The following is a 72,089-nucleotide window of genomic DNA, read 5'->3' as shown; positions in this document are numbered from 1 at the left end:
CACCAACACCACAGAGCCTTCACCAGACCTCACTGATGTAGGCCTCGACGTCGAGCATATGGTCTGTTCCAACGGAGCTCCTCTCGGCGTCGAATGAGATCACCTTCCTGACGCCGACCGACGCCCAGGTGATAAGAGGGTCTGGTCTCGACGTTGACTTATTCAAAGGCAGCGACGTAGTTTCTCTATTCTTCAACGCCGATCGTCGTGTTGATGACGGCGGAGAGCCTCTGTTCTTCGACACCGATAGTCATCGAGCTGACAACGGTGGATGAGTTCTTCTCCTCAAAGCCGATCATTGCCAGGTTGACGACGGCGGAGGGCTTCTGTTCCTCGACGCGATCGTCGCAGGGTTGACGATGGCAGAAGGCTTCAATTCCTCGACGCCGATCGTCGCCGGGTTGACAACGGCGGAGGGCTCCTGCTTCTCGACCCAGAGTTGACGACCGCGGAGGGCTTGTAGTTCTTGATGCCAATCGTCGCCGGGATGACGACGGCGGAGGATTCACGATTCTTCAACGCCAATCGTCGCCGGGTTGACGACGGCGAACGATGTGACGCACCTGAATGTCTCAACGACCAGTGTTCTTTCAAAGGCGAGCCAGTTGTCGAAGGTCTTCTCGTCGACGTATGTCCTGCCGGTGGACGTTTTTTCAGCGCCGAGCCAGACGCTGAAGGAGAGCAGAGTGGTATCTTACTTCTGGAAGAAGATCTGGCCCTCTTAGAACTCTTTTCCACCGGAGACCTGCCTCTGGAAGATGTTTTATCTCTTTTAGTCAGCCCATAGGGAAGAATTCTTTCTCTGTCTTTTAATATTCTCTTAAACAAAGACTGGCAATGTTGGCAAGCCTTGGGGACATGATGTTTAGGTAGACAAAGAATACAGACTGAGTGAGAGTCTGATCTGGCTTTTTTTTTCTACAAGGGCAAGAGCCAAAAAGAGATGGCATTTCTGAAGTGACAAAATGCAAAATTCAGTCAAAAAAGACAGCACCTTACTCCTAAAGCTGGAAGACTAAGTAAGAAGACATTTTTAAAACAAGCATTTGCAATGCAATAGGTCTCGCATTAGGAAAGTGTGAACTATTGGTATTGTAAATGACACATTTTTTATTTATGTGTTGCTTTTAAAAATAGCGAAATTAATAGTTTTGTCATTTACAATGCCAATACTTTTAACTTTCGCAAATGTTACACCTATAGCATTTGTAATGCAATATGTGTTGTATTTACGTGACCTAGATGTATTGATATTACAAATAACAATTGCTTTTAATTTTTTTAATAATTAATACTTAAATAAAAGTTATTGTAATTTATAAACTGCAATAGCTTAAACTTTTGTAAATAACTTTTGTGAAGATTATGTTCAGTGTATTTTATTGTGACGAAAATCCAAGAACAGAAGGGAAATATTAACATCTTTTTGTGACATTTGTAATAAAGCTTGAAACATTGAGAGAACATATTTGAACCAGTTGTTGTTGAATGGTTGCACAGATTGATGCTGTGGTGGCACTGAGTGATGTTGTGGTGGCGACGAGTGATGCTGTGGTGTTCAGTGATGCTGTGGTTACGCATAGTGATGTTGTGGTGCCTCTGAGTGATGCTGTGGTGGTGCTGAGTGATGCAGTGGTGATTAGATAGAGTGTAATTATGTGGCATGTAACTATGTGGCACTGAGTGGTATTTGGAGTGTATTGTGCGTTGAGCGTAATGTAAATATATAGCATATACTTTTGTGGCACTGAGTGGTATTTGGAGTGTATGGTGGGAAGGTGGTTACTTCCCCAGGACAAAAGCAGTAATTGAGAGACCTACATTGAATAGAGGGTGAATGCAGTGGAAAGCGAGGTATGGATGCCACATCTGTCAAAAGTAAGTCATTAGCAAAAAACAAAATCCCATTTGAAAATGAAACTTAGCATAATATATGAGGGAAACCATTATTTACAGGTTAACATTAACTACAGGATGATTTTTTATTTAATGAAGTTTATCACCTCTTCTAAATGTGCTAAGGAGGGGGCGAACTTTGCACACATGACGTGGAACTGCGGGGTGGTACGGAGCTATTGGGAAGAGGTGTTTCGTCACAATTCTTCAATGGTGGAGCAGGAGCAAAACCCTAGCCTGCATTTAGCGTTACTGGGATATGGTAAGCCTCACCCCAAAAATATCAGACGATTTGCTGCAATGTCATTCCTATTTGCTAAGCGTCAAATTTCCTTAAATTGGGGTAGGAGTCATCCAACCATTAACCACATCGCTGCTTGAGAGATTCCTCTGCTGTGCTGAACAGCAATAAAAACGGGTGTGGTCATGACGAGCACAGGAGCACTGTACTGCATGACGAGCTGAGCTCGTCATGAGCATGGAAGGGGTTAAGGGCTGGCTTCAGGATTTACAGTATTGTAATGCTGCAAGCGACGATTATGCCACACTACTGCCGATGCCGTCCAGGCTGAGAGATGTAGGACAGCCGCTTAAAGCCTATTTGCTAAAATTTCCACTTGACTCCATCAGAGTGCATCTTTTTGCACGCTGTCAATAGCCACCCCTCCCTCATTTATTGTGGTTTTCCCTGTTCCTCCCCCTCCTCCTCCCTAGTGTCTCTGCTTGCTCCCTCACACCTGTTGCCTGCCCCATCTACAGATCACCCCAACCATGTCTCTGTTTTTCTTTGTTGCTTGTTTTTTAATTTTTTTTTATTTGCGTTAAAACCTAAAGGTTGCTCATCAGGGAGAGTAGGTCAGCCATGTTCTGATGGATATGTGTGATGGGGCACCCAGGGCTTGTCACAAGGCCGACGTCCTGGCTCTCGTCCTCCAAGCCGAGGTGGTATTTAAAATACATATAAATACAATTCTGCACAGCGTCACTGGATTATTTTGCGGGCTGAGAATCTTTTCAAGCTGACATATGGCTCTGAGCACAAAGACTAGGGGTGTTGTTATTTGTGCAGTCATCCCGACCAAATATCTGCTTTTTAGACTGCGAACAAAATACAAATGGACCACCAGAAAGGAGGTAAATTCATGACTCGCTCACTATCGATCTAATAAAATGCATGCCACTGCCACATTTAGCCATAACAACCAAAACCGATCCAGGCAACATCAAAAGAGGGGCTCATCCCATCAGACAGAGGGATACAAGGGGTCAGAGAGAGGGAGATTATACAGTGGGGCAGAAGACAACACAGCGCGATATGGGACACACATGGGAGAAAGGTGACGAAGAAGAGAAGGGGGACATCTTGGAAAACAGACTGGCAGGGAGGAGACATTCAGAATAGATAGACACCAGGGGTCGGGCACGGGGAATACAATCAGTGGAGCAGTAGAGGGCAGACTATAACAGAACAGAGACACAAACCCGAAGACATCCTGACAAAAGTAAAGATTAGCACACACAGTGAGAACATATACAGGCAATGGTGAATGTAAGAAATTACCCAGCAGGCCGGTGCCTCCAAGGCCGGTCGAATCTGGTGTAATGTATGTGCAGTGCAACATTTATACTGACACGAATCACTGTGCACCAGCCCTACCTGCCTATAAGACAACAAGCCTTTTCAGAACTCAACCCCTTTCCAAGCAGGTTTCCCCTCAGATACAAGACGCTGGGTGCACTGAGGCAGAATGTTGAAGAAAACAAGTTACTTACCTGTAACTTTGGTTCCCCAGTATTGGTAACTTTCATAGATTCCCATGCTTTGTATCATTCCCCGTCGTCGGAATGGGAGCCTCGGTAAATAGAAAATACCATAGTAGTAAGCACAAAGTGAAAAAATAGGCCTAGGCCTCATCTCATTTTGTAGCTTATCCACCTCTTTTTGTAAAAGAGACCAAACTTCTGCAGTAGCCAATCAGAGCAGCCTCACCCCACAGAACCTTCCTGAGAGAAGCTCAGAGCCTCAGATTTTCGTAGCCGTTGTGAACAGCTATCCACCAAGACAAGAAGACTGAGCTTTCCCAGGGGAGGCGGGTGGGCGCATGGGAATCTATGAAAGTTACCAATACTGGGGAACCAAAGTTACAGGTAAGTAACTTGTTTTCTTGCCCCAGTATTGGAACTTTCATAGATTCCCGTGCTTTGTATCAGAGTAACCAGCAGTAAACAGAAAAGCATATTTTGCAATATATGAACCTGAAAATGTTAAACATCTCTGATCAGAACAGTAGAAACACATAGGCTCATAAAATATGACAATAATGCAGTAATACAAAATATGCAAATAGGAAGGCGGGATAGAAAGGAAAGCTCACCGACTTATTGGAAAAGATTCCTCAAAACTGCCTGGCCCACTGCCGCATCTTCTTTCACAGAAGAGTCCAAACAGTAGTGGCGAGTGAAGGTGTGGACACTGCTCCATGTTGCTGCTCTACAAATGTCCTTGATTGGGACACCTGCGAATAGAGCTGTCGATGAAGCCATTGACCTGGTAGAGTGAGCACGAACTGCTCGGTGCAGTGGTTTTCCAGCCGCCTGGTGGCAAAATTGTATAGCACTGGAAATCCAGCGGGAAATACAGGCTTTAGAAACTGGACATCCCTTGCGTGGAGCACTGAAAGAAACAAAAAGCTGTGAAGACTTTCTGAAGTGTCTTGTTCGCTCCAGGTAGAATTTCAGGCATCTGTGAATGTCCAAAGAGTGCAAAGTTCTTTCCGCGGGTGTGGAAGGCTGTGGAAAGAACGGTTTTAAGACTACTGGCTCATTTAGGTGGAATTCTGAAGGCACCTTCGGGATAAACTTAGGATTCGTTCTTAGGATCAGAACATTATTCTTAAATTGTAGAAAGGGTTCCTCAATCGTGAAAGCTTGGAGCTCACTTACTCTTCGAGCCGATGTCAGGGCTAAGAGAAGAGCCAGTTTCCAGGAAAGAAACTTAAGGTAAGACTTATGAACAGGCTCAAAAGGGGCTTTCATGAGAGATGACAAGACCAGATTCAAATGCCAGGCCGGTGGTGGGGGCAGGACTGGAGGAAAGACCCTGAATAAACCCTTCAGAAATTGTTTGATAATTCTCGCTGACCATAGGGAAGGACCTGAAGATGAACGTCTGAATCTAGAGATGGCCGCCAGATGGTCTTTCACAGAAGATGGAGCCAATCCAGATTTAGCCAGTGAAAGTATGTAAGGCAAGAGTTGGTGTGGAGCAGAAGTATATGGGTGTAAACCTTCTTTCCGACACCAAACACAGAATCTCTTCCATTTAGCACGATAGGTCTTGTTGGTACTAGGCGCTCGGGCCTGGGCCAAAATGTCCCTACATTCCCCTGAGAGATCTAAACCTTGGAATTCTCGGAACTCAGGAGCCACACTGTCAATCGCAGCGACTTCAAGTCCGGATGTAGAACCTGTCCGTTGGACATCGTTAACAGTGTTGGAACAGGATGTAGGAGAACTGGCTGGTCCTGGGAGAGGAGGAGAAGTTCCGAGTACCAAAACTGTCTGGGCCATGCTGGAGCGATCAGAATCATCCTGCACGGTTCCACCTTGAGTTTGCTGATCAACCTCGGGATCAGCGGAATGGGAGGAAAGGCGTAAACAAAGGCGCCTGACCAAGCAATCAAAAGCGCATTCCCCAAGGATTAACCGATGGTGAACCCTGCTTGCGAAGGACAGGCATTTGGAGTTCTGTGGAGTTGCAAACAGGTCGATGGATGGCGTCCCCCATCGTGCAAAGAGCTCCTCCAGAACGGTCTGGTCTAGTTCCCACTCGTGAGAGACTGTCCTTTGGCGACTCAAAGCGTCTGCCCTGACATTGAGTGTCCCCGCTAGATGTTCCGCTGAGAGGGAGACATTGTTCTGGATTACCCAATTCCACAGCGTCTGGGCTTCCTTGGAGAGGGTGGAGGATCTTGTTCCGCCCTGTTTGTTTATGTAGTGCATGGCTGTGGTGTTGTCCGTACGAACCAGCACTGCACGGTTGCGAATCCTCGGAAGAAAAGCTTGTAGAGCCAGACGGATAGCGAGAAGTTCCAGAAGGTTGATATGGAACTTGACCTGGACTGGACTCCAATGGCCTCTGACCTTCAGCTCTTGGAGGACCGCTCCCCATCCCTCCATGGAAGCATCCGTTGTCAAAACAAGGGGAGATGGTGGAAGTCGGAACGATAGACCCTTGGAAAGATTGTCTTTCAGCAGCCACCAGCCGCCTGCCTTTCTCATTTCCGGGGTAACGACAATCCTGTCGTCGAAGGACCCTGTGACCTGCCGCCACTGCTTGTCCAATTGTTCTTGTAGCGGACGCATTCTGAGCCTGCAGTGTGGAACTAATGGTATGCAGGATGAAATCGATCCGAGAAGCGACTTGTACCTGCGAACTGTCAGCGTCTTTCGAGATTGAAGAAGCCGAGCTGAACAAATTAGCTTGTTCTGGCGCTCCTCCGATGGAAAGGCTAGGCAACTCTCTGTGTCCAGGATGGCCCCTAGGAACCTCGCTGACCTGGAGGGGCATAGAACAGACTTTTCCTTGTTGAGTCGAAGACCCAGTTGCTCGAACAGTTCTTTGCATGACAGGACTGCATTGGACGCTTCTAGAGCAGATGGAGCCTTCAGCAGCCTATCGTCCAGATATGGAAAAACCTGAAAAGCTTGCCTCCTGAGATAAGCTGCTACTGGAGCCAGAATCTTTGTGAAGATCCGCGGAGCGGAGACCAAACGGTAGTACCTTGAATTGAAAGTGGCTCTTGCCCACTGTAAATCGAAGATATTGCCTGTGAGCTGGATAAATAGGAACGTGGAAGTAAGCGTCTTCCAAATCTAGGGTCGCCATGTAATCCCCTGGATTGAGGAGACGAAGGATGTCCTGAAGAGTGACCATCCTGAAGGACAACTTTACGAGATAAGTGTTGAGCTGCCGTAGATCTAAAATTGGACGCCACTTGCCCTTTGTCTTCCGAACCAGGAAGAACCTGGAATAGAACCCTTTCCCCTTCTGAGAAAGGGGTACAGGCTCTACTGCCCCCTTGGTGAAAAGTTGGTGGGCTTCGAGATGAAGGAGCTTGAGATGTTTGGGAGGAAAGGCGTCCGGCGCTCTTGTTGGAGGAAGGTCTTGAAACTCCAACGTGTGTCCTTCTTTGACGATCTGCAGGACCCACTGATCTGATGTAATGATCATCCAGTTGTTGAGGCAATGGGCAATCCTGCCCCCCACTGATGTGAATGAGGGAACAGGAACAGTGGAAAGAGCCACCTGGCCGCTATTGTTTCCTGGTGTTGTCTCTCCTTTGCTGCCCCTGACGTCCTCTAGGCTGCTGGCGAGAGAAAGAACCCCTCTGAGAGTATTGAGGTTTATATGTCTGGCTAGACTGTGAGCCAGAAGAGTAGCGATTCTGATTTCCTCCCCTATAAGAGGAAAATCCTTTACCTCTAGCTCCCCTGAAGGGTACTTTGCGATACTGCAATGTTCCTAAGGACTTGGCTGTATCGGTGTCCTTTTTAATGCCTTGCAGGGCCTCATCGACGTGCTTGCCAAACAGCATTTCTCCGTCGTATGGCAGATCCAAGATTTTATTCTGCACTTCTTGCCTGAACCATGTGGCCTTCAACCACCCTTGGCGTCGCAGAACCGCCGAACCGGCAAGTGCTCGAAATGCGGTGGTCGCAATATCCATTGCGACATCAATGACTTCCGAGGAAGCCCGCTCCCCTTCAAGCAAAATCTTCTTCACTTCCTCTTTAGAAGAATCCTGCAATTCCTCTACAAATGGAGCAAGGTCGCACCACATCTGGCGATCATAGCGTCCCAGAATTGCTAAAGCATTGGCTGCTCTAACCAGAAGACTTGCCATTGCTGAAAATCGTTTGCCTACATTGTCTAGGCGCCTGCCCTCCTTATCTGGTGGTGTAGTCAGTGGCGTAGAAGGATTCTTAGATTTGCTTTGGGCGGCCTGAGAAATGACCGAGTCCGGTTTCGGCTGACCAAGCAAACATGCCGGACTGCCATCAGGAGCTTTGTACTTCTTCTCTAGTCTTGGTAGCACCGGGAGGACTGTGGCCGGGTTGTGCATAGCCTTCAAGCCTTCAGACCAGACATGCTCAATGATTGGTATGGACCGTACTGATTTCCTGAATGGTTCTTTAAAGTCATATAAGAAACATTCCGATTGAACCGTGGTCACTGGAAGACCAAATCTTTTGGAAGCCCGTTCCATTAGGTTGTGAAAACCTCCAACGTCCGCTGGAGGCGAGGTATTGTTGTCTGGATCTGCGTTGTCCGGATCCGCCGGGTCAGTAGGATTCCAAGGCGTCTGTTGATCCTGATCAGGATCCGCTTGTTGGTCTGCATCCGAAGAAGCAGTGTCATCATCAGTATCATGCACTTGCACCACCTCTTGTGGGCACTCTTCCGGCGCAGTGGTACGCTCTCTTGTAGGTAAAGAGTGGTCTGCCACAGGTTGCAATGTCTGAGGCGGAGGCGTGGGAGGACGCACTTGTTGAGTTTCCTGAGGAGTAGGGAAACGCTTCCGGTAGTCCTGCAACATAAGTTGTAGATCCGCAACCAAACTGGAGGGCATCGCCACCATCCCTTCTGGTACCTGACGTGTAGGCTGCTGCAAAGGCATCTGCCTGGTAGTAGTGTGCTCCTCCGCATAATATTGTTCCGGAACATAGTGCTGGTGTTCCATCTCTCCTTCCTCAGAACTAACATCCTGAACCTTAACCTGTAGGTCAGATGGGCTATAAGCTTGTCCGAATTCACTGAAAGTCTCTTCATCAGAGTCATCCTCCAACAGCAGACTAGGTGGAAATTTCTGAACCTGTTGCGGAGACGTCATCTCTGGCGTTATTAGCTTCTTTTTACGCGAAAAAACAAATTTTTCAGAACATTCCGTCGTCGACGACATCGTCGACGAGGTCGTCGTCGTCGACAGCAACTCTTTATGGGACTGCGTCGATGACGGAAGCGCCGACGTAGACACTGTTCTCGACGTGGAGGATTGCGTCGTCGACGAGGTGAAACTCATCGTCGACGATGGCGGTAGCGTCGACGGGATCGTCGACGAGCTCGTCGTCAGCAACATGGTAACAGGCATCGTCGTCGACGTGGAGATGGTCATTCTCGTCGACGACTAACAGGAATCTGGAGCTTTGAAAACGGTCGACGGTGCAGGCGTCGTCGACACAGCCGTCGTCGACGAGCCCATCGACGAGGCAACTTTCACAGAGCTGTCCTTTTTTACACTCGTCGTCGACGTACCTGAAATTTTAACCGTCGACGACCTCTGCTTCTTGTCTGAAGCGACCTCTTGAACAGAAGTTGAAGGCTTCTTGACCCCTTCATCCTTCTCAGAGGGAGGTGAAGAAATAGTTGCAGACTTTTTCACCTTTTTTAAGGGTTGTTGGTCCTCAGGCTTACCCTGCCTCTCCTTTTCACCGTGGTGAGGAGATTTTAGGGAAGCAGGCCTGTCAGACCTATCAGAGGTCCCTGGTAAGGCCTTGTGACGGGACTCGCCTGAAGTAGAAGGGGGAGACCTACCCCTCTTCTGAGACTTCTTAGATGACACCATCGACGAGGAGCCCTCACTGTCCAAAGACACAATATCCTTCCGGTCCTTCATCTTTTGAAGCCATGTGAGGAGACGTCCTTCCCTGTCCCTCAAGGTGTTTGCTGAGAAGGTTCTGCAACTCGGGCAGCCTGTAGGTTTATGGTCCGGATACAGGCAGTATATACAGTCCATATGTTTGTCCTCGACAAACAACCTCTTTTTGGAGCAGGTGGCACAGGCTCTAAAAAGGGCTTTTTTCTCCTTGTCAGACATGACGAAAAAGAATCCAAGTTGTTGAAGAAATAGTCAGAAAAACTGAAGAAACTGAGCAGAGCTCAATGGAGACTCCCTTGCACAACGTGCGGTAGAAAATCTGAGGCTCTGAGCTTCTCTCAGGAAGGGTCTGTGGGGTGAGGCTGCTCTGATTGGCTACTGCAGAAGTTTGGTCTCTTTTACAAAAAGAGGTGGATAAGCTACAAAATGAGATGAGGCCTAGGCCTATTTTTTCACTTTGTGCTTACTACTATGGTATTTTCTGTTTACCGAGGCTCCCATTCCGACGACGGGGAATGATACAAAGCATGGGAATCTATGAAAGTTCCAATACTGGGGCAATACAGGATATCCTCTCCACAGAAGGTGAGGGGGGGGTGAGGACGCACTCTCCCCAATTCTTACCCGAAACTTCACGGCTCCCACGTTTGTGATCTCCATCCTGCTCCTTCCCTGTGCAGTCAAGGAAGGGACCAACTTTTTCTCAGAGCTGCCCACTGTATACAGAGGCAGTGTAGTGAGTAGTCCTGGGAGTGGCGTTTCCTGGTTTATCACTTATTTATATATTTATGCGTTTTTCTATAGCGCGGACTTTACCCGAAGGCGTCAGAGGCTTCATAATAGGAACAGAACTGATACAAGAGAACATTACAAGTGAACAAATTACAAAAGCAAACGTTAAGTTACATGAGGCTAAAATGACAATCTTGAGCAAACAAAATACAAGAGGAGCTAACATTGCATTACAGGAGGAAAAAGACACTACGCATGCACATGTACACGCACTACAGCACCCCAGTACCTCTAACTTTCCCTCCCATGGTTCCAAAGGAGCCGGTCATCCCACTACGCTCTTGGCCTGGGTGGGATAATGCCTCCTCTCTCCCAGCCAGTACTCAGTGTCGGGGATGGGGGGAGTGAGGGAAAGGGGCCGCTCTCAGCGAGGTGGGGGAAGCGAAGTTTCCATGCCGGGCAGTGGTCACAGCGCTGCCCGGGCTTCGCCGTCCTACTGGAGCAGTCACAGCCAGTTTCAACTGCCTACGAGAACAGGGCTGAGAACAGGGCTAAGAATAGGTCTTCAACAATGTCACGTGACAGAGAGGTCGCCCAATGGGAGAGCGAGTACGTTCTGTGACGTAAGGCGGACTTCCAGGAAATCCCTGTTGTGCTAGAGAGACCTTGAATGCGGCGTAGTGAGTCTGCTGTTCATCCTGTAATTGTGGGCAAATCGTTTAATGCCCTGGTGCATACCAAAAATGAATGTGTCCATGTGACCGGAATCAAGCATCCAGGTCCCGCCGCCACCACCGCGGGACGAGAGGAGTTGAGAGACCCGGTGAGTGAGAGGGGGGGGGTGTCCGTGAGTGGTGGGGGAGTGAGCATGAGCACATAAGTGGTGGGGCGGTGCGTGCGTGGCTGTGTGTGTATGTGTGTGTTTGCGCACTTCAGGGAATCTGAGGCAGGAGATGTGCACGGCACCGGCCTGGACGTGCGAGTCCACAGACACCAATCGCCGCACGTGCCCGACCCTGTCTCAGATTTCCAGGAGGCGGGCGACATTAGATGTCGAGCTGGACGCAATGCTTTGCATTGCTTTCTTCAGCTCGACCTAAAAACAGGAGATAATTTCTGACAAAAAGTCAGAAAAAAACCAGAGCTGTGTAACCAGGGCCCGACTGAAGGAGCCGGAAAGAACTACTGACCCAACTGTCACCCCTGAGGCATGATGGGAAGCTAGGGTTCATGGCTGCCTTAAAGGCACGGTGCCAGTTTATTTTTCTGTTGCTATGAGTTAGCTTTTCAGCTTTTCAATAATATGTTTCTACAATGCAGCCTGTCAATGCTTTCAGTCCTTTTTGCAGGATTACGCGAAGTGCTAAGCATTAAAACGGTGTTCAAACATACTTTGCTGTTGTCTTTTTCCCTGTTTTTTAATGTATTGTTTGTGATGTACAAGGGAAGTCCTGTTTGTGATGTACAAGGGAAGTCCTAACAGCATTGTTTAGCTCTTAGTGTATGGAAGGCTGCATTTACGTTTTATTATATATATATATATATATATATATATATATATATATATATACATACATACATACACACACACACACATATATGTTGGTCACATATATGTTTATGTTTCCGGGGTCCCCAACATGGGCGGGAAAATTCAGGTGCTTATGACTATTGATGAGGATCCCCTGGAAGAGAAAGTAGCGGAAGATACCTGGTAGAAGGATGATGAAATCAAGGTCTGCAATATTACTTTTGGGCGTATGTCAGAAAGCAAATGGCTACTTGAAATGGAGAAAAATGACATTCTGAGTTGGGTTTCACAATCTGTTCTCTGTGAGGTCAATTGGAAAGAGATGAGAGGTTCAAAATTATTTGAGGAGCTCTCCGTTGTCAATAATCTTTTACTAAGAGGGAGTCGGTTGGTTCACCCCTTGGAATCATAAAATGTTTAATACCTCTTGCCCATGAGGGTCATCAAGGCATTTGTAAGATGAAGGACATACTAGAATGTGCCTTTTGGGGGCCAGGTACAGACCGAACATTTTTAAGAGGTTGGTGAGAGTGTTGCGAGTGCAAGGTGAGTGATGAGTATGTCTGTGAGAACTTTTCCAGTAGTTTGTCAGGAGATTCCCAAGTACGTTTGGGAAGAGATTGCTTTGGATAATGTTGAATCTACTAAAGTAGGTAGCTCTGCAAAGTATTTACTGGTTGTTACGGACATGATCTCTAGAGGGCCAGAAGTGGGTGTTAACAATGAGATCAATACTTCAGCAGTCATTATGTTCCTGACTGAAATTTTCTCTATGGAAGGAAATCCCAAATTCATTCTTGCTGACAATGGAGTACACTTATACTTCAAGGAGATGGGAAGGTCTCTGGAGGACAAAGGTATTAGACATAAGAGGTGGGCCTTAAATCACCTGCAAACCATTAGGATGGTTGAGAGATTCAAAAGGACACTTAAAGAGACCATACCAATTACTAAGTATGGTGGGTATACCTGGATTCAATCTGTAAAAAAAAAAAACAATGGAGGAATATAGATTTACCTTTCACTCTAGAACTGGTATGAGTTATTTTGTTCTATTAAAACAACATAACCCTGTACCAAAGGGTGTCCCCCGTGGGTGAGGATTTATTGCAAGGAAACTGCAAGGAATGAAGTACAGTACTTTCTGCTCTTCGCTGCCAGCCTGAAAGTAATCCACAAGGGCTCCACACACTTCTTCTCCAAGGCCGAGGAGGCGTGCGACTGGGCTGATCTCCAATGCAAGCGTGGACCGTCTGCGACCCAGCCACAGAAACACAACCATAGGACACCCCGCAATAGGAAGGGTGCCACACAGCAAATGCAACAGCAGGGACGACAGAACTGGAGAGATCCCACCAAACGCCGAGAAGTTGAATCCCCGGACCTGGAGCAGCTTATACAGGAGCACCGCAGAGCCCTTCAAGCTGTTGCGGACCTTGAGGCTCCCCACTCAGAGGAAGACATTGAGGGGATCCCGCACCTTTTCTCATCAAGTACCAAAGACTGTAATTCACCCCACGCCACAACGGATTCCAACAACATGCCCCCGGTCACACCCTTGATCGCTGACTCTGCTCAATAGCGATGTTACTTGCCGCAAACCGACAACATGCCCAGCTGGAGGACCAAGGCGGGTGGGCACCCTCCCCTGGGGCCAACCCACAACCCTGGTCAGGACATGATGGACACAGTACCCCCTAAATGGACGACCACTTCTCCTGCAAACGCCCAAAAAGGAATTTGCCTCGCAGGCCCGGCCTGCCACCCCCAAGACTTGACTGTTCGCTCCCTGGTTCTAGGAGAGCTGGTTTGGACTCATCGAGCTTGCCGATGCGCCCCACGTATTGGGACAGTTTTCCCATTCAGTTGTTGGTTTCGTCTACCCTGTTCTCACCTCCCCTACACCCCACTGAAGGCATGTGCATAAGGGCAGATGACACACATGGAGGAAGGCAAACGAGGGCCATTCCCACGCACAGCGCCACCACGCTCACGGACAGGCCCATGTATCCCGTATTCAAGCAGCCACATCTATGCGCGGCCACCCTTTTCATACCATCCCATGCAGCACGCAGACGTTAATATAATCACCCTGAACGTGCTCAGTTTACACACGCAGCGTAAGAGATATGCGGCCTTTGCATACATTAAGCGCCAACAAGCCCAAATTGCGTTCCTACAGGAAACACATCTTACAGCAGCAGCAGAGACAGACAAACTAAGATCACGCTGGCGCGGACTCATATGCGCCACATTGTACTCTGCATATGCGTGCGGCGCGCTCATCTGGGTTCGCCCAGGCACCCCCTTTCAAGAGACATGTAGGGTGGTGGATAAGGAGGGAAGGTATGTCCTGTTGGAGGGTCTATTGGATGGGCGGCCAGTCCTCTTAGATAGCATCTTCGCACCCAATACAGAGCAGGATAGGTACTGGGACTCCCTCTCGGGCGTACTTGCCCAATTTGCCGCGCTCCCATGGATACTAGGGGGTGACTACAACTGTGAGCTTGATGTTACACTCGACAGGTCCCATCCTCCACCCCTACATTCCCCAGCCCACACATGATCCGGAAGTTTCCGTAGCTGGGTCACACACTGGTCACTAGTAGACGCTTGGAGAGCGCACCACCCCCATAGTCGGTTGTACTCGTTCCACTCCATCCCACATAATCTGCGGACCAGGCTCGACAGGTTTTTATGCACCCACGGTCCAACACACTGACTACTTAGGCCGCATGATCTCAGACCACGACGCACACATCCTAAGCATCCGCTGGAGACCACGCCACCCTCCGGTACCCACTTGGCGCCTCCCGAAGGACTGTCTCACAGACCAGGTCTTCAGACACGAACATGCGCAGACGATCCAAGAATATTTTACTTCCAACACCGGGACCGCCACCACCAGACTCGTGGAAAGGGACGCATTCAAACTAGTAGCACGGGCGCTTGCATTAAACAGATAACAGATAACGGGGGCCCGCCGCACGCTTGAACGCACACTTGTCGACACAGAACGTACGCTAGCAACACTCACCGAGAAGGAGGATGCGCAGGCGGCTACAGTTGCCCAGGTGGCTGAGGCCAAAACGAAATACGCCACTGCTCTGGCAGATATGCACAAGTTCAACTTCCGAGCGTATGCCGGCCGTGTCCACAAGGAGCGGGACAAAACAGGCACACTACTGGCGTGGTAGGCGCGCCAAGACTCGGATGCGACACCTATTACCAAAATTCTGACCCCCGCGGGCACTCTGGTACGCTCTCATCAAGACATACTCGATGCGTTCCAGCATTATTATGCTGCCGTGTACAGCACTCAGACACACTACCGGCAGGACGCGGCTTCCCAATTCCTGGACTCACTGCCACTTCCCCATATCGCGAAAGCAACCAGGGATACACTGGATGCGAAAATCACAGCGACCGACGTCTCCAGTGCGATACGTTCCCTAGCTCAGAACAAGACCCCAGGCCTTGATGGGCTACCTCTCGAGTACTACAGAACCTTCTCCACATTGCTGACTTCCCGGTTCACGGACATGATCGTGGACGCTCTCGAGCGAGGGGAACTCGAAAGTTCTCTCCGGGAGTTGATGATTGTGTCCTTTCTCAAACGGCACAGAGACCATCACACTCCTCTCAGCAGACTGCAAACTCCTGGGGAAAATTCTGGCCACCTGATTTGACCAAATACCTTGTCCCCTAATACACCCAGACCAAAACGGTTTTGTCCCCGGCAGGAACACATCCCAGAACATCAGACGAGTCTTTCATATTCAGGATCAGGTGGGTGACGCCTTTCCACGCGCGGCCTGTATTATCCTAGATCTCGAAAAAGCCTTCGATATCGTGACCTGGCCATACCTCTTTGCTGTACTCCGTCGGACGGGAATAGGTCCCACCCTTATATAATACACTCGACTGCTCTACACTAATCTGACGTCTCGGGTCAGACTTGGCAACTAAATCTCGGCCCCAGTGCGAGTCGAGAGGGGTACAAGACAGGGCTGCCCCCTTTCGCCGCTGATCTTTGCCTAAGCCGTAGAGGCATTGGCGTTCCGCCTGCGCCAGGAGGGCGCAGCATGGGGCATTCCCATAGCTGATACGATCCATTGCATCTCTATGTATGCGGACGACCTTTTACTATATGGACATCACCAGGGACCCCCATATGGATGATCCTTTCCGAGTTTGCAGAGGCATCTGGCCTCCGAGTGAACTGGGAGAAATCTTTGGTGTATCCCCTGCATCATTCCCTAGACCCTTGAGAAGTCCGGATCAGTATGCAGAACCTCTCTTGGGCAGAGGGCTCCCCACGTTATCTGGGAGTCCGCCTCTATCGGTCGCCCACCGATATTTACGAGGGCAACCACCGCAGTGTCCTCGCCAGCATCCGAGCCTCGGTAGGCTTCTGGAAACACCTCCCACTGGCCCCTATCGGTCGTGTAGCACTCGCAAAAATGGTCATCGCCCCCCGACTATTCTACTACTTCACCAACCTTCTGGTTGTCCCACCGTGAAGCTTCTTCCGCGAGCTGGACACGCTACTCCGCACACTCGTGTTGGGAAATGGCCGACATAGAATAGCCCTCGCCAAGCTCCAACTACCCACCACACGGGGAGGCCTAGGTGCCCCTGCCTTCGAGTCGTACTTCCTGGCAGTGCAACTCCAGTGGCTGTCATACTGGACAGCTGGCAGACACGCTGGGGAAACTCACACATCACACGGCCCTATCCCCACACCAGAACTCTGTCACCTGCTGCCCCCGGTACCAAGCCCAGCCGGACATATTCCTTGCAGGTGTCTGTGGCCCGCCAATTTATGTTACGTATACACCGTTTGGCGCCAAGGACTCCTTGCTATTCCCCTCGAATACCACTAGTTGGTTGGCCTCGAGGGGACTCATACTTCACGAGCGCCATGGTACACATATGGACAGAATCAGAGATCACGGAGGCGGAGACGTTATTTGCGGAGGGCCAACTTCGCCCGTACGACCAACTTATAGAGGACCACGGCCTCCCGCCCGGACAGTTTCTGACACATCACCAACTCATTGACTGCTTTCGCTCACACAGCGACCTAACAGCAGGCGAAACTGCGACGCACCCCGTAATTCACTCCATCCTTTACATGGGCTGCGGCAGACACCTTGTCACTTGGCTATATAAGTCAATGAGGGAACTCGCATACAAACCTTTACTCACTCTGAGGGCTACCTGGGAGGACTAGTTTGGACGACAATTGCACGACAGGGAGTGGGATAGGACGCTAGAATTCCCAAAAAAAGTCTCGAGAAATGCAAGGTTAAAAAATATTTAATTCTATATTTTACACCTGGCCTATCAGTCCCCTGCACGCCTACAGCGGTTCTTTCCCGACACTCAGTTCCTGTGCCCCCGATGTCATTCTCCGGAAGCACACTTCCTACACATGTTCTGGAGTTGCCCGACTCTTCAGCCCTATTGGTCAAATTCTTGACTCAATTTGCACCCTCACAGGCCTCGCAGACCTTCGCTCCTGGGAGGCAGTTGCGTTGGGGATCTTCCGTCGGCCAAAGACACACAAGGTACAGGTCAGATATGCAGCCCTATCACTGCTCTTAGGTAAAAGGAACATAGCCATGCAATGGCGGGCGGCTGCCGGACCCTCATTTGAGACATGGGTGGGAGCGGTGAAAAAAGGGGCTATGGCAGAGGAAGATACACTGCGGGAGGAGGAGGCAAGGGGCCAGCGGAAGCACCCTATATCTTTGGAATGGGCCACACTGTCCTATCAATTTCTGCAAGCACACCAACGCGACGCCCCGACCATCTCACAACGCGCCGCCACGTCCCCGACAGCACCAACGCCTATCTAGCACGCACATGGCCTAATCACCGCTCCCTTCCTCACATCCCGCTTCCCCAGCTGCGCGCCCTACGTTCTTATTTCCCCCCCTTCATCGTCCCCCTCACCACCTTCTTAATAGATGTCCTAGTACAATCCGTTTAACTCTGCTCCCCTGCCTCAGTCTCCGCCTCTCGATTCCCCCCCCCCTACTTTTTTCTCTCCTTATTAGGGTATTTTCTCCCATATCCCTGCAGTCACATGACCTATGTTCTCAAACTCCTTCTTCCCACAATTGGTACCTAGCCCCCCCCCCCACCCCCACCCCCGAGTGCCACCCCCAGTTTTCACGCTGTGTCAGTTATTAGCGACCCCATGCCCTCAATCCGTATATTCGCAAACTAATGTATACATCCTGTTGCCATGACTGCACTGTTGTACCACCTCTAACAGCGAATGATGTATTGTGGAAGTTTTTTTATTGCCATAAAAGTTAATAAAAATCATTTGAGAAGAAAAAAAACGAGTTGAGTGTTAATCACAATTATGTTTTCTTGGTCTTATGCAGTTTCTTTTTTATTTGTTTTATTTTGTAAAACATACCTTACTTTTCTATATTGTAAAAGGGAAGGGTATATGGTATTGTTATCTTTTTTTCTCATATGCTTTGCTCCTTATGCCCACCTATTGTTCTTGTTCATGAGATGTTCTGTTTGAAATGTTTACACCTAAAGTGTAAACCGTGAAGGTAGTTGTATTGGTAACCGGTCCTTGGATGCTGTTCCTGACTGAAAGTCAGGCTGGAGTTCCTTCAATCTAATAAAGGATCTTCTCTACTTTCCACTTAAGGCGTGGTCTGCCTTTTCCACTGGACTTCACAGGGACGTGTCCTTCCTCCCTACCCCACTAAATGGCCCAAGGATCTCTTCCCGGGGCTTTTTAAAAATGTTTGTAAACGGTAGGGGCACATGGTCCCACCTCCTCGAGTCAATACGGGCTCCAGGGACCCCATTTCCTGGGCTGACATTTTATTTAAAGGGGAGGGGGCACATGGCATTCCTCTTGAGCACTTCTCAAGCAGCAAGTATTAACAGTGAAGAAAGACCAACAGTACTGTAAATAGGCATAGTTCCTAATAAACTTTATCTTTTTGTGATGTGCCGAGATTACATATCATGGAAAAACCTAAATCTAACAAAAAACAAAGCAATCTCGCCTTCATTTGACCAAAGTCTTCAGTACAGAAGTCTTTCTTGCAGGAGGCATCTCTATTCAGGCTTGAACCTATAAGCGGACGTCTGATTAGTTGAAACCCGAAATAATCAAGAGAATTTTGTGAAAAACAAATATTTACACATATTGCAGTGGGATACTATTTGCATCCATTGTTTTTAATGAAATCAGGACTCTCTCATACTAATAGCTAGGTGTGTCGAACCTTTCTGAAGAGAGATGGTCAGTGAGCAGCCACAGACTACGGGCTGCCCAGGTTTTAACAGTGTTGGTCTGTCAGAGGTAAGTGCGAACCCCTCCAACAGCCACAATGCCATAGACACTTGAAGTCTTGAGGGTCCTGTGAGCAGGAGGGAGCAGTTGGTTTCCTTTGGCCCGGACATAGCAACTCAGGTGCAGAATGTTTTGTCAGCTGGCTCTTGTGTGTCAAGGCGCTCACGGTTGTCGGTCAGGACCAGCAAGGGGGAAAGCTGGGCTACTCTCTGTGCTGACCTCTGCAGTGCCGAAGTCCCTCATCAACTGGTCATTGGTGCTGCTGTTGGAGTCCGTACTTTTCAAGCTTTGGTCGCAGCAACCGGTGCATGAGGGCTTGTGCGGTCCTGGCATCTTTAGACTTGGCAGGAACACAGATCTGACCTCCTTGCGGAGCTTCTTCTGGGTGGCTACTGCTCTATGGACCCGGTGGAAAGCAGCTTCTTTCAAACGAATGTCGGGGTCTGTGCCTGGAGGTCAGTTTACCACCCTTGAAATGATGTTGGGGACTAAGACCACTGGGCTGTTCCAGGGACTTTAAGGGGGCTCAATCATCCCTAACTCAATGATCTTGCTGAATTCAGCCCTGATACTTTCCATTAAAGGGTGAGATGGATTTTATTTTTGACAGGCATTCAATCACCAGTGTCCACATCAGGGGTACACCAGCTACTGAGGGAAAAGAGCTACACACACTGCTCCAGAACTTACCTGCAGTCATCTTGCTGTTGGGCAGAAAGGGTGTTTAAAAAGACAACTCCATTAAGTAACCAACCTTTAGGACTGTGGGAGGAAGTCACTCTCTTCTTCCAGGTCCTCATCATCCAGCAAGAGCAGGCATTGTGTCTGCCCTCAGAGAGTGTAGGCTCTCAAGTGCAGGGGGGTGGGGGGTCGGAAACCTGTCTGTAGTGGCAGGCTGGTCTACACCAGTCATCCAGCACACTAGATGCGAGTAGATTTTCAGGGGGCACCTCTAAAGTTCCCTCTGGGTGCATGTATTAATAAATCCACCACTGTAATCAGTGTGGTTGATACCAAACACTATAGATTTCAGTGTAGCCATCATGCAGCTAGGGAACTAGTTTTCGCGAATGTATTCAGCACACGTAATTAAAATTGCTTCCCTATTCACTTGTGATATCTAGGAATTGACTTAGAAATCAGAGGCATATTTCTTCTGGCAGGTATGTCCAGAAATGTTGTAAATGCACCCTGCCTTAGGGCTGTAGAGGTGGCTTACCTATACTGCATGCAGTGTCAGCAGACAAGGCACACAGGGATGTGTGCCATGTTGGCTTTTCACTTTCATGTGCACCAAGTCACAGAACCTCCAATGGTAGTCTGCATGAGTTGAGTGAGGGGGTCCCTTAGGGTGGAACAATACATGCTGCAGCCCTTGTTCTACACCAGTAAGCCAGCACACTAGAGGCGGTAGGTTTTCAGGGGGCAGCTCTAAGGTGCCCTCTGGGTGCATGTATTGATAAATCCAGCACTGGAATCAGTGTGGGTTTATACATACAAGGTGGTTGATACAAAACACCATGGATTTCACTGTAGCCATCATGTAGCTAGGGAACTCGTTTTTACCAGTGTCCATCACATGTAATAAAATGGCTTCCCTCTTCACTTGTGATATCTAAAAATTGACTTAGAAATCAAAGGGGCATATTTACTCATGCAGCTATGTCCAAATGTGTTGCTTAGTGCACCCTGCCTTAGGGCTGATGGGGTGGCTTACCTATACTGCATGCAGGGTCTGCAGGCATGGCATGTGTGCCATGTTGGGTTTTCCCTTTCATCTGCATCAAATCACGCAGCCTGCAATGGCAGTCTGCACGAGTTAGGTGACGGGTCTCTTAGGGTGGCACAATACATGCTGCAACCGTTGGGGATCCTCTTTAGTACCCCTGCCCCTGAATACTTGGGGTACCATTTACTAGGGACTTAATGGGGTGCTAAAGGTATGGCCAATTGAGGGAACAATTGTACAGTTTTAGGGGACGATATCTGGCACCCGGGACCTCAATACCAGGAACCCATGCGCGCTTCTGTCAAAATTACATTGAATACCAGGCAAAAAGTAGTGGTGACCATGTAAAAAACGGTCACCTTCCTACACTTATGGACTTCCATTCATTGTATCATTGAAGTTATGTACTTTTCTATGAATCCAATATCAATGTTTAGAAACTGGTTGCCTCTAGTGTTAATTATTTCTTCTAATTTATGATCACTGGCATTTTAGAAACATGCAGATAGTTTGCATCGCCAGTAAACCACCCTGCCCACCAATTCTAGCCAAATCTTTTCCATTAATGGGAATACCCCTATAATAACGGCATTGTTTTCTACCAGATTAAAACTATTGGCATAAAATCAGCACTCGCTCTTGTCGAGCTTTGCAAATATCTCAACTAGATATTGCAGGACTAAAGAAAGTTTTACCACAACCTACTTTTGTCTCTCCACACTAGAATCGACAGTTCTATATAGCTGTAACCATACAAATCTTTTGTCAGAGAGGATGCAGACTTTTACCCTTATGAAGTATGATATTACAGTCTGGGACTATAGTATCACTGGCAGCTTTTCAGGTTGTATGCTAAGTTTTTGACCTTTTTGGGGAAGCCCACACGGGTATCTGACAAGCTGCTTGTGCTGTTTGTGTGCACTTAATGTGGATGTACTTAAAAGTCAAATATGCCAATTTATTTAGCCAGCTACCATATTTTTAGGGAAAAGCACATTCAGAATGGACATGTTTAAGAGTTCCTCACTGCCAAAAGATCAACTTTGTCAGCTATCCAGGACTGCAGAAATGATTTTCTACATCTACACCCAACTTAGCTGTAACACTCAAGAGACAGCTTGTGAAATCCCAAAGTATAGTCTTGGAGCATGCTGTGGTGAAAGACAGTACTCTATGGTAGCCTGGCTAAACTGTCGTTGAGCCACTGCACCATCTCAGGACCAGTCTTGGTGAAAACCTATTGGTGGCACCACAGGAATGAATCACTTTCCCCCATGGGAAGGGATACAGCAGTGCACCACCTGCTTAGTTAGGAGTCATTTTATGCTCGAAAAGACTGGGAAATAATATACATTAACAAGGACATGTCTAAAGAGATGTTTAATTGTCAGGCTGTGGAATACCTTAAAGAAAACCACAAATCTAAAGGCAGTCAGCTGTGGCAAGTAGCCTTGTACTGGAGTAGGTGGTTTCACCATGGCCTCAGCTGAAAGAGAACCATAAACCGGCATTGGTAAATGAATTGGTCTTGCATTTGGGTACTATTATATTTGGCAATGCTGTACAGCTCTTTTGTTGTAGCAGAGCTCCCGTCAGACTATGGCAGCTGCCAGGACCTTCAAAAAAGTAATTTTACATTTTTATTTAACGCTGCATTTTATTTTTAAATGCCAGAAACACAACGAGGAGAAGAGCAATGGAGGAGATAAAATATAAACAAGCATTGGCAAGATGTTTTTTCTCCAAAAAAGCCTTTGATGAGTCGTATTATAGGTGTGCGCACCATGCATGTGTGCTTTTACAAAATGACGTGGTAGTTTTCCTATTTGTGTCACTGATCTCAATGCAGAACACTTTTCTTTTTTAAGTGAGCGGGTGTGGGAACACGCAACACAGGCGTAATAAACACGTGGGAGGGTGGGGGAACACGGAAGTAACACGGGTGAGGGTAGGTGATGCTAAAACGACACAGAACACAACAGCACTATGGGGGAAGCTGGGAGGGGCAGGGAACACACAGGTGGTGGAGAGAAGCAACGCCGAGGGTGCATGGTTGGGGGGAGGAAGGAGAACAACCGGAACAGAGGATACACTTTTTGAGGCAACGCAGAGCAATAGAGAAGCACATGGGTGAATGCAGCAGTGAGGGGGCATAGAGAAGCAGGCAGGTGACAGAACAACATGGAGTGCACGGAGAGAGGAGTACATGAGGGCGATAACTCGAAAGCACATGCACTCTAAATGGGTGCTGAACACCCAAAAAATATGTGCTTGAAAAGTAAGCAGATTACAACCAACCAAAGAAATGGTAATGAGGTAATGCTCCGTGGGCAGAATGACAAGCTGGGATTTGTGTAAGAAGCAAGCAAATGAGGACAGGAAAGCCAACCAATGGTAAGCAATGGGTGGGCTTCAAGGCCCTCTCTGCTCTTGGTAAGCCAATATATGCCTCGCAACAGAGAGCGCATGCACTGTCTCGTAGGCTTGACAAAATGAACCAGGTGAGTGGAGGAGGGGGATAGCAGCACATGAGGGAAAGAGCAACACACAACACAAGGTGGAGCGATTTGTTGGGGGAAGAATCACATGAGAGACAGAGAGCAGTATAGAAGAGAGCAGCACTGAGCACGGGAGAGGTAGAAGTACCTGAGAGAGATAGAAAACAGATGCATTTTAATGGAGTGAAGTTCCCTAAAAGTCAGAAGTGGATGGATACAAGTCAGACAGTCTAGAGGATGGTAAAGAGGCTGTGCTCCAAGGAAGAGACACAAGAAAAGGAACGGAGATTAGGCGAGTCATCGAATAAGCAAGCAACGGAAAGTGGCCAACCAATGTGCAGCAATAGGCGAGCTTCTAAGCCCTCAGGGAGTTTTTTTGTAAACCCTCTCAGGGTCTTTTGCAACCAGACAGCTCTCATTATCTAGTAAGCGAAACCCAGAAATGCAAGAGGGCATGTGGTGCTAGGCATAAACCACTGAATTCGATGCTCCGAGGGTTAGCTTCCGAGACATTAAACTAGCTACACGTAATTTTAATCTCTTTATCTATGACATAAGTGGTAAGTGGTTAGTAGGAGGTCTGGTCAGCCAAGAAGCAGACTTTGGAAGATGCAACTTTGAGGTCTGAAAAATAAGTGTAGAATAAAACAAGGATACAAGTTTTCTTGTTTTGAGGGTATGAGATAAGAGCTTGGTGGGACTACCAGTTTCTAAGAAACAGTGTTTAGGTGCATAGTCCTCTGCAGTACTTACGAAAATATTTAAAGCTGCACAGAAAGAGGGGAACAGGAACAGGATGTAGGAGTCAGTGGTGAGAGGTAGTAAATAGTATATCATAAAAACGAGACAAAGACATGAGAAATCTCAACCAAAAATTAGAAATGTGTCTTAAACCAGCATGAGACTGTAGGCCACGGATGGATCAGCATTCCTGGCCGTGATGAGAGAACACGTGACAGCTCTCCAGACCTGTGACAGCAATTATTTCCCAGTGAAAAAAGCAATTAGTCAAAATTAATAGTCGTATGGTTACACAACAATATTCTATATTTTTATAGAAAGATGTGACTAAACTAAGATTCAGATCATGAAATCTATTAGTGAAAATACAAATGAGACCCTAACTCACGGTTGAAAAATTAAAAGTAAAAGAAATGCAGTATTGCAAGTGGGAAAAAGAACAATGGCTGTTTTCAGAGAGCAGAAATCAGATATAATGAAAGTGAATATGATAAGGAATGAGGAATCCACACTTAACGTATTTTAAGACTGGTATGCTTACACAACAGGATGTTTAATGTAGGGTTATATAAGTTTGGAAACATCTTTTGAGGGCATGAGATGTAAGAACACTATACAATGACTTTTGTAAAATACAAAGAGCTCTTCAAGGCATGACTTGTGCGTGTTAAAAGTAACAGGAAACCGTCCAACATGTATTACCTTGTGGGGGGAGGAAATCAACAGCACAGCACGTTTCTACAGTAGGCATAAGTAAAATGGATGCATGACAAATGAAATGGAAACACATTATCCAAGCACGCAAACAAGAAAAAGCCAAGTACAAGCCTTTCCCAGCAGGAGGCGAAAAAGACTGCAGTAGCTCCAGACTGGACCGTACAGATTTGAGTACAAACATCTCATGGAAGAGCCGACATTGCCTCTAAGATTAGCCTGTAAAGCCAAATAGAAGACAGATGCAGGAGGAATCTATGGGTTCCAGAAACATGATACAACTGCAGCAAATCAGGTTTTAGCTGCATTTGTCACTGCTGCACAACTGTATCTGTGCTCTACCGCTAAAAGAATGTGTACGCTACCATAGGAAAGTGGACGACTATGTGGTGTGGTTGTGAGACCTCACTATATAATAATGGCACAGTCTCTTTTAGATCCAGTTTGGTTGTTTAATAAAACACTTATCTCAGTCCTGAGTAGCTGCGGCATAGAACAGTTAGATTTAAAAGGAACAAATGTAAAGAAACACGGCACAATAAAAATATGACAAGAATTTATAAATATAGGGTGTATTTTCATCTTTAAATAAGACATTGCGGGAAACTGGTTATATTATTTTTTCAAAGGTAATCATTGTAGATAATCCTTAAAATGCAATAAATCGTATTTCTCAAGCCGGGTCGGGTCGCCCACCAGACAGCCCAGGTTCTTATTGCGCCATCTCCTTGCTAAACTTTGAGCCCAAGCTGCTAGGGAAGATCCTGGCAGACCGCCTCTGCACCTGTATACAGGTTTTGGTGCACCCGGACCAGTCTGGCTTCATGCCGCAGCGTTCTACCAGACATAATATCAGACGAACTCACAACGCGGTGGCGGAAGCTCATCGTTTGGGAAGCCCTGCAGCAGTTCTGTTGGCCGATATCGACAAGGCATTCTACTCGTTAAGTTGGGCGTTCCTTTTTAAGCTCTTGGAGGCAGTTAATTTGGGTCCCAAATTCAGGGCCTATGTGAAATTGCTGTATACGGACCTCATTGCTTCGGTCCGGGTGGCTGGTCATTGTTCGGCCCCTTTCTCCATTCGGAGGGGCACACAGCAGGGTTGCCCGCTCTCCCCACTGCTGTTTGCATTGGCTATTGAGCACTTGGCAGCGTGGGTCCGACTCGACTCTAGCATACGGGGTCTAGACTGGTCTCCGGAGTGCTCGAATAGGATTGCGCTTTATGCTGAAGACGCCCTGTTTTTTATGTCGGATCCGTGGGTCTCAGGGTCTCGGGTGCTGCAGATTCTGCGGGTCTTCGGGGAGACCTCCGGCCTCTGCACCAACCCATCCAAATACATCCTGTTTCCGATTTGCAGGGATCAGCGGTCCCAAGCTTCGGCCTCGCAGTTGGTGGTCACTGAGGCGGGATTCCGGTACCTCTGGGTAGTTGTTACACGATGCCCATCTGAAGCATGGTCACGGAATTTCACTGCATTACTGCCTACGGTCCGGGATGAGACGACTGTGTGGTCCCAATTCCCCCTCTCGCTATATGGTAGATCGGCAATTTTTAAAATGGTGTCTTTGCCTCGCCTGCTCTATAGGCTGTAGAACTACCCCTTTCCAATCCCCCGTCGTGATTTTGTCAAATGAATGCATTACTCAACAGGTTTCTCGGGGGCGAAGGGGGTTGGGGGGGTTGAGGGGGGAAGGGCGGTTCAGGTGCGCTCGAGACATGGGTCCAATCTACCTACTGCGGTGGGATTGCGGCGGCGGATGTTCAGGCGTACTACTGGGCATCGCATCTCCTAGTGATAAATGACTGGTGGAATGGTTCACAATCAGACCCAGCTTATGCTCATGGCCGAAACCCTGCTGCTCCACTTCTTGTACAGCTCCTCATCTCTGCTGCAACTCCCCCCGGCATGAAGGACTGTCATCTAGATCTGGAGGTGTGCAGTCAGATGGATTGGTTGGTGGGGCAAACTCACCGGTGCTACATCTCTTTAGAGAGGCACATACGTCCGGCCTGTTGCGGCTCTGGTGGGTTTCCGTGGGTGGAATGACATTGGGATCTCTGTGTTGATGGGGTCCCCACTCAAATCCTTTCAGCACCAACAGGCTGAATTCGGCCTCCATAAAACGCAATTTCACAGATATCTGCAACTCAGGCATGCCATATCCCCTTTGATAAGGGGCCTCGCAGGTCTCCCGGAGTTCCACCCGTTGGAGGGCCGGTTGCTCATGGGTGACCTGGGTGCCCACAAGATTCGTCAAATTTATCAAACTCCACTCCACGACCACTTTACACAGGACTCGGGCGGCGTGGGAAGCAGATGTGCCCACATTGACGGAGGATGACTGGGCAGATGCACTGGCTAGCCCCCGGTACTCTGCGGTCTCTACCCGATATTGACTGATCCAGTTTAAATATCTTCACAGGGCTTATTTTACGCGTGTACACCTTTACAAGATGGGGGCTATTCGGTCCCCTATGTGCCTCTGTCGCGATTTGGAGGAGGGGTCGTTTTTCCATACTGTGTGGACCTGTGGGGCGCTGCAGCAGTTCTGGTCAGGTATAAGGTCCTGTTTGGGGTGGGCTGTGGCGCATTCCGGCAGACCCTTGTTTGATACTCCTGCACAGGTCCGAGGTCACTGGGGGGAATAGATATAAAAGGCATTTATTTTTTCTGGGGCTTGCACTAGCTAAACGGGATATTGCACAACACTGGAAGGCTAGTACCACCCAGTATAGGCACCTGGAAAAAAGCCGGTCTGCTGAAGTTGCAGTATTTCACAAGAAGACCTGGGTCAGATGGGCCACATACCGTGGCATAGACCGGTCTCTTCTGGCGCCGTTGGTTTCTCGAGACCCTATTGATAGGCTGGTGGTGAGCAATTCATCGATATAGGGAAATTGTGTTGTGCAGAGGTAACGGAGCAAGATTGCACTACGTACGTATAATGTTGTGTAAATGATGTGTGGTGCGTAGTTGGGGGTGGGGGGAGGGAATTTTGGGTCTGCTGTTTTGCAGACACCACTGGGGAGATTATTAGGTGCCTTGCAATTGTACAATGTATCTTTACATGCTTCGATGCTCGCTCGGTTTGCCCATTTGGTACCTTGAAAATCAATAAAATGTGTTAAAAAAGAAATGCAATGAATCATTGTAAGTGGCTTAACAGTTCTGAGCCACCTGGCCAGAACGGTCACTTTATCTCTCCTGGATGGGCCACAACAAATTGAGAGCCAGTCCCTGGGACCACTTAGGTCCCGGGAGACCATTACCTGTCTGATCCAGCAGTCTCAGGGTCATTGCGGTGTTTTTATTCCTTATCGCAATCCAGCAAAGAAGTGGTCCTGATGTTGGAAATGTAGGATGCTGAAAATGCGGTGAGTTTTCCTGGGGCCACCCTTGGATCCATGAGCACAAGGTTCCAGTGTAGGCCAGTGTAGGTCCAGTTGCCACTGGTCAACTGGTTTATCAGTTCCATGCAGGTAAATAAATCTTCTTGTCTGATGCCCAGAGTCCATTCTGACTTTGACTTTGGTCACAGTCCGACGACCTTGGTGCACCTCGTGACGGTCAAGACTCCGCCTCCCAGGCTATACTTTGGCATCCAGCAGCAGGCAGATGTTCCAGGATAGCTAGGCTACCAAGGGTGTAGGCTTTTTTAGCTTTGTAGTCCTGATGCTCAACAGGGGGCTAGTCACCTAGCCTCTGGAGACACTTAGTCTGTCCTGGCCCAAGTGGAGTCCTTTACCTGGAATGGGCACAGCAGGCACAGTCCTCTTTGGGAGTCCCTTGGGTGCAGCCAGTGTAGTCTAGCCTTTAGTGTAGTATCTTGCTGTGTACAGGCAGCAGCAGGGCAGTCTTTCTTTAGCCTTCTTTTCAGTCCAGTAGTGATCGGAGGACTGAGGGCCAAGGGTGCCACTTTTATGCCATCTGCGTGTTTGAGAAGGGGAAGAATTACTAACTAATTGTCCAACAGTTCCCAAAGGGCAACTCTTCCACCTTTACATCACTGTTTTGGGGTTTGGGTAAAAACAAACCCTGAGTACCCTTTTCTGCCTAAATCCAAGATGGCTCAGGTCTTCTTCCCCTTTGGAGAGGCCTGGGCACACTACCAGGATGTACACAGCAAAATGTGCCACTCCTAAAAACCCATTCTACAATAGGTATTCCCTCTCTGGAGGAGATGCCAGCCTGTCACCTACAAAAAGGAGTAGGCAGGCTAAGGTGTAATCACCATTTGCTTCACTGAAGCAGCAGCCTCTTTGAAGCTGGGATCCAGAGCACACTATACGTATTCAAATGCAATTTTTATCTTCAAGTATTCATACATATGGGATAGATCAGACCAAACGTAAGTTTTCAAAAGTTTTATTCGTCAACAGTGTTCACCTCTAGGGAATCACTGTACCTGTCACTCTATCCTACACGTGTTTCATCACAGCATGTGGCTGTGACTCTTCAGGGCTGATCTTAATGATCGAGGCGCGTTGTCGGGTGACCGGTGATAATTCCGACCCGGTCCTTATCGGGTGGTTTTTGTTAAAACGATCACGGCACCAGTGGTTTTCCGGTTGCAGTCAGCAAAAAAGTTGAATGTAGGGTTTCACAGCGAATTAATCAATATTGGTATTTGGGTCGTTTGTAGCCCGTGGTCAAGCCTGGTGCAGCTTCGGTTTCCAAGTCCAGGGAGCACTTCACACTTCCCTGCAGGGGAGTAGCCTGTTGTCTCGTGGGTTAAAATGTTGTCTCGGGGGACAACAGCTGCAGATGGTCAGGAAGGGTTACCAAAGGTTTTATGCAACAAAATGGTGACTTTCTAATGTCAGCTCCCAATTAAAAGTTACCTTGAATACGACCCTAGCAATAAGTAGGTTTTAACATAACAATTAATTTGATAGCTTGTAATATAATCTTTGGTGATCCCTAATGGATGTTAGCACTTAGTACGGTTGCTAGTGTAACTGTATGTTAGCAAATCGGGCCACAGGCCTTACTACAGTACAAATTACAATTTCAAGTTTTCATTGTAAGGGCTAGTTACAAACAAGAGGAACATGGCCTTTTTAATATATACCACCCAGCCATGTGGGTTACCAAGGCCTTCCTTAGGGGGTAATTTATTAATACTAAAAAGGAAAGTTTTCACTTGGCAAGAGGGTTCATTATGCCATGTCGAGTTGGCAGTTTGAGAGCTGTCCGATTAGGCTGTAGTGGCAGACCTACAGTCATGTTTTCACCTTGGCTACTGTAGTGTGGGCACAATATAGTGCTACAGTCATTAGCGACATAATAGATTACTAGCCGTGGGTACCTCTTGTACCATACACTAGAGAGTTCCAGGTAAGTTAAATAAGCCAACTGGGTATTTGCCAATTGTACACAATACTGAGGGGTCAGAGCACAAGCACTGGGGTCTGGTGCACTACAGATTAGAAAAACCAGCAGCATTAGTCCAAACCTCTGGGGTGTGGAGGGTGAACATACAAAAAGAGGCACTTTCCTACAGCCACTCAGGCAGCAACCCAGTTGAATCAACTCCAATTGACATTATTCCAAAGTCGAGCTATTACAAGAAATCAAATGATCAAAATTAGTCAGATATGTACAGTACATGCGCTGTTTTGAAACAGGTGGAGGTCAAATCAGTTGAGATAGTAGAGCAGTACCAAGACTTTTCTGAGGCTATACAAAATAAGAAGTCCTAGGAATAAAATACATAAAAGGGAAGGATGTTTCAAAGTCAGCACAATGGATAAAAGGGCAAAATATTTCATTATACCAGTGTAAATAAGTTTTATTTATTCTGTATCTTCTGGCAACAATTGGTGAAAACAACCTTGAAAGTTGGAAGTAACCTTTTTCAATGCATCACAAAGTGTGTCCGATAGAGTGCCAGGCTTCCATTCCTCCTACCCACCCCACCCAACCTGGATAAGCAGTCTATAAAAAAAGACCAAGAAAGGACTTTACCAAATATATGGGAACTTAAGTATCAGACGCTCTCAAAGACCAAAAACAAAATTGAAAGCAAATTATCAAAATCCTCCAAAAAAGGCATCTCGTCAGGGGATCATGGAAATCCATCATCGTCATCTTCCGCCATTTCTTTTGCAAATTCTAAATCTTGCTGTTCACGCTCTCTGCGTTCCTGAAAATGAAAATAAATGTGTCTTCAAGTTAGAAAGATAAAGACATACCTGCCAAAAGCCCCCAGCCAACTGTCCCCATGAATTGCATTAAACAGAGGGATTGCTGTCACCAATTAAGGGAATACTCCTTCTGAGCTTCAGAATCAGAACTACTTCAATGTCAGAATGCATTCAAGGTGCTATAGCTGCCATTACCTGCAGATCTCATACACAAAACAGCAGGTGATGGAAAGCCACAACAATGTCTGCCTGGATTGCAAACCCAGTCATATGCTGTGTATAGCTACTTCATTTGGATAGTTTCACTGCTGCCCTTGCTTCCGCCTTTAAACATGTATATAAAAGCTAAGTTCACCTAAAACTAAAGTAAATGATACAACCATTCAGAATATTACATATTAAGCCTACTCAATTAACATGATATACATTTCTATACATTCATACTGATTATATGTTGATAAGAACTCTGGGTCTATTCAGAGAACTACATATAAACCAATGGACTCAAGTTTGCATGGAGCAGAAGATGTAGGTCAGCATTCTATCTTCTGAGGTTGAGAAATTGAGTATTATAGAATAGAGATTTATTCGGCTACAAAAATATAAAACATCTACTTTTGTAATACATGACACATATACATAATGAATTTAAAAACTGCACCAACATCCTAATACAGTACACCTCAGTTGAATTTTAGGCCATTTGTGGACTTGAGAAGAGGTGGAAATGTAATTAGAGGTAATTGCTACACTCTTATGGATGAGCTAACATCATGGCATTAGGTAACCCACATTTCTCTCAACCCAAGAGACACAGATGTGTATTGTGCCCAAACCTACCCCATACACTCCTGCACATGTATAGACAGAAACAAATATTAAAGCATCACAACTTTTCTTGAAATAGCAACTTATTCGTTTGGCAGACGTATTGATTAATTTTATGTATTCAGTGCTTCTGTACTTGGTTAATGAAGTTGTGCCAGAAAAAAGAGAGAAACAATACACAAAAGATAGGGTAAGCCTATCTCTGTTGAGGAGCTCTGTGTGCTACATACATTTTTTACTAGAGACCTTTCCTAATTCCTTTGTACTGGGAGAACAGATCAATACTAGCGTTCATCAGAAAACATGAGCCATGAAGAAACAATCTCTTAAAAAAATCAAAACCAACCCTTTCGCCATAAACTCTATTATTTATCCTGTATTCATAATCCTGCATTTTTAAAGGACCTAAAATTCCTTCTAATCAAGGTTTATGACCCCCACATAAAAAGCGTATCTGTGCAATAACCCCTTTAAATAATTTTTCAATGACAGCGTGTGAGTATCCTGGCTAGGGCACAGGAGAAACATGGACAGGGTAGGCTTATCTTCTGTACCGCCATACTGGAATAATACCACTCTTTCTCCACTCCAGAAGCTTGCCAGTGGTTAATGACTACAAACAGTCTGGATTCCAATGCAACATCAAGAAAGGGGAGATAGCATCGCTAAATAGAGAGATAATTCCGGGATCCTTTGTTAATCGTGCATCCAGAAGGAAGTATTGAAAGATATGTCTGGCCTGTGATCTATTGAACACGCTCTCGTGTTATTTAAGGTTCAGTGTCCCACTGCCCAGCATTGCATTCAACAGGCCCAATCACCAAGAACGTTGAAGAGCCTTTTTTCCCATCTCTGCAGAACATAACACTCTTTTAGCAGTTCCAACACCTATGTCTGCAAGTATGCAGACAAATAAACAACTCTCTCTCAGAGAATTTTAGCTTGCAGAGTTCCTAGGAGGAAAGAGAACTTCCACCTCGCAGATCTGGAGTATGTCTTGAGGGATCAATTCTTAAGAAATCATTCGCCCACAATTGGCTGTTCTTTACCAACACAAAAAAACGATTCCTTTTTATAAAAGACCCTTGGACTGGTTAGTAAAATTATTGTCTTAATTCAGAGTGTATTATTCTGTTATGCTTTTCCCAACTTAACTTTTTCTTGGTATTGACATAACATGAAATAAAACATCTATTAAGCACATGTTCATCCTGAAAATGTTAATTGTGCTATATAAAAGGTTTTATTGCTGGCCATTTGAATTATTTTATTGCCCTGTGGAGGACAAAAGTCTGATTGGACATGCTCAGATTCAAACTTGTGATCATGGGATCAAAAAGATCTCTACTGCAGGGGATGCATTAATCCACGGAGCACAAATATGCAGCATATTTAGGAACTATATTTTGATATTTTTATATCGACCTTTCACTGGATGAAAGTTAGCTCTACCATAAAAAACTGAGCTGGTTGAATCCTGTATTCCTCCTCTGCTCTGGTGAGATTGGCTCAAGCATACATCGAGCCTTTAGTCCACTTCTTTCTATCAAAAGCTCACTTTAAGGAACCGTAGAAGCGCACCAACATGTGTTAAGACTGTTGTGAACGCTCTGTTAGAGTGCATTAGGGAATGATGGAAGCTAAGCTTGATTGCCATAAGGCTTACTTTTGTTTCTCTACGTCGCTCTAGCTTTAGTGTACTATGGGAGCTCAGCCGAACTGCACTATCCCCATAGCTCCTATTCCACCTCTACTTTGCCTAGGACTTTTCACATCTGGGTCTAGCCACTGCCCGGATACCAAGACACCTCGTTATTTAGATCTAATAGGTTCAACATTTTATTTGCAAAGATCTATGAAATAAAAGACATGTGCATGTTTAAAGCAAGCGCAACTAGAGTGAAAGAGGATGGAAGTTGTCTCATGCTTGACTGGTTGCCATTATCACACACCCACCAACAATCAACCTGCATCCTTTCCCCCCAGAGAAGTAGTGCTCAGCAGCACCAACTTACCTCAGCAGATTCTAGGTCTTTGTTGTAGGATTTTGGAGGGAATCTCATTGCCTGTAGGAAAGAAAAATGTTGTTGTGTAATACTGAGCTATCTGTACAACATGCAAAAGGATGGATTAGTTTAAATTAATCTGCATGAACCCCGAGATATGCTGCAATAGAAGCACAGTAAGGATGTGGAAGAGGCCAGGCACTGGGTGAAATGGTCCCGAACAGAGAAGGGACTTGCTGTGTGAATGCAGAAACTGGAACAAAGGAGTAATCAGTGTGCAAGTAGTGGGAATGTCAGTAGACATGAACAGGGTGGTGGGGTGAGCAGGATACAGAGGAGTGTATAAAGAGCCTTATTTTGTGGATCATATGCTTAAAGACTTTTCTTTTTTATAACCTTAATGCTCAAGTCTTAGCTCTACGCCTATGCCACAATTAACTCTCCATTATATTCCTGCCTGTACTGCTCCCCTTGCTGAGGACCCTTGCTCGCCTGTATCTTTTGTTCCCTCTGTCTCTCTGCGTCCAGACCAGAGGAGTTAGTCTTCATTTATGGCTGAATGTAATCTATAGGAAATCACAGGTGAGAGTTTGGGGGCCATGCGAATGTAAAGCTAGGGCCTCTGCAACCACAATTACTCACTATAGTGTCAAACCACCATTTGTAAACCTGGTTAACAAAGACAAGGGCCGCTTAAAAGCCATTTATGTGGGAGGTTTTCATCATGAGATTAAGTCATCACAGACACTTCTTAATTCTAGGTAAGACAAGAAAGCAAATAGCTTTTGAGGCAAAAACCCTAGAGCTTGGTTGTTATTTGGTTGAGGTTTTTCATTATCCGTCTACTGATTTTCAGAGCGTCACCTGAAGGAAGGTGAGGTCAAGACTGTCATCTCAGGTTAGTGCTAGTGTTACTGAGGCAGGGGTCCACTTCCTGAATTAGATTAGAGAGTTAATGGTAACTATCTCTTGTGGGTGTACTAAACTGCTACATGCTTGGAGCAAAAAGGTACTTCTTGCCCTAGTGCTTCTGCCAAACTATATTGAATGCAGTTTTTTTCTTCGTGGATTTACGCAGCAAAGGGAAAGCATAAGGATAACACAGGAGTACCAAATAACCACAATCCATATGAAACAGTTTTTGTTAAGGGGAGGCTGCTTACTGCTCGGTAGAGATGCAGCCTTAACAAGTGCATCACTCAGTTTTTTGTTCTCTTTGCAAAGAGCAGAAGAAAAAGGAGGAGTTGAGTGTATGGGCAGGTGCAGAGGAATGGGAACAGGAATAAATGCAGAGGGGCATGGGTTCCGAGGTGCTACCATTACCTTGACAGACATGTTGTGGATATCCAGACAGAAGGCGATTCTCTGGTGGAAGGCAAGCTGGGGTTCACGTGTAGAATAGATGTCTATCATTTCCTTGGACTGCACATAACCCTTTTCATGGTTAATGCTGGCTTCAATAACTCCATCACGAATAGCCTGAAACACCACAGTGGATACAGTAAGAAAGCTTCACACACCAGACTACCAGAATGATTTAAAGTCAGCCTGTTCAGATTTTGCTAATTTCAGCCCCCAAACATTGCAAAGTACTGTCGCTCCTTTACATCACCACCTCTTTCCCATCGTACCCATCACATCTCATTTGCACTACGGACCAGGCAGGGAAATCTAGATGCCACTCCTCATCTCTCCTCCCCGAAGAACTAGAGACTGAATCCTGCCCGAGCAATTCTCACTTGCCAAGCAAACACCAACACCACTTTCACCCATCAAAAATCGGTAAGGGAATCAATCCTTGCTCCTATAACTCGACAACTATAAAGATGTCATTTTCCTTGCACAAAAATCAAAGAGCAAAAGAACCCCTTAAGTGTGACTTAGCACCTACTAGAAGCCGGACCACGTAGCTCAACCACCAATGTACGAAAGGGTCCTGACCTATTGAACTTGTACACCTTTAGATGCTCTCCTAAAGACAAGCTACCTTCACTCAGCATACTGAGAAAATCTCTTCTCGTAACAATCTCTACTCTCACAAATCCTTAGGCATCGGCTCACCCTGCCGTAGTATAAGTGAAGAAGGTACCTTTCTCCCCATTGTCGCTGACTTGCCCAACAGATGCCATATCTTCCTCACTTTAACAATTGCTAAAGAATTGTCACATTATGATACCACACTCGGGCCATAAAAACCTCTCTCAAGAACATGAAAATGAAGCCACTCCATCAACCTTGGTTTTTCACTGGCCACATTGGAAAAATGATAGTAGCCATGCTCTGCTCTTAACACCGTCCTCATTACAGGCATATGATCCAGATTTCTCGCAAAGGCCAATAGGAGTTTCTTGCCTAACCAGTAAATACAAAAAAACTTCACAAATAAGTCCATACTTTTTAAAGATGAAGGGTTGGTTTCATTAATGCACTGTAGAGACCTTCTAACTCTAAATCTCATTAGACTCCCATTGACGGGCAAAAACATATCTTTTTGATCTGCTCATATAATTGTTTGCACATCTGTGAGAAGAGATGGAGGGTCAGACTGGACGCAACCAATAAAACCAGTGATTAAAGTGCAAAAATAATAATAAATAAGCACCAGGGATTCATGTGTTGCCCAGGAGGCTACTGAAAATGGCACTACCAACTGGAACTGGCATTGCTGCCATATTCTAGTATAAACACTACCTAGTAAGCATCACACTCCTCTAAATGTGGCAGTTTGGACGTTTCCAGGACACCAAATGCTGCAAAAATGCCCTGGGCATTACTTTTTATATGTATACTTAATTGTTAAACTGACGTGCTCTGCTCCAAATACAGACAGCATGTCCATCATGTGGTTGACAGTCATAAATAAGTTCATATGTTAACAATTAAGTGCCGTGCAGAGTGCCGGCAAACACCAACCAAAGAGGAATGCACAAGCTTAGTCAATGGAGGGTTGTCCTGTAAGATGGGCTATTGATACATAAGCGGAGTTTAGGCCATGATTTGTCCACTTTCTCGGAACATCGTAAATGCTCCCAGCTGAACGATACTTCAGATCCATATACTGGTCAACATCCACTCAACAGATGACCAGCAGTGTGCGAGAGAAGACTCACTCCGTTATCCCTCGTGCTCGCTCTTACCCAAAGAGGACATACATCTATGCAGGTTTCCCTCACTCCGGCTGCACATGTTACCGCCAGTCACCCACACACTAATAAATTACTGGCCACAGTACGGACTCACTTTTGCAACTATAAATTCGGCATCCTCAGGACTGTCCAGTTGTAATTTTTGGGCGATGTCGGCCAATGAGATGCGGGAATATGAAAGGCTGATCATTCTGACACCTAGCAGAAGAAAGAATGGCACTATGACCATAGGAAAACATACTACAGATACAAATGGCTACTCCGCTACCGAATGACTGAACGGAGACACATTATCATCCAGCAAGTGAGCAGTGACAGAGGTAGGGGGGTTTGCAAACAGAGCAGCCAGGTCAGCAAGTGAGTAGATACAGATAGCAGCAAATGATACAGAAAGGAGCTTACCCAGAAAGTCAGTGCAGAAGCAGATCAGCAAATCAGCAAAAGAGCAGTACAGATTAAGGGTAGGGAGAGTCGCCAAAAGCAAGCGTACACAGAGGGAGTCTCAGCCAGGAGCGGCCTGTGCAGGTAAGAGCGGTGGGTGGGGGGGGGACTAGACAGAAGAAAACGAGAGAAAATTAAAGATTTAATTTTCTCTCATAGTTGTCGAGTTCCCTCTCTATCCGCCTCACCGCCCTTACCTGCACGGGCCGCTCCTGGACTTAGTGAGAGAACAGGTAACTCAGCCACTGAATAAGTGAACGCAGAAGCATGTTGGCAGAAAGTCAGCCTAGACTTCTGACAGAGCACCCCTACAAGCGTATCCACTACAGAACTCTCCTACAGATCACATTCACTATTCCCCTACCCCTACCCTCCCACTCATATATATTTCCCAATTGCCAAAACTCTGTATTTAAGACACACTATTGTGAAATGGAAAAAGAATTCACATAAAAACAGCACATGAAATGTTATTTGATACTTGTATGCACTGCAGTATTAATGAAATAACCAGAGCAAAGCAGGTCCTAACGGACCTTTACTTGCATACTTCTAACATGTAAATGACCAGAGCAGGAAATGCTCTGTTACGAATGGCACACAACAAATCCTGTAAAGTGGCTTCCAACTCTTAAATGTCGCTGACAGTACAGTGAACTAGGCTGCAAATAGTGACTTGATACATGGACCAAACCAACTGCCTTCGGTGCACTAAATTTACACCCACCTGTTTTGATGACATTATGCCTCAGTCGGATGATGAGGGTGTAGGTACCATCTGTCTGGAATTTGTCGCTAAACTGGTCGAGGGCCTGATTAAACTTAGACAGGTTTCCGGTCCTGACAGCTGTGGGCGACACAAAGACTGTATAAAGCATATGAAAAGTATGGAGAGAGCATGGACAGAACAAGTAGCAAAGTCCAGTGTATTGCCTATGGGATTGCCTTGGTTGTTCATGCACAAGCTCTCATCCAAAAAATCAGAATAGTTCAACGTCACCCTGGCCATAAAGAAATAACTATTCAGAGTGAGGTAATCACATGCTGCTTCAGATACAAATTAAATTTTTATATACAGCCCTTCCAGACACAATTAGTAGTTCTGCACACCTTGTGCATCTGCAACTGCTTGTGAAGGTACTCTCATGGAAAGCAGACAGCAATCAGCTTCTACACCGGCTGGGTTTTGCAGCCAGTGGAGGCACAGCAGCTGTTTACTACCTTTTATTCCTTTCACTGATAGAGTTGAGTGTAAATGGTAGATCAAACCTCACCTTACAGGGACAGTCACCCACAAACTCAGTGTAATAATTGCAGTTACTCCCCGATGACAGCACTTCCCCACAGCCCTAGTGTACGCCCTTCGGTAGAACACAATTCCTGGTGTCAGTAGTTTCCTGCAATTCAGCATGTCCTAAATGATGAAGTATTTTTGAATTAATTTTATAATATAATCCCAGGGATGAATACTTCTCAGAGATCACAGTATATCCACAACATGATCCCCTGTCCCTGTTGTTACTTGTCCATCAGAGTTACACAATGCATTTTATTGTTTGTTTTTAAACACTTAAGACCCCTAGACAATGTAGTTCCTGTATAGTTCCTGTATAGAAATCGCTGGTGTTAAATGTTCAAACAATCCTCTTTTTCACTTGAAGATCTAGTTTTAGCAATTCTAAAAACGAATAGGTAATTTGTAAAGCAAAGTTTTAATCAAACTTTAATGCTGGCAGTTTGATATTGGCTACAGATGTGCATGATTTTACATATTTCTGCTCATGTGAGCTTAATTCGGAATATCCTTTAAAATACGAAAGATCCCATGTGTATACAACTAGGTGCACACAAGCCAGTAACTGATATCTAATATCATACGTATTACTGAAACTCATTTTCTATCTGCCATATTTTCCGTAAGCTGCAACGAGCAATACTAAATGGCATTTTTCCAGGACTTCAATTTTTTGTTTTTATATAGCACTCTCCAATGCAACTAGGTACCAAAGCACGGTCTGTGAAAGTAAAGTAACAGCTAATCGGAGGCCTAATCTTCAAACAGAAGAGTTGTTAGATACTTTATACATGTTATTGCCGCCTTTTTATTGTAATGCTACTACTTATTCAATGTTTGATTTAGATATATTGATTGTTCTTTTTTGAAATGGTTAATGGCATGCATTTGATTGCTTGTTGTTATTGTGAATTTGGATTTGTTGAGCGCTTAATACCGAGAGGTCTCTAAGCGCTGCAAGAAAAACAGCGATGGATCCAGGCAGTTAGGCGACAGTTATGCCCAAGCTTCTATGAAAAGAAAGGTTTTTAGTTGCTTTCTGAAAGGAAGAAGGCGGCTTTCCCCGCTTAATCCTTCTGTGACCAAGCTGGATGAGGTGCCAGACACGTAGATGCCCTGTGTGGTTATGCGTTAACCGAGCTATTCCCACGTACCTTCCTTTTAAGTCAAATGCGAATAAAGGCATGTTAAAAAACTGATTTGCAAGGATGTTGCTTTTAATGGAAGGACCTACTGTAAAATGTGGCTTTTCTTGCCACAAAATATCTAAATGGGTGTCCTGTGTTCCTGGAAGGAGAACCAGCACAACAGTAACATTTTACAATGTAGCTTAGTTCACAGAAGTACCTCTTCACTTTTTTCCTAAACTTTAGAAGGAAGGTGCAATTCAGGACACAGGCCCTAAATATATTGCATTTATTCTTTTACTCTGCATGTTTACCTACATAACTAATGCTTTTCAGGTACTGGTTAGCACAACATAAAACTACAAAATAAAATAAATCTGTTTAGTGTCACAGCCCAAATAGTAGTTATCCTCCAGGGGATCTACACTGATAGGCATAAGCAGTGATTATTCCTAGCCAAGAGAAGGATCCCATGGCACTTCAAAAAAAATCCACTCTTCAATTCGAGAAAAAAAAACTATTTTAAATACAAAAAGTAAAGGTTTTGGAAGCCTAATTCTACGTTACTCACCAAGTTCTATCCATTTTCTTTAAAAAAGAAGCCTTTTTTTTAACAACCTTTTTTAAAGGAAAATTGTAAGAAGATTCCTGCGCACTAGAAAACTGATTCACAACATAGTCTTGATGTAAACTGTTGCCATTTTATCTTTTTTCTTGCTGAACAAAATATACAACTCAGTTGCTCACATAAAACGGCTTCTAACAAAAACTGATAAACTAGCCATTGTTTATAGTTTTGCTGAAAGGAAGCTAACTGCTTCCTGATTTCCTTCTTCCTCTATCGGTATTCTGCCAGTGTACTAGTTTAGATCTTACCAGCAGAAGGCAGCAACACACAAAGCACAGGGCTCTGAAGCAGATCTATGTTGCCAACCCTGAAACCTGGAGGTAAACTGCAGATCTAGGTTACAGAATGAAAAATGTTCCTATTACAGAAAATGTAAGAGGATGGCAGCCTGGGCATTCAAATAGTAGGCACAGAGACTTACCCTGAGTGAGCAGGAAATACGGCATTAGGGATCGCTTCAGGGAAGGCTGCCGGAACTGTAGGCGATCGGGGATCTCACCCAGCAGTAACTCCACCACGATGAGCAGCTTGTGGACCTGTCCAAAGTACAATGACCAAATGTAAACTCAATCACAAGGTGCCCAGAGCTCAAACTGTTAAGGCAAAGTTGATTCTGGCACGCATGTCAGAATGAAATAAAAAATAATAAAAAAAATGTTTTATATCAGTATTGCTTCCCTGTGGGCTAGAAAACTTAGAACCACAAGAGAGCTCTTCCAACAATCAACATCACATTTAATAGAAATTACCCCAATGGGAAGGCAGTAAGTGGCAAACTGATTCAACCAGCTTCCTACAGCATCAAACACTGAATCAGCACTCATGTCAGATTTAGATCAGTAGTGTACAGTGTGCTTCCGAGGACAACAGAAAGTGTTGGATCCACACCACTGTGTGTGTTCTGGCACTGCAGTGCAGATGGCAGAATTAAAAAATTGTATTGCGCTTGATTTCAGTCGAAAAAGACACTTATTCACTGGTGCAACAGCGGGAGTGCGGTTGTGGGAAGGCAGTGTTATGGGCATGCCTTATAAAGGAGTCTGTGCACTTAAGCACTTTTGGGCAGCAATGTGCCGCAAAATGGAATTGCAATGTGTTTCTAACTAGTAATCCGGATTTGCAATACTATACAACAACATATGAAAGTGCACAAACACAATTTCAGGGAAAGCGCATGGCGATAAAACATCTGTGTTGCCCACAATAAATATCATACTAAAAAGTACGTACAGCACCCCATTACAGGCCCTCCATTTGATCTGCCAAATCTTATGCAGTTCGGCACAAAAATAACCTTGAAATATTATTTTCCATTTGAACTTCATATGCCCCACTTGCCATTAAAGCTAGCTCCAGAAATCCAGGGGATAAAACTGAAATCTCGGTTACATGCTTTAAACAAAAATAAGAAAGATTAACATGGCATTAAAAAGACAGGGTGCTAAGAAAGCCGTAATGCTAGTCTTAAAGAGAACAGTTACCAAAAGCGACCCACACCCCAGTAAATACATGAACCTGATCAAAAACGGATGGATTCTGTAGGAGTCAAACTGTCACAGAATGTACGAGGGCTAAAAGAATACACTTTTTTAGTTTGTTAAAAGTAGTATGGTCACAAAAGTACATACATCTTTGACACTGCCATGCTCCTAACCTAATTACACATTGTCTGGATATACACCTGCTTTTAATATACACTGCGCTATGCCGGCTGCCACGGTCTAGTGATGCAGACTCTTGCACAATAAGCTGCAATCAAATTCTCCTTGTAACCAAGTAAGCTGCTAATGGGGTGCCTAAAATTCAGTCTACATACAGTACCATGCAACCAAATCTGTAGCCAGAATACATTTCTGTACAACCAAACTGAAAATAGCATTGCTCTGCGCCTACTGGAAACAGTGACTGCCGCTGACAAATATGCCTCCTGCAGCAACTTCACCATCAGTGCCAGCCAGCCCAACTGGTGATAACAAAAACGAAATGGGCTCTTCACTACATGTAAGAGTGTTCAGCAAGATTGTGCAACTGTGCAAGCCAACACATGTGATGTGACGTGATGTGAAAGGCATTTGTAAAGTGCAGCGTACACTATACAGTTTCTTGGCGCTGAGGTAGGGGACGGAAAGCAACTGCCTGAGGGGTGAGAGGGAGACGATGGTGAAGGCAAGAGTGAGGGTGAAGAGGGAAAGGGGGAACTAGGAAGAGAAGGAAATTTGATTTAGTTGTACACCGAGCGGAATAGGTGAGTCTTGAGGAGGGATCTGAAGTTGGTGTAAGGCGAAGCCGATCTTATGTCCAGGGGGAGGGTGTTCCAGAGAGATGGGGCTAGGAACGAGAATCTTAGGCCGCCCCATTTCTTGCGCTTGACTTTGGGGACTTTGAGAAGAGCCAAGTGAGCAAGGATGAACACAGCACACACTAGGACTAATTTGAGACTAGACTGCTCTATAGAGTTTTTAGGCTGGAGGAATCCAGAAAAGATTGAGAGAAGTAGAGTGAAAGGGTCACCATCATTTATCCTTTTAACTTGGGAGAGACAGAACATGGAGCGCCCATGGAGACGGCACCATCTACGTAAAAAGACAATTGTTTCAAAATGCGATTGTTGTGACAATAAGGCCAAAAGTCCATCTTATTAGATGTGCCTGTGTCCCGATGATTACCTTTCTTGGCTCTGTTAAACTGCAACTGGCTAGAGCTCACCCAGAAAAATAAACATGCTGTTTGGTGCCCCCCTGATTTTAACTTCAATACTGGTTACTGTATAACTAAGTATGCGAAGATGATGGGTGTGGAGCTAAAAAGAAACTTAATCTGACCAGCTGAACTTTGAGAGGAAGAATATACAAACAAACCAACATGAATGCCAATGCTCCTGAAACTATCTACTAGCTGGTGGATCACCAGTAAGCTGTCTTACACATTGAAGGCTGGTAAAAGGATTCTCCCCCCTTCAGTTGTCCCACTAACTGAACTAAACCCAAACATTCAAGCACTCCTGTTCTGTTACACTTGTGAGATGACCTATCCCTACCCCAATATAGCATAGCACCAGTTGGGGACTGCACCAAGGTATCTGTCAGTGGGACTAATCAGGAGAAGAAATGCAAAGTTAGGGTATATTTATTCCACTCTCAACCAAATAATACCGACTTAGTGTTGTAAGCTTTGGAGAAAATGGTCAATATCCACCCCTCAGAATAAACCATTTCTGGATTCTCTTGCCCCTGCTAATAACTTCTCCAGATTTGACCAAATCTGCTCTACCAAGCCAAAGGTTTCGAAAAACACTGCTATTAAGATGAGCCACTTGTAGAACTCCACCACTGTCCACACCCTATAAAGTCCAGTTTCCACCCAGGCACAGTGAGGCAGCCTGCTCTTAATAGCTGGTAGTCTCCGACGGATGAGGTGGCACTGTAACAAATTTCCATTGATCCGTTGATTTTGACACGGGGCAGGAGATCCTGTTTCCCGTAGTTTTAGAGACCAAGTCAAGGTGGTGGCGGGTTGGATCAAGCCTTGCTTCTAGTCCACTAAGGACACACAATTTCCCTGGGGGAAGTTTCAAAGTGCCCTGTTACCTATCCTACTTTGTTGTATTACATTTAGAGACAACAAACAGTACTTTTGCATTGAGAGGTGAACAGTATTCATTTTAACAGCAAAAGATATGAGATCCTAATTTATTTGGTAATTTTCTTTCCCACAGGTGAATTATGAAGGTGTCTACTCACTGTCTGCTTGAATCCGACTGCAGTGTGCTGAGGGGCCTTTCTCAAGGCATTGGTTAAGGTCCTCCTCGCTTCAGAATATTCCAGCTGGATGGATTTAATGCGACCTGAAACCGAATAATGAATACATGGTGCTTTATTCAAAATAAAAAAAATTAAATGCACAGAAGGTGTAGGAACACTTTACAATAGCTCTCAGCTTTTCTAGTGTTCCACCACTACTCAGTCTCACTTAGTAATAGTCAATTCGAAAAGGTCCCCTCTCTGTCTAGGGTTCACTGGGAATGCCACCACTGCAATTGATCTATTGAAGCCCCTATATTGCTAATGCCTATAAATGCACCCAATGTTTTGACTAATTTATGTGTTACTGGGTTGAGTTAGGACACTTGAAATGCTTTCTGAATTGAAGAGGGTGGGATCTATTTTAGAATAAGTTTGAAAAAGATGAAAATGAAAGTCAACGTTTCTGAGGGCACTGCACAGATTTAAGAAATTCTGTAAACTGCTGGCACTGAAAAGAGGTAATCCCTTGCTACAATAAAAGGAAATTCTCAGTTCTGCTACGAGGGTTTTCAGGAAGTAATGATAGAGGTACAAGGGTGTAAAGAAGCGTAAGCATAGGCCTACAGCTCATATTCACCAAGACCACAACAACACAACAAGCAGGAGTAAACTAGTTTGGATATTTTTTAGAGGAATGAAGAGGTCCAGGAGCACTTTTAGAGGCAGCTCACAAGTTGCTCTTGAAGGCAGCTCGTTGCCTAAGACTCCCTGAGTGAAATGCAGATATCTTTAATAACTCAATGTTTAAGAGAAGCATAGAAATGCCAGGATCAAGAATAAAAACCATTCTGAAAAAACAACTCACACCCACCAGAAGACTTCATCCAATTTGTGAGCATTTCTTGCACAAGATCCACTTTTTTACTTAATAAATTCAATACTGCTCTCAACTTCATGCCAATTATGGATTGCGAAAAAAAGGGTTTTGTTTTATTTGAAATTTCTCAGACCTTACTTAACAAGTGAATTCACTACGCACGAGGTGACTTTCAACACAGGACAGACCGATTTCCAAACTCACTAAAACGAGCACGATTAACAGTAACAAACTATAGGCTTAGAAAGTCATACACCTGCTTTAAATATAAATATTGCAGCATGGAACTGGAATACATTTGATGTTTTACGGTTGTACAAGATTAACTTATAGGGGCAGGGTGAGGGGTGTTTTCATTTTGGTCCATGGCACCTGTCCCTAATACACGATATCGAGACTTTATTAAATGCTTATTTAGTAGCAATGGTGCTATTATATAGAATTCTGCACACGTTGCACCCAATACACTACTTTAATTTGGTGCTTTATCAAAACTTGGATAGCTTTCTAAAAAGCTGTACACATTCACATTCACTATCCCAGAGGATTCGGCAAGCCGGAAGAAATAGGCAAGCCTTTTCTTAATCCCGCCAAACGGAGGAAGCGGTCTATGGTGCTGATCGGACAACAAGCAGGCTCCTACAGAATTTTTCTGTGTTAGTTAATATCTTTGATATCAGGCGAATTTAAAAGAATACCTGTTTAACTATTCTTTTGAACAATTAGTTGGTTTTCAAAATGTTACAACCTCTCTTTACTATTAGATGGGACGCTAGACTCAGACGTATGCATGTCATCTAATCTGTGCTAGTCTAAAGGAATGGACGTTTACATCTGTAAAGACCCCATACAAAAACTTTCTGCTTGCAAGTTAATGAAATCCTTTTACTCCAGTCTTTGGCTAAATAGCCAAGCAATCTCGTTAAATAAGTATTAAATAGACATTCTACCAAACATTAATGGAAATATAATTTTCATATAAAAGTAGAGATAACAGTCATTTCTCACATTTGAAAAACACCGAATAGGTGTGGATACCACTTTCCAGAGTAATGCACAGAATGTCCAGATTAAATCCACTGACCTGTATAATATAAGTAACGGGCCCATTCGTTGTTGTTGGCGAGTTCTGGAAATACAGACTTGGAGACTAGCTTTTCTGCCTGGTCGTACAGGTTGTAGTGAAGGTAGTTTCTGAGAAGCAGATTAAGGAGAGTTGCTTGGCCATCTGCATCATGACGGAGAGTGGCTGTCCGCAAACGGGCATGTAGGAAGCTGCAAGCAGGTGGAGAATATGTGAGGAAAAAGAAATAGAATATAATTTAAAAAATGAATGAAAAACAAATACATCATTTGCCCAAGAGACAAAACAAAACAATTATTTAACAGCAGATTAATATGCAGTCCATAACATTGTTAAACCCATAGCAATAAGCCTGACATTATACACAAAACATCCTCTTACCTTCGGACTACATCAAGCTTGTTCAGGAACTCATAAATCCGCGAGTGGTAATAGTAACATTTGGCAACCACCAGATCTAATGCACGCCGGTTCTGGGGACTGATTTTCTGCATCAAGTCATCTGAAACTTTCTGTGCCTGAGGATGAGGGAAAGTATTGATAGAAATCCAAATGTGAACAATCATGATACCACAGCCCCACTCCCAAGCATGTTTCAGCAGCACAAAGCCATTTCAAAAGTGCACCTCCTGGATCTTGCACACTGTGCAAATGTCATCCGTTTGAATGCATTTCTTAGTAGTAAAAAGGAATCCTGTGGCACTGCAATAAAGGAACAATGGGCAACACTTGGACTGGGGCACTGTCTGAACAATATCAACTGTAAAGTGTGAAAAAGTATAGTGCAAACCATGAAATAAAGCAACATTGATTATAAGCAACATACCCACCTTCTCTTCCCAGCAACCCATGTAGGAGTGTATTATGACACAGATATCAGTTCTCTGGGAATCAACTTTAGAAGTATTATTCAGAGTTAAACTTAAAAATTATAAAAACGGTCTGTGTTTGCTCAATCCATCAAAATCACTTTATTTCGGTCACCGAGGCCATAAAAGTGCAATCCATTTACAAACAATTATAATGTGAAACATAATTAAAATCATTCAGCAAATAGATCATATAAAAAATAAGCACGATATTACAGATATATATATTTTTAAATAGGTAAATTAATAATATGTTCCTTGGTTATCTATTAAAAAAGAAATATGTACATAGTTGGTTGCGTCTGCCCTTGCATGCCACCATGAGTGACTCTCGGTCACATCATGGTTCACTATATAAAGAGACAAACTTAGGTTATGTATATTTCCAATAATGGAAACCAACTCAAGCTTAGCAAAGGCAGTCCTTTCCTGTTCATTGGTTTCAGGACTGCATTTACTGATGCACTTTTCAAAGTTCACCTCCACAAAATACTCCAAGTCATATTTTTGTATCAGTTTGTCCTTCTTTTGTCAACTATGTCTGCTTACCAACTTAGAAACTTGGCTACACAACAGCTCCGGCCCGGATGTAGCAACCGCTCTCCCAGCCAACTATGCCATCGCAAGAAAAGACAGACATGGCCAAGTGGGTGGGGGTATCGCTATCATATACTGCAAAGATTTTATCTGCAATATGCTCCCAGTGAATATCCCAGACTGTGAAGCTGCCTCTTTTCAAATCACTCTGAACCCCAATTTTACGTTCTCCGGCCTCCTAATATATAGACCTCCTGGGAATGCCAATACCTGGACAGCCAGTTTAGCGAACTATATTACTCCATTTCTGTTAGACTACAAAAATGTTACACTCCTAGGGGATCTAAACATGCATCTTGAGGACCCAACTAACCTGGCCTGCTGCAATCTAATAGACGACCTAACGGCTCTAAACCTATCACTCCTCAACTCCGGTCCTATGCACAAGGCAGGACATCTATTAGACCCCATAATCACAAATATCCCAGAATTAAAATGGACTCTAACCAGCCCTATATGCTGGTCAGAGCACCATCTTATCAGTTTCAGTCTAGCCAGAACTTTCTTCCCCAGAAATACTACATGGCCTGCTAACTCCATGAGAAACTGGAAATTACTCGACATTAACAAACTGAATCAAGTGCTAACAATCAGCACACCCTCTCACGACCACAATGTGGAAAGTCTCGCTGTAACCACAAACCAGTGGTTAGAAACTGCAGCCAATCAATGCCTCCCCCTAACGAAGGCAAAAAGAAACTCCCACTGTCCCCCAGCCCCCTGGTTCAACGAACTTCTCAAAACCGAAAAATCTAAATGTAAAGCACTAGAAAGGAAATGGCGCAAAGATTATAACCTTGAAAAAAAGATAACATACAATAAGGCGAGAAACGCATATCACTCCTCTTGCATCAAAGCCGGGCCCTTTACGTGGCCAACTACATCAACAATGCCACTAACAAAGCAAATACTCTATTCAACACAGTGAAGGACCTAGCAGGTGCCCAAACAACTGCTACTGCTCATCCCCTAACAAAAAAACAATGTCAAGACCGTGCGACATTTTTTAATGATAACATTGAAAACATTATCATCAACATCACTACCAGACCCCTTAACAACTGCTCACAGCAGGATATCCCCATGTTACCGGATAAAGTGAACACCCTCGAGAAATGGCCCCTGGTAACCATGGACTCCCTAAAAACCTCCCTCACGTCCATTTCATCAGGCTCCCCCTGTGACCCTCTCCCTGTGAGTATTTTAAAACAACTTGACTCTACCCCCCTGATCACTATAGCTGACATGGTAAATGCTTCCCTCCAATCCTCCACAGTTCCGTTGAGTTGGAAGCATGCAGTGGTAACCCCACTACTGAAGAAACCTTCATCCGACCCCACTGTCCTTTCCAATTATCGACCTATATCTTGCTCCCTGCCTTTTCCAAACTCATGGAAAGGCACATACACTCTGCCCTCACCACCTTCACAGAGGATAACACTGCCCTCACCACCTTCAGAGAGGATAACAATCTCCTTCACCCCTCACAGTCAAGCTTCAGAGCAGGATACTCCACGGAGACCGCTCTGCTGGGCGTAACGGAAAAAATTCGGAAACTCCTGGACGACGGTCAAACGGTCGTACTCATTCTTTTAGACTTGAGTGCGGCGTTTGATACCATATCACATAATACTCTTCTGGCTACCCTAGAGAGAAACAGCATTCGCAGTGATGCCTTACAGTGGATCAAGTCCTTTCTTTCAGAGAGAACCTTCCAGATTAAATCCAGTATCGCATGTTCAGACACTTTCCCCGCTCCACATGGAGTCCCACAAGGTTCCATCCTGAGCCAACTGTTTTTTAACTTGTACCTTAGACCACTGGCCGACATGGCGGACTGCGCAGGCCTGACTTTAATGACCTACGCGGACCACTCTCAAATCATTTTTTCCCTTTCAGAGGCAAAACCTTTAGCCCCCTCTCTACTCAAAACTGGACTCCAGAAAATTTTCAACTTGATGACTACCAACCAGTTGAAACTAAATGGGGATAAAACTGAGGTCCTCTTACTGGGAAGAAACAAGGAACTCTGGAATCCCTCCCACTGGCCACCTGAGCTGGGTAATTTTCCCTCTCCAGCTACACAGGTAAGAAATCTAGGGGTCCTCATAGACAATACTCTGTCTATGAAACAGCAGGCAAACAAAGTCGCAGGACTCTGCTTCACCATAATAAAATGGCTAAAGAAAATCATTTGGATGCTGCCCCCTGTCACGCAAAAAACCGTAGTCAACGCACAAGTAGCATCGCGTATTGATTACGGAAACATCCTCTACCTTAGCTCGAACTTGGCAGTAATCAAGCGACTCCAAATGATCCAAAACTCTGCCGCAAGACTCTTGTGTAGGATTCCAAAGTCTGAAAGAGTATCAAAACACCTGAACAACTTACATTGGCTCAGGATTGAACATCGGATGAGCTTCAAAACCCTGAGCTACATGTTCAAAATCAAAACCAAAACGGCTCCCACCTATCTGCAAGCTTTAGCCTTCCCCTACCTGCCAACAAGAAACCTTCGCTCCCAAACGGTATCGAACTTCGCCGTCCCCAGATTTAAATTACAAAGAACTGGCGGGAGATCTTTCTCCGTCAGAGGACCAATTCTATGGAACTCACTCCCTCCACATATCCGGAAAGAGGAAAGCTACGCTAGTTTCCGGAAATACGTAAAAACCTGGCTGTTCCAAAAACAACTGTGCTAAAAATCCAACTCAGCATTTTCCTTTGTCCAGCTAATTGTCAAAGGCGCCGGGAAACCCTTGTTGGGTAGCTGAGCGCCATACAAATGTAAAAAATAATAATAATAATTACCACAGCCCCTCATTCAAATAAGATGGTGTGGTGGATATTACTGAAAGGTATAGTAAGTGGTGGAGAAGAGAAGAGAGTACAATCACGAGTTAGTGCTGGCCTTCTTTACCTCAGAGTAGCGTTTTGCATTCATTAAATACACGACCAATAGAAGCTGGAGATAGGTTTCTACTTCAGGCAGAAGAGGGGATGCAGCGGCCTTCCCAGTGCGGGGACGGAATGGCAACTCTCCTTCAGTGTCCATGGGCTAGGAAAGAAAGAGGAAATGATCAATCAGATAAGCACACAATGTGCTACTTACTCAGCAATCCTCTGTTTAGGGAACATTATAAAGAGCTCTATAGGATGCAACATCCAACAGAGAAAACAAAACACAAACTATTGCTTAAAGTGGGTTGAGCTGCTATAGTTATTGAAAGAATCTGAATAAATTTACACTATAAATGATTAGCATTTACAGGTGCCCTGCTCTACACCCATTTAATTAATGTCCACCTCCTTCAAAAAGCATAGCGAGATGACATTCAGAGTGATGTGCTCCTCAAGTTGTACTTGCCCTATCCCTAAACTTTCCTCTAACCACACCCTCTAGTGAATAAGCCTGGATGGTCTGGCAAATTCCCTTCAGATCGAACATTCATACTCACCTCTTTCAAAAAGCCAAGCTACGAGTCTGGCTCCATGCTTTCCTTCAGATTTGTGCCCTACAGCCCCAAAGACTTCCAAAACTGCCCATCTTGAAAAATATCAGGAGGGCGGCGTGCAGTGTGCTGTTCACCTAACATAGGACCTGCTTTACCACAACATGTCACTCTGATGATCACTTCCTCCAGGAACCCCAGTAGGTAGATTAACACAGTGGCTTAAATTCATGTAAAACTTGTTCACCAGTTTTTCCACACACTGACCTTCAGAAACCTCAGACTGTCAAACACTGTCTACCTAACATATGAATTTCACCATTTGAAATGGTTTTCTCATACTCACCTCTTCCAGAAAGCTCAGCAAGAAATCACGGACTGTGCTATTGGACGTGAAAAAGCCCTGGATGGCCTTGTGAAGGACATTGAGGTTGAGTCTGCGAGATGTGGAAGGCAGTGCACGGAGAGCCCTGAGGACGAAGCGTGGCTCTTTCCCAGATACTGCTTTCTCGATCTGCCTCACATGCTCCTTAATATCTGTCAAAGAAGATGAGGAAGACGTTATACACAGTAGTATCTTTTTGGTACATTTATCTTTTGAATCCTCATACCACCTAATGACAGAATGTATCGGTCTTTGTACTCTGTGTCATAATTAGGTATTTCCTCTATGTTAATAACTAGATGGAGCAAAAGTCTATTACGTGAGAATTTCCACACTGCACCCTTCTAATTAGTAATTTTTTGACTTTTGACTTAAAACCAGCTGTAAACTGAGGCAAGTACCATTTCTCTCCCTCAACATATGATTATCCAAATACAAAGATGTTATATCCTATGTTTTCTTATTTCCTATGTTTTCTCAGTTATTCTCTATGTAGTGGTTTCTCCATTGGACTGCTTTATCCTAGTGCTTGGGTTGCTAGGTGTTCTTAGAATGTTAAGCCTCTGATCTTCAGTTAAAGACTGAAGCTTGATGGAAGAACACTGACTGATCTAGTGCTGTACTTGTTATTCAAGAATAAACTTAAATCTATAAGTTTACTCCTCTTTCCTGTGGTCCTTGGATACAACAAAAGATTTATAGTGATTTTCTGAATCTTTTACAGTTATCTGAGGTTATCTTTTAATGTCCATTATTAACACTGCTTTAGATATTCATTTTTACACCAAAATATTACAAAAATATTCGTATGGATAATTGTATTTCGGAGGCTCAAAATTAGGGAGCCTGGACATTATATTTATCTTTAAATAAGTATTTTTCTTCCAATGACATCCATTCTCAGTATTTTCCCTTTCGTTACCCTTCTGTGACATCAGATTGCATTCATATGTTGAGTTTGCGTTACAGCAATATATAGACTTATCAAGAAACCTCCAAACGTAATCAACTACAGTTAGCATAAGTTTTCTGACTGGTATTGTTGGATCACTGCTTCTGCTAAAGCTTTTTTGCATCACATTGATGGAATTTCCTGGTCGTGTTTTGAACTTCAGCAACATCACTTTGGGCCAAAGATCTATTCTTCCTTATTGATCGTTTTATGGTTTTGAAACATGATGCTGAATATATTGTGGCGTCGCTATAACTAGATCTTGCTACGAAAATTGAATACTTTGAGATTCTTAAAGTAATATTTTATTCCTATTTGCATGTGTTGCGCAACTCATGGTGTAATTTTACACTTCTCAAGTGAAACACAACTACATCTGGCCTGATTACACAACTTTTTTCATAGAATGGTGACCCTACAAAGTGGCCCCACTCATCTGTCTTGGTGCTGACCCGGTCTGAAATCAGACAGGAGTCTAAACGTGAATGTTCCTCTCTTTCACCAGACCATAAAGACGATGGTCGATATTCGTCCCTATAAATAGTTGTTGCTTCAAAAATGCTAAATCGAAAGGGGAGTTTTTATTGTGCTTTTAATAAGTCCTCCTCCATTTTTTCACTCACTGGTCACTGCACCATACCCCATACTGACTCATGTATTTAATACACTGCAAGTCATCATTCGTCCATTATGAAACTACACAATTATCAAAAATATGTATGTGGAATAAAATTAATAGATGTCATTGGCTTGGCAGTTCGGGCTGGACTGTTCCCATGAGACACTGGGTCAGACTAATTTGCATATGGCCATGTCTGAACTGGGTGGCGAAGTGAGCTAAAGAAGGATGATGGATTAAACCCAGATCAGTTGACTGGGGGTGAGTGATTGCAATGTTCAACACCACGTCCATCATCGCCTTTGGTTTTGCTTTGTTCGCCCTAAGTTGGCAGGGTATGCCCAGACGTGGGTCCCTTGCTCACTTTGCCACTGGATTCAAGCTAGCCTGGCTGATGACGGCTGATTAGCCAGAACCGGTCCCAGGATGCTGGTTTCCGGTCCAGGGAATTCATGGCTTGGCAGTTTGGGCTGGACTGTTCCCATGAGGCACAGGGTTAGACTGATTTGCATATGACAATGTCTGAACTGGGGTGGAGGAGTGAGCTAAAGAATGATGATGGATTAAACCCAGATCAGTTGACTGGGGGTGAGTGATTGCAATGTTCTACACTCCATCCATCATCCCCTTTGGTTTTGTCATTGGTTTTAACTACATAGACCCTCTTACTTCTTAGGCTTCAAAGAACGTATGGTTTGCTGATGTTCTTAAAAAGTAATTAAGCACTGAAATATAGTAAGCAACTCCTATGGGAATCCTGCCTTGGTTGATCGGTCAACTATTCAGTTCCAATTTGGAATACAGGGTCCACCTTGTAGCTTGATAATAAGCGTAGACAACACAATTGAACTTGTAGGCCAAAGACATGATGACTGGTGTTCAACATTTAACAAAAGTAAAGTATGAACTTAAGCAGCTAGAAAAAACTGGCGGTGATTAAAAAAATAAATAGGGGAACAGTGGGCCCTTGCTACAGAAAAACATCGGAGTGGTGATGGGAGCATTCAAGGGTCTTCGATGTGAACAAAAACATACTAATTTCTCAGTAAGGCCCACCACGTTCGACTGACTGCCACAAAGCAAAGGCATATAATCAAAAGTGAATGCCTGAAAAGTCATCCAGAATTATTCAGATAGGTCTTCTGCAGTGAGGGGGATTCAGGTGGATCCTCATAAGTTAAACAAAGAATAGAGAAGTGAGAACCTTTCTAAAACTAGTAAAATACTGTGGCTGCTTCACCTTGCCATCCAAACCAAACCCTCAATGGAGTTCATCAATAAGCTGTCCAACGAACCTTAAAGTCCACAATGTGAACGCACTGCACAAAATGAAGGACGCAATACATGATGAGGTCACAATGGCCTATTTTGCTCTATGATGAATGAATTGGCAACTGATGAATGCCAAGTATCAAGGACTTTACTCTATTCTGGTAGCACAAAGACCAGCCCAAAAGCAAACATACTATCAAACAGAAAAAAAGGGATTGATAACATTTGGGGAGGTCAAAACTTCAATCTCTGTGTATACGGGTACCTGCTGAAAGCAACTACGGACCATAAGCCAATTGCCCAATCAGTTCTTTGATAATACGTAGAGGCATGCAAGATGTGCTAAGAAATACATCCTACAACTGCACTACCAAAATGTCATGGTAGAACATTACTCTAATGCAAACATCACAGATGATTACCGGTCATTCCAATAAAAAACTGCCACACCTCAAGAGCACAAGCTATCAAAGAGCATAAAAAGTTAATAGTGGAGACCACAGTGGCACAAAGAACAAGCCTTGTAGAAACTGCGAGTCAAACAGCAAAAGACGCTATCCAACAAAACAGATGAAAGATACTTTGAGAGCTTTAAACAACACACCAAACAGCCAGATGGGAACACCACGATATCCTCAAAACCGGTCATAAAAAAATGTGGCTCTCTATTTGGGCTAGTACTGAGAGGGTTGTGGATTAATATGTCAGATACACTGATGCATAGCACAAAAAACCCTTCATTGTATTATGCATGCTGCACAAGGTAAAAGAGAGCACGCAAAGTGATGATCAAGCGTGAGGTCACTGACTCAACCATTTACAGCACTCTGCTGCCTTTTAGCTAGGTTGACACTATATAAATACGATATACATACATACAATAATGGGGAGCTGATGGGTGTCAGTCCCAATTGAGAGTAGAACTGTGTCTTGTCGTCATTCTGTGCCACGTGCAGGGTCTCGACAATGGCAATGAAGAACGTTGATGAACTCCAAGCAAGAAGGAATGAGGAACAAGCATAACTCAGGCCACTATCACCCTAACTCACCTGCATACAAGTGAACTATCTCTGGGAGAGCACCATAACCAGCATCATCGAGACTCAGAATATACAAGGAAAACACTTTGAATGCTGTAGATTCCACACACCACGTAGTGGCCAATGCTGAGAACTTCAACCAATAGCGGCCAAAACAGATTACAGTGCGTGGATTACGAATTAAATAAGATTGCACGCTTCCCACCTTCCAACTCACCATAGACAGCTCGGTGGCGATGTCAGCGCCAGCAGCATTGCTCTCACAAATAAAGCCCTCCATGAGATGATATTTAAAGCCCAACAAGAATATGTGGTGTTGCGTGCAGTTGGAATGCTTACCTTACCTTAAAGGATTCCAAATGCAAGAGGTGAGAGTTGGAAGGTAGAGGCAGGATACTTGTAGATACCCGCATCCTGCTCCTGTGACTGGGGATTATTCTAAAACTGAAGGTTACAACACGCACTTGCCGTGTCTTCATTACAAGTTGGCCCCAGTCTACACCACACGTGCTTTCAGTAGCACTGCAAAGTAGACCTGGGCGGAGTTCACGGAGTTCTTCTCTGTGAAACTCTGCAAAGTGACGCAAAACGTGGCCGCACTCCGCGTAGTTCCACGAGTGGCGGAGTTTTGCAAGTAGCACTGCTCGCACACAGTTTTGGTCTCGCACTGTAAAATCAGCGCAAACACCTCTACGCGCAACGTAAGAGGGCGCAGCTTCATTCTGCCAAACATCTACTTGAGCGGCAGCATCTTCAACGTGAGCGGCAGATTTCTCAAAGCAAGGGGTCGCGACCTGCCGCAAGCGCCCGCATTGAGAGACCTTGCGGGGGAGGAGGTCTAGAGCACAAATCTTTCTTGCGAGTGCTCGCCAACTTAACATTGCGAGAAGCTCAAGAGAAAAAAACTCCGCTCCGCGCCACTTTGCAGAGTTTTGCGGAATTTCGCGCAATGTACAGAATGCGTAAAACTCCAGGGGAAGAGATACACAAAGTCTTTAAGAACCTGCCAAATACTATTAACGGTGCCAACTACACCACGGCTGTAGCAGCACTATAACATTTCAAACCACAACTCAATCCGGATTACAAGTGTTTCATCTTCAGACAAGCCAAACAAAATGAAGGCAAAACCATTCACAACTTCTACGAATGCAAGAGAGAATTAACAAGTACATGCGTGGATTATGATGCAAACATAGAAGTGAGAGTCCAACTCATTCAGGGATGCTCATCTGTAAGGCGATGGAGCTTAGGAAAACCCAGAATAAGTAGACACAAAATCTTTAACCAAACGGAAGGTCAAATGAACTTGCGGACATTCGTTCCACAACCATAGAAGGTGCATTGGCGAAACTCGAAAGATCATGGTGAACCAGCAAAACAAATCAAGACAGAAGCTGCAATTGATATCTGCACCAGATCAAAGCCTCAAGAAAATCAAACCACAAACAATATGACGAAGAGCTACCCGCAAACATGTGATACTGTGGAGAAGGACAACATACAATAAGTGAATGTCCAGCTCAATGCAGACTATGCTCAGCATGAGGTTTCCAGAATCACTTTGTAAAGGTATAGCATAGAGGGCAGAAAAGTCGACACTGGAGCATCTGACATCAGAGCAAGACCAATGCGATCGATAAGCTCAAACCAAGACCAGCTCTCCAATCGACGAGCACCTGCCTTTAGCATATTGTAGCTGAGAATCACTTCCGGTTGCAGGTGTTTTCACAAAAATACAAGACTAAAACAATACATTGAAAACAAAATCCTTTGTCGTCATCAACGAAGGAACAGCCACGCATATCAGCTGCTCCACGGCCAAAACTCACTTTATCTCATTTGTGCACTGCTTCAACACCAAAGACATTGACAATATTGTCGCATAAGTTTGTGGCCTATTAAAAGAACTGGGATATCCAAGAGTGAAACCCATCAAACTCCACATAGACACAACAATAAAGCCCATCACTCTCTGACAGAGGAGAGTCCTGATCCATCTTCAAAGCAAAGTAAAAGTAGACCTCAAATGGTTGGGAGATCCAGCAGTGGTCTAAAATGTGTCAGCACACTACATCGGTCTCATCAATGGTGGTGGCCCCCAAACAAGGACAATCAGATGTAATCAGGATAGGCACAGACATGAGGATACTAAATGTTGCAATAAAACAAGGAAGACATATGACCCCAACTCTGGATGACGTATTAGCAGACCTGAATGGTGCAAGGCGGTTCTCAAGATTAGTTATGAACGCAGGATAACACCATCTCAGGCTTGATAAGAATAGTGACTACAGGACGCCCCCTCTGTTAAAGCTTGGAAAAAAGATATGGACTGGTGCTTCAGGGCAGAACAATCAGTGTATCAAAGCAGGGGCTGGCCGCGCAAATGGGAAAAGATATGGGGTGCATGGGAAAAATACAGAACACTTTGGGTCAGTTATAAGCCTCTTTGGACCCAATGGTGGAGCGATACCTCCAGAGAGAGCAATAATGGCAGCAGCAAACTAGTTGATCTCAATGCACGAGACAGCAGGGTTAATAGGTACACACGTAAACTTCTGTGACATTCATTATAGAGTATGATGCATATCTGAAGTATGTTTTTGTTAGAATAAAAACAATAGTCACTACATCATCACTCTCTCAACCCACTTTGGAATCTGCCATTACAAACCCTAAAGCTTTGGAGTATCATCAGCAACTGAATTAATTCAAAATGCTGCAAGACTCTAAATGTACTAAATAGTGTAATCAATCTAAGTGATGACATCCTCAACTACAGCCAGTTACCCGCCGAAAACAACACCAGACTCTGCAGCCTGCTCCAATGACTAAACTTACAAGAAATGTTAGTTTCTGAAACACAAAGTGTTTCAGATATTCTCAGACAAGGGTCTCCGCATAGATCCACAGAAAGTCAAAAATATTAAGAAAGCATCCGTACCTAAGAACCTCAATCTTAGGAATCATCCACTACTGAATACGGAAACCTTATCTCAGCCACTAGCCTCACGAAATCGACAACAGTGTAGATCTAGCAGCTGAACATGAAGACGGTTATGGTAACATAAAATCGCCTCTCCTTAAAGATGTTATATTGTAATGATTTGACATCCAAGCAATAACAGAACCGATTGTAGATGCTAGCCTCTGCAGATTAGGGACAGTATTTTTCCCCAAGCACACTAGAAGGGCACATGAAGTCAGGCAGCTTTCACCAGTTGACAGACATTAAAATGAGGTATTCCCAACTGGAAGCACTTGCTCAAACGACACTTTCCTACTCACTACCCTCTGTCTTTTATCCTTAAAGCCTCCTTCAACCCTTTACATCTGCCTACCTCGAGGCTCTGCCTCAGCCGTCCACTCCACCACTCCCTGGACTGCAACTCAGAAGGATTTGCTTTCCTTCCCAGTAGTCCTTGCCTTACAGGATGCCTGCATGTACCCTATATATATCATGATCTCGTTGGACTGGGTACTCGATCCAACTTCTAAGACTGTTTCCTCCTCTCTTTTGTCAGACTCTCATGCTCCAGGACCGCTGCACCACTCTACATCTGCAGTTACACCCCAAAGGAATCCAGCTATATACTCTATCCAACACCCCGACTCACACTTGCAAGACTGTGCCCAGGGATGGACATGTCTTTTATTCCAGCGTGCATTTCAAAGTTGGGCTACAGCTCTTGGAGGCTGGTTTTGAAAGCCCAGACCGCTCCTGGCGTCAGTCACGACCCTGAACACCCCCTTCAATCCATCCCCACTCTGTCTCACTGCCACTCCATCTGTAGCTGCAGCATGCTTGCACCTGCAGGCTAAAAGAAACGTTTTACTTAGGGAGAGCATACCTTTGAAATCTCCTTTTAGGATAACTTGACCTTTGTCCCAAAAACCGGGACATAAGTTTCAAATTAAGGAAATCGTCGGGAAACCGGGACAGTCCTTTGAAACCCGGGACTGTCCGGGGAAATCACGGACGTCTGGTCACCCTATTTACTCCTCATCTTCCAAGGCCCTTGCACCACTCCATACCTGCACTCTCCCAATGAAGAAGGCTCGGCACTCCATACTACTGCCCGGCTCACACTGTTAAGACTGTGTCCATCTCCTCACTACCCCTGCCTTCCAAGACCCCACCACTACTCTATAGCTGCAGTCAAGGACTGGGGCCCACGCTACCCTGGAAGTACCACCATCTTGCCATCACTCCCCACTTTAACCCTCCAAGACCTCTGCAGCTACGCTCCCACGGGGAAGCGGGGCTCTCTTAGGGATAAACACCCCGCACTTGTCCTGGTTCTCACCATCGAGAGTCACAGCGTCCCTCTCCTTCTGTGGCTTCTCTGCGCCCTCCACCGGCGCTCCCTCCGGGTCCTTCATCTCGACATCCTGGGGCTCAGTGCGACGCGGGGGAACCTCCGCTGCTGCCGGTTGCTTCATGGCGGGGGCCTGGCTGTGCCTGACTGGGTCGTGCAACAAGCCGAGAGCGAGATCCGGCACCGGGCGTCTCTGGGCCGAGCTGTCACAGGCCCCGCCGGTGTCTCACAGGGAATGACTGGCAACAATCCGCACAGCAGCCAGCGCCGGCTCAGAGAGAGGGATTCTGGGACACGCAGCCCTGAGCAGCCGAGTGTCGAGAACTCAAGTGCCTGGATAATCGAACACTGAGATAATCCACCGAGCGTCAAACCGCTCAGCCATACAAGATTATGCCTCATTTTCTTTTATTTTGCTATTCAGCAGCCATTTAAACAATATTAAAGTACATCAGACAAAACCAAAAGACTGTATTTCCCATAGCTGCCAGGGTTTCAGATTGCTATCTGTGACATTTTCATAATTTCAGTGCAATTATGAGTGACATTTCAATGACTATGAGTGACACTTTCACATGAGCAAAATCAAGCAATGAAGACGAGGGAAACAGAAATAATAGAAATGACAGCCATTTGAGCAACGAGAAAGGCTAAGAAGATCTTAAAACTGCTGCTAGGCATTGTAAATGGAAGGGCACAAATCAACATGCCAGATAGAGAGCCCTGCCCCCGAATAGGCCACTTGTTACTAGTAGAAGTCTCATCTTCCAAGCTCGCAACAATACCAGAGTGTGCATTAGTGTTCTTAAAAATGTTAACTGAAAGTACAGAGAAACACCACTAAGAACAGGGCAGCGCTGCAGCCAGCCAGCACTTGACTGTATGTAACTTATTTAACAATACACAACCATTCTGAATGACATAATATTCCAGATGTGAAATAAAATAGAAAACAAAAGATAATGTTAATTTTCTTCTAATTCTTCTATGTAGAATGGTGGATGTGAGGAAAACAACATTTCGTAATGGAAAAGATTAAAGGTTCGTACTGTAAAACATTTTTATTACCTACTGATTATTTAAATTGCACTTGCCTTTCACTTTGTGTGTGCGCTGTTATTTTATATGCAGTTTAAAAGGAACTCTGCCTGTACCTTACACTCGGACACTGCGCAAACCAATGCTGATCAAACATGACGGCCAGGACAGCCTGGGTATAGCAGTAAAAATCTTCAAACAGGGCCATACTGGGAGATCACAGGGATGCAGACCGAGGAAGGTCTGCTCTTAGACTTGGACAACGGTGTTCAGATACATGGGTTTAATTTTGGAAAAAAACATCTTGTGCCACTGCCCAGCCCAGAAGCACGACCACCTACAGGCCCCAACACCACAAAGTATGGGTTGCTCTATGCCACCTTCTCGGGGCATGGCACTGTCAGCCACGTCAGCGCACCGCAGAACATGCCACAGCCTTGGATTACAATTATGCCTGATGGTGAATTACCCCCTGCAAAGGGGGATATTAGAGAGCATTAAATGTGTCTTCTAAATGAAAAGTGGGCTGTCAATAATGCAAATGATTTTGGTGCAGGTGCCGCTGCCCCAGCCCCACAGCCGGCGCAGCACCGGCCGCAACTTTAGTACACTCAGCCCATCACAGTCAGACTGTCAAAGTGGAGCTACAGGTTCTGAGGCCTCGGGTTCAGCTGCTGCAACTTTACTTTGCTCAGTATAACAGACGCACTAAAAATTATTGTAGACAGATTGGAGATGTACTAGTGACACAGATTCTTACTAGTACTCTGTAGCAAGCAGCGCCATCGACGGAAAGGGCTAACTTGCCATGAAGACTCCCCCCCACATGGGCTCCGGGCAGAAGCCGCAGTGCAGGACTCGATCAATCGCTCCAGGTGCATCTTTCACATGGCTGTGCTAGTCTATAGTCCAACAACACTCCGGCTGCGGTCCAGGTCCGGTCTGGCAGGTTCTCACATCATTAGGCCGCGTGGCCCACAATGCAGGGTGCGATGCAGCTAACTTCACTGTCTGCTGTTCGCGCGTGCCGTGTGTGGCCATGCAGCCAATTTATTGTTTAAACTCATCACTGAGTCAAGTTGTGACATCAGTGAATGCCGCGGTGGGTGAGAATGTTGCTACATTATTTTTGCAGAGAACTGCCTAAGAAGACACAAGCTGAGCCAAACCCCAAGCCAGCTTACAAGCAGCACTAGCCAGCCAGCTTTCTATCAGTGGTGCTAATAATGCTCTGGCTTAACAGCTGAGGAGGCAATAGGCGATATTATGGCTGACTTAGCATTTCAGTGCGGTGATGCGGATCACCACACTGAAATGCGTTAGTCTAACGCCTGATGCATGGTACTTGGCAGGACTGATTTCCCATGAGTCTTTAGTATACTATGCATGCATTCCGATTCAGGCGGGAGATTTCTGATTTATGAAGCAAAAACTGAGCTATTTTAGCTGTCTCCCGCCTAAAATTGCCTCTGCTGCAAAATTTGTCAATGGGAAAAGGCATTCCCCCAATTTGTTTTTTAAATCTCCAACTTTACACTTTTTAAATGTTGGCATGTATGCACTATATCATTAAACATCAAAACACTGCAACAAATGAAGGAGGTGATGATACACATATAGGACTTTATCAGTGTTCCATCATCCTCTTCTTTGTGAAACAACCGATCCATGAAGAAAAACAATGTTATTAATCCTGTTTATTATCTAGACCTACGGAATCGGGATCAATATTTACTTCAGCAAGAATTCTGTTTCATAAGAAACACCAAAAACAACACAGATGATCAATATAAGAGTACTACCTTCTACAGTTAATCCTGGGTGGGAAGAAATCTAAAGCTAGTCCATTCAAGAGTAAAAGCTGATGGAGGGGGCTACTCCTCATCTCTGTGTCTTTAATAAAAGTTGAAAACTTTCAGACGCGCAAGCTAGGACAATTTAATTCTATGCCAGGACCAAATGCAATGATTATGCCCATTCAAAGCTTACTAATAATCAAATTGGCCATGTTCATTGTGGATTAAAGTAGAAACATCTGAAATCAGACCCAGGTTACCAATCTGGACATTTCATTATCTCTTCTAGATGCATGTTAGCTATCAGAGACTTTAAAGCCATGGTGTCCCTAGTCTATACCTGATTAGGGCATGATCCATTTTCCCCACCTAACCAGCATGGATGCCAGCACCAGAGCAAATGGTTTCCAAAAATATATCAATAAATGAGCAGTATTGGAAGGTCTGTTCTCACCAGAATGTGCTTCATATTCCTTCACACAAAGAATTACACAAAGGTTCCAATGATCCGGGAAAATTGGATACGAAATTGATTTAGATGAATAATTTGTCCATCATCCATTGTTGAAAGTGACCCCATCAGGAGTTAAAAACCTAGCTAAGATGTCCAATGCACTAACATCTGAAATTCGTCTGTAAGAAATGAGACACAGCAGAGTCACCAACTTTGCAGATAACTACTTGTTAGACAAAGCTTCATTCAAGGGCCACTGCTATAAGAACCGAAACACCATACTGCCATCCCAGAGCCTAATATTTCTTGGCTGGGCTGAAGAGAGAATCTAACACAGGAGTTTGCAGACCAAAGAATGCTGAGATAGCTGACCTGGAATTATTTATTGATCTGTACTTCATGCCCAAATCCACCAGTTGATATAAAAAGTTCAAAACATGAGCAATATCTGTTTGAACAAGATTAAGGCCCCATTTCAGACATCGATGCCAAGATTAAATATTGTAACACCAGCATGAAGTATCAGAGTATCACCTCATTGAAGTATTGTAATGCTTGACAATACTGTCTGCCCAGGCACCTGAAATGTAGTGGACTACCATGTCTGAAAAACCTGACACTGGCCATCTGTCCCAGAAAGATTCCAGGCCACCAGGCCCTCTGGTATTAGAGGATGGCGAGTGCCCAGAGAGTTTATGAGTAAGCGTAGAACAAATGGTAACAGGACTAGGTGATGTCATGATATCTTCAACAACACTAGGATCAACATTTATGACCTCTACAGAGGCACTATAAGGATCAGCTTTGCACCTTGTCTTTGAATCTGGGATGTCACTCTTGGAAGCATGATGAATGGGGGAAAGGCATATTGTAACGCTCATGACCAATTCTTGAGGAAAGTATATGTTGCTTTTGAATCTGGCTTTCAAATCAAGAATCTGGGGAGTTGTCTGTTGAGCTGGGAAGCAAAGAGGTTTGTCTGACATAGACCCTAGTGATCTATTAACCTCAGAAATATATGTCTATCCAACATCCAGTCTCTAATGTCCTGGAGGAATCGGGAGTTCCAGTCTGCTACCAGATTGTTGCTGCCCAGCAAATGTTTCACTCTAACTACAATTCTTTGATGGGGGCAGCAGTGCCAAAATCCTTTGTCTTCCTACTTTAGCTAACATCTTGAATTTCATGCCTTTCAATTGATTGATATACCTCACTGTCAAAATGTGTGCATTTTTAGAAGGATGCAACACACCGACTAGTACTTTATTAGGGCTTTAACTGCAAAATAACGTGCTAGGAGTTCTAGGCAGTTGGTGTGCATTTCAAGCTCGTTGGGGAACAATTTCCCCCTGTAGAGTGTATATCACATCTGGAACCCCATCCTGTCCTGCTGACATCCTATTTTATTGCCAAGTCTGAGAGAAAACTGAAGATTGTTCAGTCATTTCAGGTCTCTATGTCAGATAGCCACCAAGTTAGTTCTTGTTTAGCATCTTCTGAGAGAGGGATCATCTCCCCCTAAGAAATTGCTTTGTAGATGTGAGCTATTTTCAATCGTTGAAGGGTCCTGTAATAGATCGACACCAGGGTATATAGCCTTGATCGAGACAGAGAGGAGTCTGACAATCTTTGTAATTTATTTCAGAGAAGATTCAACTTTTGCTAAGGTTCTCCTTAACTCCTTTTTATTGAATGAATTTTCAAGTTGGGTAAAGAAAGGGACGCTCTAATCGAGTCAATTGGTGTAAGGAAATGCCTCTATTTGTATGGTCACCCCCAAAGATTTGGACAGATAATACTGGTTTTTCCACTCTCAGAGTGCACTGAGGCCTGCTTTCCAGGCCTCTTTGCCCTGACCTTTAAAACGTATATGTTTGATTGGCTTATACCCAATTGGCATTAGCTAACTTACTTTGAGTCCCTAGTATATGGTACCAGAGGTACACAGTCCCCTCAGGGACTGCAGCAATTGTTGTGCCACCCTGAGTGGGACCAGGTAATAACGTGACTCCCAGTCTGCCACTGCAGACCAGTGGGGCAGTTTAAAACTGCTAACTCAACCTTGCCATTTTATACAATGACAATGCCCAAACTCCCTTTCCTAATGTGTGTAAGTCATCCCTATAGCAGATCTATTGAGTCCTAAGGCAGTGTGCAGCATATTAGTAAAGTATAACATGTGTTTAGCATATTCTAGCAGTAAAAAAACCACATTGTTGTTTTTATTGAGAGAGGGATTGGTAGGCCCGTTAGCGAGTATGGAGTTACACACTGAACTCTTCAGCTGTGCTAACTTCTTAATGGAACTACCAAAGTTGGTACTTCAAAGTACCAAACAACGTGTTACATTAAGCCTGACTTGATTCCCAAGTTGAGATTAATATAACCTGTTGTCTCACACAACGTTTAGAAAGTTGCTATTCTGTTGCCCTGTTTTCTAGCCTCCATTTGCTGAGGCTGGCCATGAGACAGCCTACTGCCCGCCAGGGGAGATGTGACAACAGCTCTCAGGACAGGTAACAATAGAGGCCTACCCAGTGACGTAGCTAGACCTTCTGCCAACCGTGTTGGTCGGGCGTTTGCATCCTTGCAACAGCCATAGGTGGGAGCGGGGAGTTCGACGGTCCCTGCGTCTGCGGCCCCGCGACGGCCGCAGGTAAGAGTGATAGCGCGACCTCCGCCCGGCAGGAAGCCACATAGGGTGTTGGCCCAAAAGGGAAGCTTCAAAAGGAAGCCACCTTTAAAGGGCAAATGGTGAACACACTAGAGAGGGGCTTTTCTTTTGTTCAGATGTGCAGGTTGGTGTCGGGAACAGAGTGGGGAAAACACTGTCTCTTACACCTGTCAACCATTGGGTGGTCTCCCCCCCCAACCTTTTGCCTTCCTCCTATATTTGGCTGATCTCATTTTTGCTGGCTTAGGAATCTGTGCTTTATACCACTGCTAACCACTGCTAAAGTGGGTGTGCTCACTCCTTAGAACATGGTAATATGGTCTTCTCCCCAATTGGCATATTTAACTTAGTTGGAGTCCCAAGTAAAGTGGACATAGTGGGCTTGCAGCCCTGGTTGTGCCAACCACTAAAGTAGCACTCTAAACATGTCTCAGGCCTAACATTGCAGCCTGAGTGTGCAGTTTTACACTGCCTTTCCCACCTGGTAAAGTAAAAATTTTTGCCAGGCCTAAAGCTTCATTTTTAGTTCATATAAGTCACCCCTAGGGTAGGCTTTGGACAGCCCTGAGGGCAGGGTGCAATGTATTTAAAAAGTATGACATGTGCTTTTAGTTGTTACATGTCCTGGTAGTACAAGAAACTCTTAAGCTTGTTTTTCACTACTGCAAGGCCTACCTCTCCCACAGGATAACAGTGGAGTTACCTTATTAAATTTTATATGTGTAATTTCCAAACAGGAACAGGTAAACAGTTCACGTTTGGTGTCTCTGGCATTGGAATTTATAACCCAAATTTATGGTGAAGTCGGATTTCAAATTACAATTTCAAAAATGCCACTTTTAGAAACTTGAGAACAATAAGGCACGTAACGTCCGCACCATGCAACGCATGGGACCTTTTTCCTTCCAATCAGTCATTTTCACAATTTTTTGCCCAAAACTTGACCATTAATTCAATATTTAATTCCATCTTTTCCATATCCATGCCACGGAGACAACGAAGTTCCATTATGATGTTTATTATACATTTTCAGATACGGCTGTATTTTATCCAGGCTCACATTGATAGAAAAGTCTTAACATAGTCTTTCGATGTCTCCGATATCAACACTTGAACAGAGGCACGTAACGTCCGCACCAGGCTGGCGCACTGCAATGCATGGGACCTTTTCCCTTCCAATCAGTCATTTTCAGCATTTTGGTTTTGTTTTAAGAGTTCTTTTAAATCCTGCACAATCAGTACAGCTGTTTTTGTTGTATTTTCCAGAAACCCCTGACAAAGAGCCGTTGGCTCGAAATGCATTGGGTAATACTAACATTGCTTACGTTGGTGTTTATGAAATCACGTGTTGCTGTTTAAAAACCTGGAATGGAATACAGCAGCATCTAAAAATGCATAATAAACATCATAATGGAACTTCGTTGTCTCCGTAGCATGGATATGGAAAAGATGGAATTAATGGTCAAGTTTGGGCAAAAATTGGTGAAAATGACTGATTTGAATTGAATTGAATTGACTGATAGGAAGGGAAAAGGTCCCATGCATTGCGAGTTTGAAAGAGTGACCAGGGATGGGTCACTAGGATTGTTGCGCACGCAAGTTGAAACACGTCTATATAAAATGTGGTTTACTAAAAAGGGAAGGAGTGCACCCTTACCCAGATACTTTTGTCGCTCACAATACTTTTAGAAAGTTGGCATTTTCCTACCATATTCATTCAGTGCCTGCAGCCTGTACCTGTGTCACATGACTGGGTGTAGCTGACAGTTGAGTTTTGTGTATTCCTCCTAGACAGCCACACACAATAAGGAGCTTAGGGGTGCCTAGATAGGCCCTAACTGGCAGGATGGAAAGGAAGGAGCTGGGCTGGACACAGCCCTTTTACACCTGAATAGGCTGTGTCCTGCCTCCACACAAAGAGTTGCATTCCCCTGTAGTTAGCCTTGTGTCGTGGCCTGGAATCCTCAGGATCATATGTTGCAAAAAATGGTCCACCTCTCGACACCACCACGGTCTGAATTGGTATACACAGACTCAATGGAGTGGTCAAGTGGGGGAAGGGTAGGAAGGGGACATCAGGGAGGGAGACCTGAAAACGACAACTAAACCAACTATAAACAATAGCAGTATTACATAGTTGTTTCCTATCCTACCCTGACCCCTCTGGAAGGAGAGTCTGCATAACTAAGAGTAGTACCTGTAAGGAAATAAATATTTTCTCTGCTAATTCTAGGAGTATTCACGCATGTTGGAGTATGCTGCTAGCTCTTGGAGAAAGAATACCAGGATAAGTACTTGCAGGATACATGTAACATCAAGTAGAGATTTGAGCACATGTTATATTTACATATCAGAACAACTATCCTGTATTCTGAGACAGGGGTGTAGAAAAGCCGTCCTCTTGCTCACTATGTATACCCCTGCTACTGGATATATAGAGAAACCAACATGACTTCCAAGAACAGTGTACACACTCAGCAAAATCAAAGAAAAAACAAACCCAGCTTGCAGCTCCAATGCGTCTTGGATAAGGCTGTGTTCAACTTGGCAAAGTCAATTGCATGACTAAACAAACTGTAAATAGCAGAGCCACCAAAAGTTCCTGGCGGTGAGTTGTAGATAATGGTGTTAACTGATAAGTAAACCACACTTGTTTTTCCTGCAAGAGCTAGGGTAGCTCGCCAACAGGGAAAACGAGTTTGGACAAACCTGCCCTCTAGATGAAACAATAGGCGTTTTCCCTGCAAGAGCTATGGTAGCTCGCCAACAGGGAAAACTAGTTTCGGGCAATCCTGCCCTCTGGAATCGCTGAAACTGCGTTTTCCCTGCAAGAGCTATGGTAGCTCGCCAACAGGAAAAATGAGTTTAAGTGGCTTGCCCCCACCAACCAAAGAAGAGCTACTGAGGCAAGCAGATGAGGGAAATCTGGAAATACTGTACAACTCTCTCCCTTTGAGTGAGTACCGGAAGTAGGGCTCCACAGAAAAAGTTTGCTCCGCAAGGAACCGGAAATTGGTTCCGCCAACGGAGCAACCACACAAGTAGCACTGGACCCCCACACTGCCACTATAAGATTCTGAGCATTGCGCTGTAGATGCAAGAAGAGGAGCAAAGGGTCGGTGCTAATAGCACCCTTACCAGCCTCCTAATACTCAGCGTGGCTCCTCCAGGAAAAGTAAGCGGCAGCGTCCGACTGCCCTGGATGTGATTAAGTCAGGAATGCATAGCGCGCCTCATGACGTCAACGACGTCATCGCGCTGAGGCTCTTGGGAAATGTTGTTCACCCACACGTCTATGTTCGTAGCGCGCTGAGTCAGTGTTCTTCTGGTGCCCTGCCGGTGGGCTGTAACACCTTGAGCCAGACCAGGGAAGGCGGGATGCCTGGGGACTACAAAGGGAACCCTAGAAGCTTCTCCCCCACTTCAAAGGCACACCTGGGTATAAATACTGGACCTCAGACACCAACTCTTCAGTACACTTCCGCACCTGTGGATATGCTACCAGGAAGAAGGAATGCTGTGCTACTGAAGGACTGCCAAACTTTTGGCTGCACTCTCCTGGACTACTGCCTTGCTGTGCTGACCTGCTGCCTGGGTGAGAGGGACTGGACCTGCATCTCTTGATCCAGAACCACAGAGTAACTCCAACACTAGTTGGCTGGCTTCCTGACTTGAGACTCAGGGACGGAAGGCTCCAGGTCGTTGTACCTGCACCTGGACTCTGCCATCTGCGAGTCTACCCTGCCAAGTGATTCAATCCAGTCCTGGATCCGTGGAAGTGGGCCTAAAGTGCTCTGCCAGCCTCTGTGGATTCAGCAAAACCAACGCGGATCCGCTGCAGCGGGGATGCAACCTTGAGCAGAACAGACGGATTGCCATTGCTGCATTGACTGGAACCACAGCAAAGATCCACATCACATAGCAACCCTTGTAGGGTAGTTCCTATATTCCCAATAGGCTCTGCGCATTGGAATAACATATCCTCTAGATTTGACGTAGGACGTATGTCAACTAGGTTTCTATTGAATATATTAGACATAATTGTGAGTGCCAGCTAGCTCAGAGGTCACTAGAAACTTTCTCGAATTCACAAGAATGGATTCTGACAACCAAATATACATGACAACTTTGTTTCCACAAGACAAAACGTATCTTCAGAGTCATGGAAACAATAGATAGATATTTTACTCAGTCAATTGTGCATGCTTCGTTTCATCAAAAGTGCAGAGAAATAGAGAAACTGGTGTTTTTAATAAAAGGATTTATTGAACAGTCTTCTTTCTCATGCAAAAGAAATGAACTGCTACAATCGTAATACTTACTGTAAAGTATAATGCGTACAGCAAGAAGAGTATTATAAAATAATACTGTAAAAGCATGGTATGGTTTCTAAGCCATAAAATACATACATAAATAACAAAGCTAAAAGTACTCAGCTGGTGCTTCTAAAATACGCCTACCCCAATGCACCTAACCTAAGTCTAGTACGAGGGAAGAAGTAAGTATGGTGTAGCATAGGTTTAGTTTCTTTACCAAGAATCTATCCAAGATTTCTCTTAGGGTCTAATCAGCTCCGTACCTTGGTTTTAGAATGAAGGAGGTCTGGTATCTCTGTCTCTGGACTCGATTTCCCAACACCCCTCGAGGGGAGCTTGGAAACACTGGAGCTGGATTCTCAGTAAGAGAAAGGCAGCCTCTCTGTCAGTGCGTCAGCTGGAGGGTCGGCTTCCTTCGGCACTTGCTGTAGCGAGCTGCGTCGGGCTAGTAGATAGTCGAACTGCTCCGAACCACTGTGTATTTGCTAGGGCAAGTGTAGGCATCTTTATACCTTGAAGGTGACTGGTTTGACGTAAAGTCGGACATAATAACGTCACCAAAGAACCCCAAGGGAATGGTAGTTCTTTGAAAACGTCATGAGTTCTAGGACAAATCAATATTCAAGAAAGGGGATGTCCCTGACTGCTGTAGCTGAGTTTTCCAAGAAATCGTTGTGGCTTTTGGAACCAGTTGAAGTAGCCATGCCTGTATTTGGAGTGGATGGGCTATGTCTAAATATGGCTATGATTTCTATGCCTATATAAGGGCAAGGTGAATTATACCTATATAAGGGCATGAATCTGTAAATTACACTTGGATCCTAAAACGCTACACAACACCCTGCGGGACTCATCCTCGACGCAGGCCCTTACATCGTCTTCCACAGCAGTCTCGACAACGACGCTGGACTCTGCCTTGCAGCTCCTTGAAACCTACATATCACCCCAAAGTATAGCCCCGTCGACTGGATCTTCAACAATGATGCAACTTCACCACATCTCGAAACCGACGCACCACTTCAGCTGCGCAACGCATCTTCATTATAAATCCTTGTGACATTCCCCAAACCAGAATTGAAGGTACTTTGTTCAGCCGGACTAAATGGCTTCCTGTAGCCGACACGCGCTCCATTGCGGTCGGCCTGAACTTGTGACTTTGTCCTCTTCCAGCGCACCCAGACATCCAAAGTTGGCGCTTTGTGCCGCACCAATTTAGGGCCAATTCTGATAAACGTTGAGCACCTATCTGCGGAAATTGCATTGTTTGCATTTCCAAGGAGACAGATAGATTGCTCTTTGGGACAATTCTGCCATCACTTCAGGATTAATTGCTAATCCTGTTTTGCCACTATGACCCAGTCTAGGACTTTTGCTAGGGGTCCTACCAGATCAAGAAGCTTATCCTAGCAGCCTCTTCAAGCTCCTTTGATTGCCTTTGTAAGTCAAAGCCTACCAGACAGCACAGCTCTGTGACTACAAAGACATATTAGGACATACTGAAAGCTTACTTAGAAATACATTCCACCCATTGATTACCATTGGCTTTGTGTTTTGTAGCTCACATTTGCCTGTGTTCTATTAGCTTTCTGTTATACCTGGCATCCTTAGCTTGACTGCCCCCTAATGTTGTGCCGTCAGACCTTCTGTTTTTGCTGACTTCGTTTTTGCTGGCCTTAGGACAGAGTTTACTTTACCACTGCTAACCATTGCTACAATGATTGTGCTCTCTGCTTAAAAACGTGGTAACGCTGGGCTATACCCACCTAGCATATTTAATATACCTATAAGTCCCTAGTAAAGTGCAGTACATGTGTGCAGGCCTGTAAACGAAACGCTACTAGGAGGCCTGCAGCACTGATTGTGCCACCCACTGAAATAGCACTTTAAACATGTCTCAGGCCTGCCATTGCAGCCTGTGTGTGTGTGCAGTTTTAACCTGCCAGTACGACCTGGCAGAGTAAACTTTATGTCAGGCCCATACCTTTCTTTTTAATACATATAAATCACGCCAGAGGCCCGTTTCTATTTCTCGGATTTAGTATGGGATTCAAAAATCCCATACTAACTGTAACTCTGCTAATGTAGTCTATCTGATTACTTGCCCATGTGCGAAACGCTATGTGGGAATGACAACACGAAAG

General features: G+C 45.0%; 1 protein-coding gene across 1 annotated transcript; it reads right to left on the bottom strand.

Moving 5' to 3' along the window:
- Positions 1-30,607: 30,607 nt before the first annotated feature.
- On the bottom strand, positions 30,608-60,055 carry PSMD3 (proteasome 26S subunit, non-ATPase 3). Its single transcript, XM_086924367.1, has 12 exons — positions 59,659-60,055; positions 51,427-51,617; positions 50,549-50,686; positions 46,544-46,680; positions 46,163-46,353; positions 44,199-44,302; positions 40,880-40,994; positions 38,137-38,256; positions 37,063-37,166; positions 35,146-35,301; positions 33,832-33,882; positions 30,608-30,987 (listed from the first exon to the last, which is right to left on the bottom strand). Exons 1-12 carry the CDS (start codon positions 59,792-59,794, stop codon positions 30,910-30,912), a joined length of 1,521 nt encoding a protein of 506 aa, XP_086780493.1. The 5' UTR covers positions 59,795-60,055; the 3' UTR covers positions 30,608-30,909.
- Positions 60,056-72,089: the final 12,034 nt, after the last annotated feature.

Source organism: Lissotriton vulgaris, chromosome 5 (genome assembly GCF_964263255.1).
Source record: "Lissotriton vulgaris chromosome 5, aLisVul1.2, whole genome shotgun sequence".
NCBI classification, from domain to species: Eukaryota; Metazoa; Chordata; class Amphibia; order Caudata; family Salamandridae; genus Lissotriton; species Lissotriton vulgaris.
The sequence above is the reverse complement of the archived record's forward strand: the minus strand, read 5'-3'. Positions and strand labels throughout refer to the sequence as shown.

Coding starts and splice junctions, on each gene's coding strand:
- PSMD3 (XM_086924367.1), bottom strand. CDS start 59,794: ATGAAGCAACCGGCAGCAGCGGAGGTTCCCCCGCGTCGCACTGAGCCC. Junction 46,681..50,548: donor ATGCAAAACGCTACTCTGAG/GTAAAGAAGGCC, acceptor CCTCATCCTCAG/GCACAGAAAGTTTCAGATGA. Junction 30,988..33,831: donor AAGACCTAGAATCTGCTGAG/GTAAGTTGGTGC, acceptor TTTCATTTTCAG/GAACGCAGAGAGCGTGAACA.